This window comes from Lathyrus oleraceus, chromosome 1 (assembly GCF_024323335.1).
Source record: "Lathyrus oleraceus cultivar Zhongwan6 chromosome 1, CAAS_Psat_ZW6_1.0, whole genome shotgun sequence".
NCBI classification, from domain to species: Eukaryota; Viridiplantae; Streptophyta; class Magnoliopsida; order Fabales; family Fabaceae; genus Lathyrus; species Lathyrus oleraceus.
In genome coordinates, this window is record NC_066579.1 from 82,625,059 (window position 1) to 82,697,147 (window position 72,089).

At 37.1% G+C, this 72,089-nt stretch overlaps 1 protein-coding gene across 1 annotated transcript; it reads left to right on the forward strand.

Annotated features, from left to right (window-relative positions):
- The first annotated feature begins 36,245 nt into the window (after nucleotides 1–36,245).
- Nucleotides 36,246–38,633, forward strand: LOC127115454 (protein SPEAR3). The gene is made up of 5 exons (XM_051046996.1): nucleotides 36,246–36,637; nucleotides 36,764–36,877; nucleotides 37,769–37,836; nucleotides 37,964–38,027; nucleotides 38,287–38,633. The coding sequence occupies exons 1-5, from the start codon at nucleotides 36,416–36,418 to the stop codon at nucleotides 38,395–38,397; spliced, it is 579 nt and encodes a 192-aa protein (XP_050902953.1). The 5' UTR covers nucleotides 36,246–36,415; the 3' UTR covers nucleotides 38,398–38,633.
- The last annotated feature ends 33,456 nt before the right edge of the window (nucleotides 38,634–72,089 follow it).

Consider the following 72,089-nt stretch of genomic DNA (forward strand, 5'->3'; position numbering starts at 1 on the left):
TCTTGAAAAAGAAGAAGTTAGCTCAAAGGTTTGTCAGAAGCTCTACCGAGGTATGATAGGCTCTCTTCTCTATCTGACTGCTACTCGTCCTGATATTCTCTTTAGTGTCTGTCTCTGTGCCAGATTCCAATCAGATCCTAGAGAATCTCATTTAACAGCAGTTAAGAGAATTCTTAAGTATCTGAAAGGAACTCCTAACCTGGGCCTGATGTATAAGAAAACATCAGAGTATAGACTTTCTGGTTACTGTGATGCAGGTTATGCAGGACATAGACTAGAACGAAAAAGCACATATGGAAATTGCCAGCTTCTGGGAAACAATCTAATCTCCTGGGCTAGCAAAGGACAGTCAACTATCGCTCTATCAACTGCAGAAGCAGAATATATCTCAGCATCACTATGCATAACTCAGATGCTCTGGATGAAGCATCAGTTAGAAGATCTGCAAATTTTTGAGAGTAACATTCCTATCTTCTGTGATAATACTGCTGCCATTTGTCTAAGTAAGAATCCTATTCTACATTCCAGAGCTAAACACATTGAAATAAAACATCATTTTATTAGAGACTATGTTCAGAAAGGGATAGTAACATTGAAGTTCATTGATACAGATCATCAATGGGCAGATATCTTTACTAAGCCTCTAGCTGAAGATAGATTTCTTTTTATCTTAGAAAATTTGAACATTCAAAATTGTCCAGAATGAAGTGTGGCTCTGAAAATGTAAAATGAGACTCTGACATAAACAAATGTGTTTCTGCCTCTGACTCTGATAATTCTACCAAGTTAAGAAGATATCTGAGTTAGAAATCTCCAGAAACCAATCCTTTGGTATTCCTGAAGATCAGATACATCAACACGTGGAGCACTTAGCGTCCAACCCTAGAACTTCTAGACAGCTGTCCAGAAGAAAATCAAAGGGAAACGTTTGAGATCTCCTCGAGCAGTGTGCATACTGTTGGGATTAGACATTCATTAATTAGCCTTAATCATTTCTCCCCCAAGCGTGCTTACTTGAGCTTTGTGCTAACGCAATATTGTGTGTCGTTTTGCATGTGTTTTAACTTAGGGTATTTAAACACTTTTCTCACTTTTCACACACTTATCACTCTCACTCACTCTCAAACCCTCTCTAAAACCCTAAACCTCTCTGAAGCATTTCTGCAAACTCTTCATCTTCTTCTTCAACCATGGACGCTCAACAACAACAAGTTTTCAACTTTTCTCAACAAATGGAATCAAGCTCAACTGCTCAAACTTCAAGCATTCCAACTCCAACTGTTACAGGAGTCTCCATCACCCCAGTTTACAAAGAACCCCATATCCTTGATCGTTTAACTCACATCAACCTAGCAACTCCCTTTGAGGGATTGGATGTGTTATGTGAAACACTGGTGGACTTTGACAACTTGAGAAGAAATGGAGTTGATCTTACTGAAGAACTTCGTCAACAAGGTTGGGGAAACTACTTCCAAAGGCTCTATGGCCCTGTTTACCCACTTCTCATCAAGGAGTTCTGGAGATTTGCAGATGCTGATGACCATTTCATCGTCTCCTATGTTTTGGGGGTAAAGATAGTAATTACTGAAGAGTCAATTGCTTCTTTGTTGAACATGGAGAAAGATGGAGGAAAAAGGATTTACAACATCAACCCAAGATCAAGGCGCGTTGCTGAAGTAATCAATCCAACCATCTTCAAACCCAACACTGAAGGAAATCCTTCAAAGAACAAAGAGCTGCATCAGAACCTCAAAGTGTGGCTCAAGATCATTCTGGGAACTATTCACCACCGCCCAGCATCTAACTCCTCTGATTACATCAATGCAGATCAGAAGTGCATTCTGTATTGCATTCACAAGGGTGTGAAGATCTGCCTTCCTGCACTACTCTTCAGATACCTAAGAGACTCTGTCAGGGAGACCAGAAACAACATGAAGCCCAGATCCTACATCCCTCTGGGAAGATTGTTATCTGATGTTTTCATCGAGAATGGGCTGGTAGATCATCTGGAGAAGGCCAAGCTGATGCAAGATCTGGCAATAGATACTGGGAAGCCTCTGAACGCCAGAAATCTCAAGAGTATGGGAATAATAAAGAAGATTCAAGTCAGACCCACGCTAGACACATCCTGGGATTCCTTGAAAGATCAGAGGAAGCTGCCTCATGGTCTTGCTAGGTTCTACAAGAATGAACCCAGAGATGCGGTTGCTATCTATCTTAATCGTCTGCTGGATGAAGGTGTTGACATCTCTGACTTTAGCCTCGACGATTGTCTAGATTCAGAAGAAGACTTCATCAGGTACAAGAGAGGTCTCTCTGAGAAGAAGATAACATCACAGGCAAAGAAGGCAAGACTTGGAGAATCTTCTGGAAGCAGATCTCCAGCTCCTCTGCAAATTTCTACTGGTACGTCTGTTCCTCCTATTTCCTCTGCACCTCTGATGGTTTCCTCTACTCCTTCCTCTAATCCTCTCCCAACACCACCCATTTATGCAACCTCTGAAATCCCACCTTCAACCACCAGAACTTCACAACCTCCACCAAATGTTAATCTTTCTCACACTACCACTTCCTCTTCATCATCTTCAGCCCCAGAATCACCCCCATACCTTCAAATCTCCTCTGACCAAGAATACTCTGACCCTGACTCCCCAACCTTAGCCCAAATTCAGGCTCAAAACCTTGCTTCACAACAACCAACACAAACACATTCTGAAGCAACTTCACATCCACCAGAACAAACAACCAACTTTACTTCTGAAGACCAACCCTCTGAAACTCAACCCTCTGACCTCCACACCTCTGATATCACCCCTCCAAACACCTCAGCTGAACCTGAACCTGAACCTGAAGCTGAAACTGAACCATTAGACTTAAACCCTCTTTACGCTTCACCCCAAAGATCTGAACCTCAACCTGAAGCAGAATCTGAACCTCTCACATTAAATCTCAGCCCTCCAACATCTCCACCTCACACCTCTGAACCTGACCTTTCTATACCTACCATTGAGGAAGCCATCATGCTGGTCGCAGGGGCTTCAGTACAAAAGGTCAAGTCTCTGACCACTAACTCTGAAGTCAGTGATGATCCTGACTCTGTAAGGACACACTGGAACAGAGTCATTGGCTGGATGACCTCTGAGGCTTTTAGACTGAAGAACATCTCTGAACAAGTCAGAAATGGCTACATCAGAGATGCTGAGGCAAGACTTCAGGAAAGACTTGCAAGAGAAGCTGAAGCCAGAAGGCTGGAAGAAGAGAGATTAGCAAGAGAAGCTGAAGAAGAGGCTAGAAGGCTGGAGGAAGAAAGAGCAAGAGAAGCTGAAATTCTAAGGATAAAGGAAGCTGAAGCACAAGCTGCTGTTGAAGCTGAAGCGCTGGCTGCTGCTGAAGCACAGCAGGCTCTGACTCAGGGGGAGTCTTCTTCTTCTGTTATCCCTATGGTTCTCCAGACGCTGAAAGAACTTAAGCAAGATCAGAATGAACTCAGTGCCAGAATGGATAAACAAGACACTGTCAACGACAACATTCAGAACATGCTGGCTATGTTGCTTCAGAGAATGCCTCCGCCTCCGAACCCCTAGGCACTTAGGACTTATTGCTTGTTGCTCTGTTTTCTTCATTTTCTGATGTTTTGTTTCCTTTTGCCTCTGTTGCTGTTTATCTGAATACAATGTTTTTCTCTTCAATCATTTATTTTTTTGCTATGTCTTTTTGATTCTGACAAAAAGGGGGAGAAGTCATTAATAGCTCTGATGAAAATATTGTCTAAATACCTTAAGCATTCTGCAACATATTTTTCTTAAAAATAATTTTATCTAACCTGGACTTAAGAAATTGCAGAAGGTATCAAGAAACCTCTTTACTTAGAAGCTCTGGTAAGAACTTCTGAACTCCCTAGCACTATCTCAGGGGGAGCTCTTGTCTATCTGATCTGATATTTTATATGTTTCATCTGCTAATTAAGATTGTTTTGTCATCATCAAAAAGGGGGATATTGTAAGAACAAAAATTGTTCTACAACAGATTCCTTGATTTTGATGATAACAAAGGATGAAACCAAAAATGGCACCCTAACGAAAAGTTTCTAAGTGTGCAGGGTTCTAAAGAAAGAAGGAAGAAATCTGATGACGTCATCAGATACAGAACCAGATCAGATACAAATTATCAAATGATCAGAAGCATCTGAAGTTGAAACACGTTCAAGAAAGTCTAACTCTGAGCAAAACAGCAAAGTATCAGAAGCATCTAAACAAGAAGTAAGCTCTAGAAGTTCTGATTCTGAACAACAGTATGTCAAACTTCAGAAGCTCTTGGCGCTATCTGAAGAAATCATCAGAAGCTAGATAGAAGACTCCAAGATTCTCAGATACACGAAGACTCTGATCATGGAATTGCTAATTATGAAAGAGTAACGTTAAAGTCAAGTAATGTTTTGCAAATGGATTTCCTAATACAGAAAGAGACGTTAATCTCCAATTTCAATAAAGAAGGTACTATATGTGGTAAGTAGTCATTTCAAGGAGAGAAAGTTATCCTGGCAGAAGCTATTTATGTTATGGCGTAAATTCATTTTATTACTCATCAGTTTCAACTACTACCTCACTGATCTATATAAAAGACTGCAAATCAACATTCAACATACAACATATACAAGGAAAAATACACTGAAACATCAACGCTCAAGAAAACACTCTTGCTCTCTAAATCTTCACGAAGCTGTTGCTTATAACGTGAATCACTTTGTTCTTACTATTGTAATATTTGCTTTCTTAGAAGCACTCTAGATTACATAAATCTTTTATCTATTGTTTGTTTATTTCCTCAAGTGACTCTGTGTAGTCTGTATACTTGAGAGGACTAAGAGATTTTTTCTCTTAGACGTTGTTTGTAATCAATCTTTCAAGATTAGTGGATTAAGTCCTTGTTGAAGGCGAAATCACCTTGGCCGGGTGGACTGGAGTAGCTTTGTGTTATAAACGAACCAGTATAAAATCCTTGTGTGATTTTCATTTTGAAAAAGCGCTTATTTTCCAAACAATTCAAACCCCCCTTTCTTGTTTTTCTCACCTTCATAGGAAACCGATGTTGAGTTGTTTTTATATCTCCTCCTTAATCTTCATTGCCATAACGGGACGGGTCCTTCATAGATTTTACTTTAGTGGAGGGCATTCCCCTTTAAGAGGTTGATGGTGGACCATGATGTCAGTATCTAGGTCGGGCATTTCTTGGTATGACCATGTAAATACATCCTTGTACTCCTTCAAAAGCTTGATCAGTTTTGCCTTCACCTCGTCTTATAGAGAGGATCCGATTTGGACTTCTTTCGCTTCCTCGTTTGTCCCATGTTTAATCACTTTCACTGATTCTTCGTGCGACTGGATGAGGTTTTCCTCTTGCTTGAGCAGTCTAGCCAATTCTCCGAGAAGCTCGGCCTCTTCCTCATAATCTTCATCGGCTTGATTAATCGGGTTGTCAAAATCATATGAGACCATAGTAGAATTGTCATTGGTAGTTATCTAGGGCGGTCTGTGTGATTTAAGGTTCATGCTTTTATTGATATGAAATAAAGGATGATTTGAAAAGAACTTTTCAAGAAAATTGAAAAATTCCATTTTGAAAAAGGTGAAATAAATAAATGAAAGACAAGAATCTCAAAATTGACTGCGAAACATGGACCATTTTCATTAATAATTAATAAGGAATTTGATGAGGCCCTACAAATGATTACCCCATGCCTTGGGCTTGACATGAGTTCTTTTGATAAAAAAAGGAAAATAACATTGGAAATTACATTTTAATCAGGGCCACTTTAGGTATTTCAATCTCGGTCCACATGGTGGCACCCTTTCCATCAGTCTTTGTGAAGATCAACCTAGCATCTTCTTCTTCATCTTCTTCCACGTCACATATATGGTTGTCATGAAGGTAACCAACACTTGAGAAGTTTTTGAATAGCGGGAGCACTGATCCCTTTGTAGCTATCAGCACAGGCTTCTTCAAATTCTGGGAGTTATATCCCAAACTAGTACAGTCCTTGTTGCTAGGTAGTTAAAGCATTTTCCCCATCCTTGGGGGTGTCCATCCTTTATGATTCTTAGGGCGTCTTTAAGAGAGACCATCGAGAATTCCATATTCTCGGATTCATCCATTGCAGGGCTAACCATTTCGACATTAATAACTTCAAACGACTGAAACGGGATTTCCTTCATCTCCCGTTTTCCTTCAACGTAACGGAAAGATGCGAGGTGACTTTCCATAATATCCTCTTCACCCTCTATGATAACCAGTTTATCGTCAGCCAAGAATTTCAATCTTTGGTGGAAATTTGAAGTGGGTGCACCAACTGAATGGATCCAAGGCCTTCCAAACATGGGGACCAATCTTCTTAGGAAGATTAACCTCACCGATTACGGTCCTCCTAGTCCTATCAAGTGCTCTTACTACAAGCTCACTCGGTTTCATTACGAATCCTTCAACAGTTAGCTTAGCAAGGGAGCTCTTAGGCATCACATTGAGGGAAGACCCAATATCTACCAAAACTCTTGATAGGATTGTGTCCACACACTCAATAGAAATATGGAGAGCCTTGTTATGATTCCTCCCCTCGGTGGGAAGCTTTTCGTCACTGAAACCCAAGCTTAAGCTAGCAGCGATATTGTTAACTACCCCTTCATATTGGCACACAAAGATCTCTTATGGCACGTGAGCTATCCTCAAAAATTTTACCAAAGCATCCCTATGGGCTTCTGAGCACATCAATAAAGACAACATCGAGATATTTGAGGGTGTTTGGTTAAGTCGATCAACCACTCGATAGTCGTTCTTCTTGATAATGCGTAAGAACTCTACTACTTCATTGGAAGGTGTAGGGTCTTGTGTCTGCTGAGTGTCATTAATTTGTTTGCCTTTGTCTAAAGTTGAAGGATTGCTAGTTCCAATCAGAGTGGGTGCTGGTGCGAATATCCTTCCACTTCTCGTGACTCCGCCAATGTCGGCGATATTGATCATTGGATCACTGGACTTTAATGGTTCTTCTTGAATCTTCTAACCATGGATGTAGATTGAGGTGTCATACACCCATGGGACTGCCTTGGTGTCATCATACGGGAATGGTGTTGGAAATGTTATTATCATCGGAGCAATAGGATTTGTTGATAGAGTTAGCTGAGGCAAGTTATACAAAATTTGCAGAGGGGGTACTTCGACATATGGTATCTCGAGGGTATACACATCTTTGAATGTAGAGGGTGGATCGATTAAAATAATTCCTTGATTTATCAAACTTTGAATGTAGGCCTTTAACACCTCACACTACTGAGGGTCCACTAAACAATGTTCGCAAGTCTTGGTGAAAACCGAGAATGCATCACTTCTTATTAATACATTCTTGATTTTAATGAGCAGATTCTTCAATATACTGATAGAGGTTATCACTTTCGTTCTATCGTCCAACTCTACCATATTTACGTTTGTATTATTGTGCAGAGGCATAGGAATTTTATTTACATTAGGCCCATGGGATATGAACGTAATTGCCTTTGAATCAATAAGATCTTGGACCTTGTACTTCAATGCTTTACAATTTTCAATGGAATGTCCGGGAGCGTCGAAATGAAATTCGCAATAGGCATTTGCATCGTAACTGGGAGGAAGAACGTTTGGTGGAGGTCCCAACTCCCTTAGTTGTACAAGGGATCCTCTTAATAAGTACGGTAGAATATGGTTGTACGGCATAGGAACCAGGTCAAACCTTCTTTCAGGCCTTCTTACCCTTTGTTATTGTTGTTGAAATTGTGGGTACTGACGTCGTTGTTGTTGTTGTAGTTGATAACATTGTTGTTGTTGTTGAGGTTGAACATGAATTGTAAAAGGTTGTTATTGAATAGTTTGGACGGGAGCCACGGCGGCTACTTGTTGATAAATGGGATTTCTTGTTTAGATGATGGCAATGGCATTGGTCTCGCCTTCTCGTTTTTACCGTAAGGAACAAAAGGTTTCTTCGATGCACCAAATGTACTTGTAGAGTTTTCAATCTTGCCAATCTTGATCATATTTTCAATTCTTTCTCCAGCTAGGACTAAATCAGAAAAACCTGAAGAGATGCTCCCTACCATTCTGTCAAGATATGGGCCTTGTAGGTTACCCATAAACATGTCTATTAATTCCCTTTCTAGTAATGGGGGTTGTACTCTAGCAGCTAATTCCTCCACCGTTGGGAATACTCCTTGAAGGATTCCTCAGACCTTTGAGTCATATTTTGCAACTGCGTGGGGTTAGGTTCCATATCAGTGTTGTACTAATAGTGCTTGAGGAATGCCTCGACTATCTCCCTCCATGTGCGAATATGGTTGCTCTCGAGTTGCATATACCAACCCAAAGATGCCCCACTACTTGAATCTTGGAAAAAATGAATTAATAGTTGATCATCACTGGAATAAGAAACCATCTTTTGGCAGTATGCCCTAATGTGAGTCATAGGGTCATTATTTCTCTTATATTTTTCAAAGTCTGGGACTTTGAACTTGGCCGAAATGGCGACCCTGAGCACTAGGAACATTTCAGCCGCGTCAAAACCCAAAACATTAGTGCTCTCCATAGCTTTGAGCTTCTGCTCGATATCCTTTACCTTCTTCTCCACCTCATTGGTTGCCAAACCGAAAGCGTCGTACTGAGAAGCAACCCTTGGGCTGAAGAATGTATCATGTTGGTCGTCTATTTCAACGACATGAGGATGATGATTGACTTGTGAAACACCATCAGGTGCACTTATGTTAACTGGAGGGTCAACTTGAGGAGGTGGCCTCAGAGTCTCGACCACTGGAGGGGTGGGAGGATTGGAAGCATTGACACGTTGGTTCTTATACTCTTTCATTTTTGCCATTATTTCTTGGCCTCTTGCGACCGCTTGGGTGGTCTCCATTAATTGTCACATTTGGGACTGTACCTGGGAAACTTCTTCCTGAAGTGCAACTTGGTTTTCTTGAAGTTGTTGCATGACATCTTGTCGGTGTCCTCGTGTATCGTACCGGAAAGTCAACTTTGGAGAGTAGTTTTGGTCAGAAAAAAGGGTGGATGGATGAGTTTTTATGTTTTTATGTTTTGAAATATGCAAATGATGCATGAATGTTTTTGTTTTTGTTTTTGTTTTATGTTAAAGCAAAGCTCTTTTTAGTTATTTGTGTTTATTCATTGTAAGAACTACTTAACGATTTACGTTCACAATCATAGATAAAGGAAAACACAGTAGAGAAAATCACAAAGCTTTCATTCATCCTTTGAAGGGAAAATAGATTGCAATACACGGAAGTTGCAGAATACAAGTAGTGGAAACAAATAAACTAACTAGATATCAACCCTAAAAGTGACCCCTTGAGACTTACAGAGAGCCTCAATGTCGGTGATGAGTTCGGCCATCGTCTTCTTGCAGAATTTGACGAAGTGATAGACCTCATCAGGGGTATTATCTAGACACATGATCAGATCAACCTCCTTCAACTTTTTGGGAAAGTCTTGAAGGTCATAGTTAGTCAGCACCTCCATGTTGGCGTATTTATCCCTTCACTCGTTGTATAGGTTTGGAGATTATGGATTATTTCATCCTTTTGAGCAATGGAAACTTCGGCTCCATGGCAACGCTCCTCCCAATGTCTACAATTTTTTTGCAACTCCACATAGGTTTGGTCATAGATCCCCTCTCCAGGTTCTTGATTTGCTCGCAAGCTCGTCCAAGTTTGAACTGCTCGCGCAAGAAGCTTCAGTGAATCTTTTCTCTCTCTAGCTGCTCCTTGGGTAGGAGGTTTCTACACTCCTTGAGAGTGGTTCTTAGCTCAAGAATATGGGCTTCATGGTCTTCCCTCGCTTCTTTCTTCATAGTGTTAGACCTCTCAACAGTTTTATCAAAGTCCTTGATGACTCAAAATGCTTGATCCAACTTGTCATTGCGGAAGTCTAGCTCAGAATTAGCTCCTTGTAGAGCTCCACCAACCCAAACTCTTTGTCCCTCGGCTATTCAGAGCCTCGTCTTTCTGTCCTCAAATTTTTCACAAACTTGCTTACTCTTATCTTACAAGACGTGGTTATGTTCCTTGGCATAATTGAGTTGGACTCGTAATTGAGTGTTCTCCAACTCAAGCTCTTTGATTTGGTTGGTAAGTTTGTCCATGTCCTCTTGTAGGATAGGCTCGGGCTCGGGCATCAATGAGAATGAGGAAGGGTCAAACAGAAATGGCATCCTAACAACCTTAGCCCTCTCTTTTACCCACACATAGTAGGGTTCCTTGGCTAGGATGTGTTTCTTACCCCATTCTTGGTTAATACGGTATGTTTGTCCAATCGTTTCACACTCTTTTCACATTTGAATCGAGCGAATCCATGATATTGATGACAAACGAAATGAAATCTCTTTCCTCAGGAGGACTTGTCATGGCGTACCCTAGTTGTCTTTTGAGTATAACAGTGTTATAGTTGATGCAACCTTGTATTCCTATTAAGGGCATGTTAGGGAACTCTCCACGTCTTGAAATGACGTCTTTCGTATCCCATTCCCTCTTGTACCATAGAATTGAGTTGGCGGAGAGAGATGCGAACCTTTGAGGCCATGCCAAATTTCTTTGAGTAAAAGGTACACTTTGAAGCATGCGGACCCTCATCCATAGATGTAACAAAGGAGCACAATAGAGGAAAGTACCTCCCTTCTTCTCATGCCTTGTATGAAAGCTATGGTAGAAGTCGGCAAGCAGAAAAGGCACCAGATTCTTCGCCAGAAAGACTTCAACTGCCAAATGATCCACGAAATTGTCCATATTTGAGAAGAGGAAAATTCCATGAATCAAAAGTTCTAAGGTTGAACTACAAAATTCAGGTATTCCTTCTTTAATCATTTCCCAAGCATGGGCTTCGAGGAAATTTAGGGTTAAACCTTTGATAGATCCTTTAATTCCCCAATTAGCCACTAGCTTGTTGGCGTTAATTCCCAAGGTGGGTGAGAGCTCGGTCGAATAGTAACCTTTCCCCAACTTGGGGAAGGGGTTGTATTCTTTGATTGATTGGTTGAGGAGTCTCTCAAGGTCTTCCAAGGTTGGAGAGATTTGGATGTCGGGGAAAGTGAAGCATCTTAAAGGGACGTCATAGTATTAGGCCATTGTAGTGATATCACCATAGTCAAACTTCTCGGTTAGAAGATCTATGATGTTCCCAAAATTGGATCTAAACTTGTTGTCTTTTATAGCTATGACCTTTGAGTAGAGGACCTTTAATGAATTGATGTCGAGACTCTTGAATCAGAAGGTAGAGGTGTTTTTCCTTGTTGAAGTATCCATGATTGTGTCGGAAAAAGTCTTATAATTATGCGTTCGAACAAACCAATTTTTTTAAGAGCTTTGCTTGTTTATTTTTATGATGAATGAATGTATGAATGAATGATTGGTTTATTATTTCCACGGGTTTTTAGGCATAGGTTCATGGTTTCAGACCATTGTGACGAAGCATGGAGCTTAATAATGACTTCTTAGTAAACCAAGGTTCTTGCTTTGTGTGATCTAAGGCTTTTGCAAAATTGGGTGTAAGACATTACACCTAGAGTCATGGACTTTCTTGACTGTTAGCCGCTTATGTCAATTTGCTTGCCAGGCGAATGCTCCATCAAAGTCATCTACTCTAAGTGAGATCTTCGTATCGACCCTTACGAGGAAGGCACCTCGGTGACCTATACTATGCGACCATCAATCTAGCCTGGCCATAATTAAAGGTTCTAAAAGGGATCTTAGGGTCATTGACTCTAGTATAGGAAAATATGCTTACGCTGGAAGCACGACGGTCATCAATCCCCTTAAGAGAATCTACCACAAAATGAGGTTCTCGTACGACCCTAACAAGGAAGGTACCTCGTGGACCAATACTACTCAACCTCTCATATCTCAGAAAAACTCTCAGACTCGGGTAGAGAGTCTTTCACACAGGGTTTTATTTGCAATCATTATTGCCTCCAAAATTCTTCGTCATAAAGTCAAGGTTTCGGACCAACAGACAAACAAAGAAAATATGTATAGGTTAGCAACAAAAGCAATATATACAAAAAAAATAATAGATAAATCTCCACGTACGTAAAATAGAAATAACCCAAACTAGGCTAGACTTGCTTAGGGAAAACTGGGTCCCCAACAGAGTCGGCAGATGTCGCTACCGTGATTTCACGATAACGAAACCGGGACTAAAGATATTCCAAAGACAGGCAAAATCAGAAGAGTCGCCACCGAATTTTATTTGTGTGCCCCTATCGGAGAGGCGAGGGGAAATAGTCGATAAAACCCTCAAAAATATACACGCACAGAAAGCGATAAAAGGGAATAAGGAATCGGTCGTGCAACCGAGATTTGGTTTCATAAATCGGTTATGCAAATGGAATGTATTAACACCCCTCACGTCTATGATACTCCACGGGAATCATTTAAGTTGTTTTACATACATGGAGATTTATCTATCATTTTTTTATTTTCAAAAGAATATGTGTGAGAAGGGTGTTTTTTTTGTTATTATAGTGCTTGCCATGGATTAGGGCGCTTGTGCCTACGTATCACTCATTCGGGGATGAGGAATCAGATCTCCGTAGTTCAGAGTAGAAGATGTTTGTGGGTTGATTAATTTTATCTTTGAGAAAAGGGTTTTCAGGATGATGCCCTAAGACGCAAAAATGAGTTTGATGAGTTGTATTATTTTTACTTTGAATAAGGGTTTTATGAAAAGAATGTTTGTGATTTTATTATAATAAAGTCTATGGGCGGAGGTGATTATTCTAGACAACAAGTCAAGCGTCTTAGGTCCAAAATAATCAGAGTAAGGGTAGGAATGCTCAATTCTTACTTATTATTCACCACTTAAGGCTCGTGGCGCACAATAATAATCGTAATTTTATTATATTTTGAGTTTGATTATGAAAATGTCACTTGATGTTGAATCAAGGGTTTGGTTTATTTAATTATGAAATTTGGCTTATGCAACATCAATGCAAAGTATCCAACAAGAAAATAGAGGATCTCATTGTAAGGTAGCCCAAGAGAAATCCTTGTATGTGCAAAAGTGACCTAAGCTAAACAAATGATATTGGTCTTACAAACATGTACCCATAAGGTGGTGGCATGATGCCATTCTTACAATATGAATGTAAGTTACGGATGGAAATCCAACATTCACAAAGTATCACAAAGAATAATGAAAAGACCTCCAAGAAAATGTCCTAAGATGAAATCCTCTAAGTCCAAGTTGATTAAGAGTGGAGTGAATATTTTTGGTCTTATCATTTTATCATGTTTTTGTTATTTTTAATGTATGATGATGAGCACTTGAATGTAAATTACAAGATAGTGTCATAAAAATAAATTACAAGATAAATAATAGCAACATCACACTAACAATGGTTAGTGAATATAAATGACATAAACTAAATAACAAGTTAAAAGTACCAAAATTAAAATAACAAAAGGTTAATGATAAATAAAGTTAGTGAAGTATAATTAGTGGTTAGTAATATGTGCAAATTGAACGTTTTTAGGACTATACATCCATAGGTAAAAAAACTCAAAATATGACACATTAAGGGATAACTTATCATTGATGCAAAGTATTTAAGATGATTAATAATCATCTAACAATATATTTGTAACAAAGAAAGTTATACAACCCCTAAGTCCATCTATCAATATTTCAACAAATTATGTCACTCAAATAATTATGATTTGTTTTCTTTCTTTTGTTTTTATTCTTCTTTTTTATTTAGCAAGATAGTAAGAGAGTAAATAAATTAGCATAATGTAAAGGATATATGGTTAGATAATAATGAACATAAATATAAAGTACTTGAAATAAAATGAACAATAATGTAAATGTTAGGAGTTAGTAATTAGTGGTTAGTGGAATAAGAATAAGCGAATGAATTAGAAAGTTAATGTAAAGAACACGGTTACATCTATGCATCAAATGACTCAAATATGGTCGAAATAGAGGCAATCTATCAATGTCTCAAAGTATCATAAATGATCTATTGATCAATCATTAATAGGTTTGAAACATTGAAGATTTAATCAACTCTAAACAACCATGCCCATGATCTAATATACCTCATCAATCAAACAAATGTAACAACAAATCAACAATAAATAGAAAATGATAACAAAATACAAAGTAAGACTAAAAATGGTGAACAAAAGATAGTAAGAGCAAAAAAATTTAAAAAAAGTGTGTAAAACAAACTTAATCATTTTTTGCAAGCTTGACTCTAAACTCTCTCAAAAACCAAACAAGAACAACCAACCATTTTTAATACAAAAATAGAACCAAAAAAATGTTAAAAGTTAAGATACAATCATTATCAAAAAAATGTGAAAAAAGCTAGGTTGTTGGGATGTTGAGCTTGAATGTGAAACAAGAGGTTTGGGATGAAAGTATTTATGAATGGGCTGAGTTGTGAGTGTTAGAGAGTGGAAAATTTTAAGGGAAAAAAGTGAAGTCAAAGAAAAGTTGGTGGGAGGTTACTTTTGGGAGAGAATGCTTTTTTTGTTTGACTTAGGTTTAGAGAAAAGGGTTTGATTGATGTTGGACAGAATTTTTTGGGGCTGCAAAGCATGGTAAATGAGGGGAAATAATGTACTATTTATAGAGAAAACAAGTGAGTAGGTGAGTGAAAAACAAATCACTTTGTGTAAAAAAAATAGAGTTAATGCTGTTTTTTGCATAGATGTAATCGGTTAGCATGATTTGGTTAACCGATTACACCAGCAAAAAATGGCCTGGGAGTCTGAGTTACGTCTGTGTAATCGATTAACAGGATTTGGTTAATCGATTACACTGGCCAAAAATTTCTTGGGGAGTCTGAGTTACGTATGTGTAATCGTTGAATAGGATTTGGTTAACCGATTACACATACCAAAAATTGATTTTTTTTCTTATTTTACTGATATTTTCTCTAGAGCTTTAACCAGAAAACTCCAGTTTTCTCTCAGGTGTAAACATCATGCCTTGAATCCGTGCAATATGCATTTGGTTATGGATGTTAATGCAATTATGGTGATGGACAATGAATGTATGTATGTGTAATAGGGTCATGAATTAGATGAAAGTTGTATAGGGTAGGGTGAATTTTGGGGTATGACACAGGTTTCTACCGACGTTTCATAAAAGAGTTCTTTGAGATTGCAAGACCTCTTTCTACCTCCTTGTGAAAGAGAATGATTTTGTGTTTGATGTAGATTATTTATATTATTTTTATATTATTAAAGAAAAGTTGGTCCTTGCACCCGTAATCATCACCTCGAATTCGGAACTACCTTTTGAACTTATGTGTGATGCGAGTGATTATGTGGTTGGAGCAGATATAGGCCAACACCATGTAGTTTTTCCATGCAATTTTATTTGCTAGAAAAGTTTTAAATTAATATTAGGTAAATTACACCACCATTAAAAAAGAATTTCTATATTTAGTATTTGCGATGGAAAAATTCGTCCTTATCTAATTGGTTCCAAAGTTGTTATTTTCATAAGTCATGTGACATTAAAATATACTTTCACCAAAGGAGATTCTAAACATATATTTCTCAGATGGATACTATTGTTGCAAGAATTCGATTTGGAAATCAAAGATAAAAAAGGGTTTTGAAAATTTAGTAGTTGATCACCTCTCAAGGTCGGACAATAATGAAGTGACTAAGAAGGAAAATAATATCACTGAAGGGTTTTTGGATGAGCATTTGAGGGAAATTAGCGAAAGACCTGGTTTACTGATATGACCAACTACACTTGGAGACAAAATAACCATTTTTATAAAGAGGCTAATTACTATTTGTTGGAGGAACAATATATGTTTAAGATTAAACCTGATGGATTAATTAATATGTGCGTTGCAGGTGAGGAAGCAAGAAGTATTATGTGGCACTGCCATAACTCAGCTTATGGAAGCCACCATAATTGAGAAAGAACTACAACTGAAGTACTCTAAAATGGCTTTTGGTGGTCGACTCTATTTAAATTCTATAAGTTATATGTTCAGTCATGTCCTAAATGTCAGAAAACATTTAATATCTCCAAGAGGGGTGAAATTCTCCTCAATAGTATGCTAGAAGTGGAACCTTTTGATTATTGGAGAATTGAATTCATGGGTACTTTTCCATATTTAAATTCTCATAGGTGTTAATTATGTTACCAAGTGAACTAAAGCCATTGTGTGCACCGCTAATGAAGCTCACACTATTATTAATTGTTTAAAAGTAAACATTTTTTTCTAGGTTCGGAGTCCCTAGATTTTTTATCAATGATCGGGGGACACATTTATGAAAAAAGTATTTGGAATATGTACTTGCGAAGTATAATGTAAAACAAAAAGTATCGACACCTTATCATCCTCAAACTTGTGGCCAAGTGGAGGTATCAAACATGGACTTAAAGTAGATTATTAAAATGATAGTTACAATATCACAGAAGGATTGGTTTAAAAATTTATATGACGCTCTTTGGGCATATAAGACATATTTTAAGACTCATTTAATATCATTTCTATATCATCTAGTTTATGGAAAATCCTGTCATTTATCGGTCAATTTAGAACACAAAGCTTAATGGGTTGTAAAATTCTTGAACTTTGATGAGAAATCAACTCGAAGGAAGAGGCTGTTGAAATTAGACAAATTGGAGGAGATGGGACTGAAAACTTATGAGAATGCATTAATTTACAAAGAGAGAACTAAAAGGTATCACAACAAGAACCTAGTGAAATGAGACTTTTATCCAAGACAAAAGGTTCTACTCTACAACTCTAGACTTTTAATTTCCGTCACTATCTGGATTAAAAAGGAAAATAATAAGTGGGATAAAAATATATATGGAAAAGAGAGAAAAAGGGGAGCCAAAAGAGCAATGAGCTCTTGGATTATTCATGGTCATTATTTGTATAGATCTCGTTGTGATTATCTTATTGCGGCGAGACACAAAAGGCATCGTGGCGTGATGCGTTCAAATATTAGTTGTTGGGCTTTATGACCATTGGAGAGAGACGTACGAGGTGACCGTTAGGGATTGCAGTGTAATGTGCATACATTGTGGGTGCGATTTTCCTACAACAGAGCCTATAAATAGGAAGTCCACTCGTTTATTCCGTACACTCTACCTTCTACCGAATTTCTTTAACTCCTTTTGCAAGTTTTACTTATTATACTCATATCGTTATCTAATATTATCTTTGTTAGTTTCAATTTCTTATAGAGAAATGAAACTAAAGGGAAGTTGCATCGTTGATAAATAATCATTTGTTACTCAACAAAACCAGCGTGTTGCCATCTACCCAAACAAAAAAATTTAGTTCGAAGTGCATGTTGAAAGGTTCTTACACGTGAATAGTTTCATGGTAATCCAATAAATATCCTTTGATCCCGATATTTTACAAGAGTAAAAAGAATAAATGGATAAATTCCTAATGATAAATTGGGTTAAACTCAACGACCTAATTCAGGAGACCAACCACACTATTGGTTTCGAGTTCTACGCCAATGTCTACCAGCATGGGATGAATGATTACACTTATGTAATAGGTAATTATATTAACTACAACACTGATATTATCAACAAGTTACTTGATCTACGCTCTGCTGAGTAATGCGGGGTACAAATTAGAAGGAACCCACACAACAAATCAGGGGAAGCAGGATGGGAAATGATTATGGAAGAGTTGTTTCGTTATGAGGCGCAAGGGGTAGGAAAACATGGTATTTTACAAATACTCAACACTAGAGATCTAAGCTCAATTCAAAGGGTGTGTGTGGGCTTGTTTCTTTGTTCAAAATCTTAAGGCTACTTTCAACACCTTAGAGTTTATTGTAAAAAGAGTTTTCAGGATGATGGCTATTATGAATGATGAACCCATTAATATGGGGCGGTTGATTTTTGAAAACATGAAGGCCATGGCTAATTCCAAACAGAAAACCAATGTCCAATTATCTATTTTTAACAACTTATATAGGTCACCTGGAGTTAGGAGCCACCCAAATAATGATATGATCAAACCTATGGTCCCCATAAACATGGTCTATATGTGAAAGTTTCCAAGAGGTTCAATTAGTCAAGTTGGCGAAGACGTTGAATAGGGAGAATACTAAGAGTAGTTCGACCACCCCGATGCACCTCAATAACAAGAATCTCATAATCAATAATACCAAGTTCTAGAGTTTCTTCAAGATCATTTTCGGAGTTTGGAAGAACACACAATAGGAATATTAATTTAGGAACCTGACATATCAACCAAATTTGGGATTCAATGAATTTTGCAACCACATGCCAGTTCCAAATTTGTGAAAGTGTTCCATAACTCGTCAAAATATGGAGGATTACTTCATAGAACACATCCAAGCAATGCTCAACCATCAACAACATATGTGAACCACTTGGGCCAGGAAAATCAAGAGTATTAGGAGACTATGGGTGCCCTACGCAACTTTGAGCAATTTTTAGATGATACGTGATTCAAGCATTTCACTATCATAGTAGTTATTTATTTATTTAATTCAATTGGTTTACTTTTTCAAATTTAAAGAGTTTTAGTTGATTATTTTAATGCTTTCACTATTGTAAAACGACTTATTCTTAATTTAATGGATGAGTTTATTTTTGTTGGTTTCTTGAGGTCAGAGTATGATGGTTTACCAATGACTAACAAAATGAAAGATACAAGAAAATAAAAAGAAAATAAAAGAGAAAGCTGAGTTGTTACAGAAGTTCCAAATGTGGATTGACAACGTATGAAGAAGACTAATTTTCAAAAATCTTGTATTCAATCACCATATACCCAGCAAGTAAGGTTTGAGCCAAATAATTCCAATATTTACCTTCTTTCTTGATATGATTGTCCATATGATTGTTCATATACTAGGATTTGCTTTTCTGTTTTGTTATTTGTCAGCTTGATTACATGATGAGGCATGTTGTTTGTTTTTAACTTAGACCATTTCTTAGGTGAACTGGAAAAAAATTATTCGTTGCTAAACCCTTTGAGCTTGAGCCATTTATTTTGGTGACTTAGCCACAAATTTAGTTGATTGACTTGAAAGATAAATCTTTCCACCCTCTCTTTGGAGTTTGACAGGTTATTAATTTTCTATGTCTTGTCATAATGTATGCAACAATCTAAGTTTGGGGTTACTTCTAGAATAAGAAAATATTTAAGTTTAGGGTTGGAGGTACTAGAATCCGAGAATCGAAAAAAATGGTGATGAAAAAGAAAAATAAAAAAATAAATAGAATCTACAAAAATATGTAACATATTCAAATGTTTTAGCTTCTAAAAAATGCTCAATAGAAAATAGGCTCGAAAATATCTTCTAAGTCAAAACAAAGAATATGTAAGGATGGTGTGAAAATAGGAAGGAAACATGTACTTAACTCTAAGGAATTAAACCTATTGGCCAAATATATCTCACCTTGACATAAGCCACTTTACAACCTATGAAAGACCTCAAAAGCGTATTTTCGAATAAAAAGTGACAAATTTTTAGAAATCTTGCAAATTCATAGGTTTGATGTGAATTATATGTGAATGAGTGTTTACCATATTGTTTCAATAAGAGTGAACAATGAGATTTAGAGAAGATTGAGTATATAGAAAGTAGAAGAAAAACTTTTTGGATTATGATGAATTAAAGTAAGGAATAGAAGTGATAAATCTGCTATTATTAGTGTTTGTCATTGGTTTGGTACTTACAAAGTTATGAGGAAGATTGCAGTTATGAATGAGTTCCTTGAGGATAAGTAAAAAAGTAAGTTTGGGGTTTTGATGAAACTCAATGAACATGTAATTTTTATAAGCATTTTCATGTGTTTTTAATTATTTTCATGTTAATTGAGTTAAGTTTTATTAATAAATATAAATAAAATGAAGAAGTGAAAGACTTAGGCAAAATGAGGAAAACAAATATATTTGTGGACAAAAAGAGAAAAACACCATTGGAAAAATTGTCGCCACATCATGGAGAGATATACATCACATCATAGTGCGATGTAAAGTCATCATTGTTTGATAACTGCATTTTTTAGCCACGCCTTTATTGCTATAAATAGGAGAAAGATATGAGAATATGGTGTGGACGTTTTGGTATAGAATTTTTTATGGCAAGCAAAGTTTTGGAGCCGTAGAGCGATGGTTTTCTTCACCGAAAATCAATTTCTAACCGGATATTCATGTATTGTCTCTTTATTTCTTCAATTATGATTACTATCAATATACGTAGCTAAAATTTTATTTATTAGGGCTTGCTAGATGAACCTGTATGAACCTATCAGATCATATGGTTGTGTATTATACTACTGGCACTTTTGATTAATTCAGTATCGTTATTCAGTTAATTTCACATTTATTGCTTTATATGTGTTGAAAAATTCATATACTGAACTTATACACATGTTGATTATTGACAATAACTATATGAGTCTGATCTAAATTAATTGTTCAACTTAGTAGTTGATTAGGGATAAGAAATTATAAGTTGTGATTTAGGGTTTAACGTACCGAATATTGGTTGTCTTAACTATCCATCTGACCTAAGGTATTAGGGAGTTATAGTGTAGAATAATGAGTTATACACCATGGGAATGGATATAATGGCTATGTTAAACCATCATAATCACTAAGGAATCAACATAGGGATAACGGACACCATCATCGACTGTGACATACAGGGGATTCAAAGCAAGGTCTAATCGTCTTTAATCTGATTAATTTTCAACACGTTTTTATTTCCGCAATCTTTCTAACAAACCAAACATTTATAAACCATTAATTTTACTTTCAATAGCACCTTAATCGTCTTGTCAAGATAAGATAGTTTTTATGGATACAAATCTATTTTATTACTTCGATAAAATTTAGTACACTTGCTAAAAGTATATCATTCTTCTACTTTCTTCTTGTTCTTTATGCGTTTGTGCAATGTCTCTTGCAATCACCATCATCATCAGTGAATATAAAGAGAACTTGTACTATTGGAAGCTCCTCAATTATTGATTACTCCTCAGTTATTTTCTTCAAAAGAGCAAGAAGTTTGTTTCGATCGAGACTTTGAAAGAAAAAGAGTTCTCAAATCTTACCACTTTGAACAGAAAGTATTCAAGGATTACAAATGTTTTAATTTGATTGAAGAAGCATCTTTGAAAATTTTCATATGTGACGCCCCTGATGAGATGTTTCAAACTTTGGTAAGTATGTTATACTCCAACCTCAAATATGTCAAAGGGATCCTCATTAGCAAAGTGAAAAAACATCAAATTAAGTTATCCCTTTAAGACTTTGCTGAGATATGCAGTTTACCATGCACAGAACATGAAGCTGAAGGTAAAAAAAAATCTTATTTTCCTGCTTTTATTTCCTTCTTGCTTGATCCTAGTTCGAGTGTTCCTACCATTCTTAAGGCCAGGGAAGTGTTCCCGGATATCCTCCTCACCTATTATATGGTCTCCCGCGTCATTGCACCAAAGAAACAAAACTTTGGGAAACTATCCAGAACTGAAGTTGATACAGTTTGTAAAATTGCCAACAAAGTAGAAACAAATTGGGCAAGTGTTGTAATCTCCCACATGATTGAAAACAAGAGGAAGGATATGTATTTACCATATGATGGGTTGATAACAAAAATTATGGAACATGTTGGATTCAACTTTGAGGATCAGGAGCTAGTCCATGAACATACTAGGATAGGAAATGCACACTTAACCAAATGAAAATAGAAATCTAATATGAAGTGATATCCTACACATTCTTCAAAGAAAAATAAAACTATTTTAGTGATCCATCTCCATCTTAGCAAGGAAAGGCATCTCTGTTGGAAGATTTTGATTATGAAATTTTAGAAACAACTCAACTGAAGCTCTCTTCAACAAAATCATGAATAGACAAAAGAAGGCTGACAAGAAGATGAACGTTCTGACCCAGATGCTTTTAGAATTGGATCTCACATGCCTCATTGAGTGTTCAACAATGATGATGATGATGATTCTTAATAGATTTTCTTAGTTACGTTTTATTTTTTCTTGATGTTACGTCTCCTAGTTATTTCTCCTATTTTGTACTTGAATTTTGTTAATGAAGTATGCTTTCCAATTTAAATGGTTGTGCATGTTTCGGTGATATATGTGCTTGAATGCTTACTATATTTTTTTATTTGATTATCCCACCTTTTTTATTAATGCAAAAGGGGGGAAATTATACTCTAAGGGGGAGTAAAGTATACTTTCTATATTAGTCATGGGGAGTTTAACCATTCCAAGGTATCAACATTGTTTTTTTGTTTGTCCACCACCCTAAGAGATGCATTGTCATCATAAAAAGTATGAAAATGTGGATCTATGTGTTTGCAGGTATGACGTCTGTAATGATTTGTTTGATTTTTATTTTTACAATGCTTTTAAGATAAGTATTTATCATAATGGTTGTTCAAGGCTTGTTGGTTTAGATGATAATAATTGAAGTTATCATCTGATAGTGCTTGAAGATCAAGTGGTGGTGCTTGAAGATCAAGGTTTCATCTGGAGTGATGATCAAGTTGTACTTAAGATATCAAAGCTTAGTTATTGTGATGACAAATTATGATCAAGATGTAATGCTTAGAGATCACGATATCAAAGTCTAGACGTGGAAGACAATACCCTATGTCAAGTAGTGTTCGGTGAAGTTAGCAAAGATCTTTGATGAAGTAGTGTATATGATGATGGTGTTTATCTTGAAGAGTTATCTCAAGCCTCATCAGAAGAATATGTAAGGTTCCAATGAAAAGCTAATATGGTAAGGAGCCAGAAGCGTCATAGTTATGAAAGAGAGGAAGTGTGAAATCTCGTTAAGTGTGTGCCGAGTGGTGAGTGTCTGTAAAGGTATAAGACCAACTCTCAACTTTACTAAGGAAAATCAGACATGCACTTTTGAATGATTGTAAATCCTTTCTATTTTTGCTAAAAGTACCAAAAAGTATTTTTGTTCCTAAATAATTGGATAAGAACTTAAAAAGTTCTTTATGAAAGTTTTTTAAAACTATATAATCGATTAACCTTATGCATAATTGACTACTCCTTTTTGTTATGCATTATTATTAACATTTAGGGTTAATATTTGATTAGTAAGAGCTCTTTTGAAAATTCCATAGATTTTTTTATACATTTAAGCCATTTGTTTTACTCTAAATATGTGGGTCACTTATCTTCTTTCACATACCAAAAAACGTATTTGAAATACCTTTATCTCTCCCTCTCTCTCTCTCTCTCTCTCTCTCTCTCTCTCTCTCTCACACACACACACACACACACACACACACACACACACACACACATATGTACACCTTTTCCCTAGTCCTTTTAAGAGTGAAATCTTTATATATGTGAGGTGCTTTTGAGGCCAAAATCTGTCAAAAGCTCTCATCATAGTGGAAACTCTCAAGAAGTAATTCTTGGAGAAGAGGAGTATGTCATTTCATTAGGCATGACCTTTACAAATCTATGGTTCTTTTCTCCCATCCCCTTCTTTTCAGTTATTTATTTTTTCTTATTTTCTATCTATTTTATTTTCTTATTTTCGCTGCTTTTATCTTGTTTGTTTTACAAACGTATTTCGCACTATGATTTTGTTAAAGAATTTGATTTGGAAATGGTTTTCAAACTAGCACAATTCACCCCATTTCTTATGTTGGGAGTCATCTGTCCTAAATAAATTTTAATTCATAAATGAAGAGTGTGTATTTGTAACACCCCGTATAATATACATCTAGAAAATACATTACGAGTTATTAATTTTATACTGATACAACACAAGTGCCTAGCAACATCATTATATACATGTCCATAAAATAAAATACAAAGTATGACACATGACATATAATAGTGCCTAAATAAAACTAAGATCTATGTGCAATATCCTCATTGCACATAATCCACAATGGAAGTTCACAATAGCCAGAATCCTTCGAAACCTCAACCTACAACTTATTTTTCATTTATCCTGCAAATAACACCTAAAAAACAACAATAATAACAGGGTGGGATAATAATCTCAGTGAGTTCCTCTATCCTATGAGTCCACTCAACTCTATAGGGTTTCTAATTGATTCCTAACTCAAGTCTTCATCTTTCATTGCTTATGCATCATTCACACAATGTAACTAATACTTAAGTATTCAATGGATATTTGAATGCATGGCAACACGTCACTTGAGTTCACATAACTCAATAAATCACTATTCAGACTTACAAAACATCGATCCCCGGCCGGACCTACGTCTAGGGAAAGGCTTAGTTCACGTATGCTCGAATGATTCGACTTCTTGTGGATATCGGGTTCTCCATGGGAACCAAACCCACTTCAAGAAGCATCACTCGTCTGGGACTCAAACTCACTTTGAGTATCTTTCACTATATAGGACTCCAATCCACTTAGGTGTCCACCTCTCCCCCATGCTCTGCCATGGTTGGGACTCAAATCCAATTGAGGCACGGATTATTGGTGCCACATCCCCATCTCTACTTTACATAAGTATCTAAAATAGGAAGTGCACACGATCAAGGGAAAACATCCGAGTACGTGATTAGGTTCCACAACATCGTGATTTCTCTCATCAATCACTAGGTGATCACATTCACCAATTCTCATTATTTCATCAAATACTAGGTGATCATATACACCCATTCACATGTTATTCCACATGTTCCATACAAAGCATATTGATTCATTAATGAAGAGAATACTCGTCTACGATACACACCGAGGTACCTTCGCATCCAAGCATCACCACATAACTCATTTCCATAGTCTAAGTTATCTTTCTAAGCCATTCACCTAGTTATACTCCTAGGTTTAATCACTCATCATTAGATGGTTTTAATCATATTATTACATAATCAACACAAATAACAATTCATAATATAGTTCATAACATACACCATAATATAACATGTTACAATAACCATAGGCAAAGCTATCACATAACCCGCCTCAATCTAACTTATTCCACTTTCATGCCACATAGTAAGCGTCCATCCGATCATCCTATGGTTGGGATAACCAAACTCAAAATGGAAAGGTATAGTGGAATAACTCATAGAGACTTCTCTCTATATTGTATTCCTCTATGTTAGCTTTCTAACACATGTGTTTGCACCTCATTTCAAGTTACGAAACTCATTACCAACCATTTTAACCTAATCAAGATTCTAGGTTAGAACAGACACAATATCATGCAATACGACCGATTAATGTTAATCTAATGCATGCATATCATGGCACAAGTTATAGGAGTCTTAAGGTAGTTTAGAAACATGAAACAAATTATTTTTGGAATAAAAACAGGGAAACAATTGATGGCAATAGAGGTGTAATCGACTGCAGCAACTTTCCTGAACATTATGTTTGTGAAATTAGCAGAATTAATCATTGTCAAGAAGCTACAATCGATCGCATGGGATATTCTATGCAAATTTTCTTTATTTTTGACAGGTGTAATCGATTTCTTGACAATGATAACCGATTATAACTGTATGTTTTCTATAAAAAAACATTTTCACAGTTCTTTCTTCCAATTCTTCCTAACACCAAACCATTCCCATTCATACACCAACACCAAGACAAGTGATTATGAAACATATATTCAAGAACAAGGCATATGTTCGACCATGTTTCTTCATCATTCATACAACATGTAATCACAATAGCAACAACAACCATATCATAGTATCAACACATAAAAGAAAGATCAAGTATGAACAACAACAAATTCGCCATAGACTTATCACAAGAAATTAAAGAAGACAACAAGAACATCATAAATTAGGATCAATTTGATGGTTTATACAAGGTTTTTCCACTTTCATGCAAATTCCCCTAAAATCTAATTCGATCTAGGAACTCACCTTGATATATGAAGATGATGGAGAAATTGAGATGATTTGGAGGTGATGATGATGATTTCCATGACCTTCTTCTTATTCCTCGAGTTCTCTCTTCTTATTTCTTCTTTCTCTTTTCCTTTCTCTTCTTTATCTTCCTTATGTTTCTTTCTTTCTTTTCCTTTACTGATATGTATAAAATGATAGGGAATGAGTTGGATGGGAATAAGTATGTGGTGGAGAGTGGTAGAGAAAAGACAGAGATAAATGAGTGGTTGAGAAACAAAGTTGGTAAAGAAATATCTATAATGATATTTCTTAAGAGTATTTCTTACTACTAGAGCAATTGACCAATTATCAATGTTACCAAAATGTCCTTTCTTGTTCTTATTAATAAAGGTCAGTCTTTTTAATAAGAATCGATCTCTTCTGAGTCCAGTGATTATTCTATTTGTCCCAAATGACAACATTTAGAGCACTTAAGAGTATACATGATATTACAGTATTTCTAGGTGTTTCTCATCATCATAAGGGATTTAAATGTCTCAACAAGGATGATAGAATTTTTATCTCTAAATATGTGTCTTCAATGAATTCAAGTTTCCCTATTCTTCCTTATTTCCTTATGGTACATTTCCTTCTCGAACATATATCATTCCGACATCAAATTGGTATTATCTCTAACTTCAACATGGCTACTAACACAACTCATACATATGATACCCTGAATGATATATCATCATCACCTGTCATCTAACATCAGCCAACAATGTCTGTAGGTCTTAATATGTCTCCTAACTCTAATATTCAGATGCATGAGGTGTCTACCAATGAACTCATACCAGAAATACCTATTCATATTCAATATCTCTCAAGTTCCTCATACGTACTTGAATCACACGATACTCCCAACATAAACACTCATCGCATGTTTAATCAAGAAAATACAAGTCACACTAAACCTTAATCCTATATAGATCTTATTTAACCGACCCCAGCCACACAAGCCTTGTATAGTCCTCAATGGATTCAATCTATGGAAAATGAGTACAATTGAATAACAAAACTTAGACTTTCACCACTCTACCTAGTGACAAAAAGTTTGTAGGCTACATATCGATTTTAAAACTCAAATCAAATCTTGATGGAATTATCAAGAAGTACAAAGAACGTTTGGTGGATAATGGTATCCATCCACAACTTAGCTTTTACTACGATGAGACCTTCTCTTATATGGTCAAGCCTAAAACAAATTTCACACATAAATCGGAATAACAACAAGTTAATATTCAACATGCATTCCTTATTGACACTCTACAAGATGAGGTTTACATGGTGAACCCTCTTAGTTTCTATAGTTCTAATAAAACACTTTTGTTCAAGCTACATAAGGCTCTATATGGCATTTGTTATGAAAGTGATACTTAGAAAACAAAGCATGATCGATTCCTTGATTAACAAGAAACCCACAAGGCAAAGGAAAAGAAATAAGAAATAAGAAAGACAATTTAAAGTGGTTAAAAAGCTTGACTCTTGATTCAATTACACATTAGGGAACAATGCTTACAATTGAATCTCAACCACGCCACTTTCTCCACCTTAATAGGATTATCAGGGATTGAGTGAGAAGTGGTGACTAATATGCTATTTATAAGAAAACTAAACTCTATATTTCAGCTAACATACTAAACAATTGGCCCAACGGGCTGGCCAAATTCTATATGCTAACTTAAACAACAAGCTAACATAATTTGACTGCATGCTTGACCAGACTTCGACTACAGTATGTACAACTCATGTTGAAACATGAAGTTAACCTTATCGAGGCTAGAGTTTAATCCAAATATGAAAAATCTCCACCGTGGAACAAACATTACACCAACAAGAGAACAAACTAGCTTTCATCATGCAACTTTATTAGCCGCATATAATGGAAAAACTTGCAACTTGACAATGTCTTAGTGATCATATCAGGAGCATTTTCATCAATTGAAACCTTCAGCACTTGGACTTCTCCATGCTTGATCTTCGCTCTGACGTAATGCAACCTCACATCCATGTGCTTGGTTCACTCATGATAGGCTGAATTCTTCGACATGTGTATTGCACTTTTACTATAAGATTTAACAGTGATAACTCGACCTTGAAGTTTCAACTCCTTAGCAAAATCTTCGAACCACAATGCTTCTTTCACAACTTCGGTGAGGGAAATATACTCCACTGCAGTGGTTGATAAGGCAACAACCTTCTGAAGTGTTGTTTTCCAACTGATTTTTATGCCAAACATAGTGAACACATATTTAGAAATATATTTACTGGAATCCATAAAACCTACATATTCAGAGTCGACAAATCCTTCGATTTCGACTTTGCTATCATAACCACATGCTCCACCATAAATCATGACTCTGCTTAGAGACCCATTTATGTACCTTATGATCCATTTTAATGTTTTCTAGTGAGCCTTCATAGGATTCACCATATACCTACTTACAAGGCTTACTCTGTATGATATGTCTGGCCTCATACAAACCATATCATACATTAAAGAACCTAATATAATAGCATACAGAATGTTATTCATATAGGCTCTTTTGACTTTAGTACTAGGACTTTGAGTCATACTCAACTTGAGCTGAGAATAAGTCGGTGTTAGAATAAGAATTGAATTTGACATACTAAACTTGTCGATAATCTTCTTTATGTATGTCTCTTGAGATAAGCATAATCTTGACTGCTTTCTATCTATGCGGGTGTCAATCCCAAGAATCCTAGAGGCAGCTCCTAGATCCTTCATGTCGAACTCCTTATTGAGTTCAACCTTCACCTTCATAACATCTTCGACATGGTTTCTTTCTATGAGGATGTCATCCACATAAAGAAACAAAATAAAAAGTGAATTTCCTGGTCGAAATCTGAAGTAAACACAGTGGTCGAGCTGGCTTCTAGTGAAACCTATGTATGCCATGAACTTGCCAAATATCATATTCCATTGTAAAGGAGATTGTTTAAGGACATACAAAGGCCTATTCAGCTTGCACACATAATCCTCATTTCCCTTTTCTGCATACCCTTCAGGTTTCCTCATCATGATTGTTTCATCTAGATCACTATACAAGAATGTTGTCTTCACATCCATCTGTTTAAGTTTTAGGTCAAACTTCTCCACCATAGCAAGCAACATTCGAATGGACCTATGCTTTACAACAGGTGATAACACATCATTAAAGTCGACTCCTTGTTTCTGAGTAAACCCCCTAACAACCAACCTTTTCTTAAACTGCTTCGATATTACTCATTCGATTCCTTCTTTAACCTTGAAAATCCACTTACAGCTGATTAACCTGGCTTCTGCATGTTTCTCGATCAACTTCCAAGTGTGAATATCATGAAGATATTTCATCTCATCATCAATATCTTTCATCCATTTAGTCCTATTTTGACTCCTCACAACTTCCTTGTAGTCTCTAGGTTCTTCCTCTAGAACCTCACTTGCAGAGATTAAAGAGAATGCTATGAGATCTATATAACCAAGTCTCTGAGGTGGCTTGGTGACTCTTATCGACCTGTATCTTTCTAGAAGGTAATCATTATCAATATCCTTATATTCATCATAAACTTGTGCTTCTTCTTCGAATTCATTTGAGTTATGAAATTCAGCATCATTATGCTCCACCTCAACAAGAATCTCTTCTTGTTCCATCTCTTCTCCAGAGATCTTGGTAATTCGACCAACATTATAAGTTTTCTTGAAATCCATCTCAACTTCATTGAAAACTACATCTCGACTTGTGATAGACCTTGTGTGACCTGAATCTAAGCACCACAACCTATAAGCTTTGACTCCTTCAGGGTATCCAAGGAACATACCTTTTAGAGCTCTAGGTTCGACCTTGTCTTGCCTAATCTGAGCATACTCTACACATCCAAATACTCTAAGTCTGTCATGATTAGGTGGATGTCCCGACCAGACTTCTTCAGATGTCTTTATCCCCAAGTTAGTCGAAGGACACCTATTTATCAGGTATGCTGAAGTCAGAACAACTTCTGCCAAAACACCTTCTTTAATCCCGCACTAACCAACATACACCTCACTCTTTCCAGAATGGTTTGATTAAACCTTTAAGCCAAATAACTTTTTTGGGGGAGTCCCTATAATATTTGTATGCCTTGCAATACCAGACGCAACACAATAGTTGTCAAAAGCTTCATTGCAAAATTCAAGACCATTGTCATTCCTTAATCTCTTGACCTTTATACCAATTTGGTTTTCGATCAGGGTCTTACAACATTTGAAATTTTCAAAAGTTTCATCATTAGCTTTCTAAATGAATACCCATAACTTTCGTGAGTAATCGTCAACTATGGATAGAAAATATCTTGCACCTGAGTGTGAGGGATTCCTTGCAGGCCCCTAAAGACCAGCATGGATATAATTAAGGAATACATGTGTTCTTTGTTTACCTTTGTTAAACTTCACCCTACAGGATTTACCAAATACACAAGGTTCACAAAACTCTAGTTTTTCGACCTTGTCACTACATATCATATTTTGTTTCGAAGTTCGACCATGCCTCTTTCAATGACATGACCAAGTGTCTTATGCCATAGCTCAGTCTTCGACAGAGGTTTTGTGGATGCCACATCTGTTGAATGACTTATAACCTCAGTCTCAAGGGTATACAAGCCTTGTTTCTTCACGCCTCTCTAAACATCCTTCGACCCCTTCATTACCCTTAGGATACTTTTCTCTCCTTTGCAAACATATCATTTCTTGTCGAATTCACTGAGAAAAATCAAATATCTCTTAAGGTCATGTACATACCTGACATGAGTCAATAACCTTATTCACTCATCATGGAGCTAGAATATCACAAATCCAATACCTATAATTTTGCAAGCTTTGTTATTTCCCAGCAGTAAGGATGCACCATCTTGATCACATAATTCCTGAAACAAGTCTTTGTTTGGAGTCATGTGCCATGTACATCCAGAATCCATAATTCACTCCTTGCTAGAGTCGCTGATTGAAACCACCAGGACATCATACGATTCATAATCATGTTGTACAATGGTTGCATTACCATTATCCTTTCCACCATGATTCTTCAATCGACCAGGGCAAGCCTTTCTTGTATGACCCTCTTTCTTACAATGATAACACCTAATTGCAGGAGCATTACACGCCCAATGTTGTATTCTCCTTCGAGACCTGTCGGAGAACTTTATCATCAAGGCTCAATATGATGGCAATGTGGGGTATCTCGATCATCGTCATCTTCTCTTTCTCCGTTAGGGCATCATTCAGCTTCTCTGATCTTTTTAATGCTTCTAACAAACTCTGTTGGACCAGTAGGGCTTGCATCTTCAAGCACCACAAACCGAAATCATTCACACCGGTGAATTTCTCAATCTCATTCTTTATTGACCGCATCTTCTCCTTCACGCTGACAGCACCAATTTGTTGTGAAAGTGATACTCAAAAACAGAGTATGATCAGGTTTTTTATTAACAAGAAAACCACAAGGCAAAGGAAAAGAGAGAAGAAATAAGAAAGACAATTCAAAATGGTTAAAAAATTGGATTCTTGATTCAATTACACATTAGGGAACAATGTTTACAATTGAATCTCAACTACACCACTTTCTCCACCTTAATAGGGTTATCAGGGATTGAGTGTGAAATGGTGTCTGGTATGCTATTTATAAGAAAACTAAATCCTAGCTTTGAACTAACATACTAAACCATTGGTCCAACAGGCTGGCCCAATTCGACATGCTAACTTAAAATACAAGCTAACATATTTCGGATGTATGCTTGAACAGACTTCGACTACAACATGCACAACTCCTGTCGAAGCATGAACATAACCTTGTCGAGGCTAGAGTTCGAACCAAATACCACATCATTAAACAAGCAACAATGAAGTGGTATGAAAAACATCACCAAGCCTTGTTCCACTTTGGCTTTGTGTTAATAAATTATTCCTTTTTCATTTACTCTAATCAAGGCATCATCATGAATGCTTTGGTATATATAGATAACATTCTAATTACTAGTTCATCCTCTGAACTAGTTCACGATCTTATTAACAAACTCCACTTAAAGCTTGCCTTAAAGAAGCTTGATAGAACGAGATACTTATTAGCCATTGAAGTAAGTTACCATGCTTAAGGATTTATTTTTCTTATTTCAATCCAAGTACATTCTCAAACTTAGCAAACATGGCTCCACACCAATGCTTAACAGTCTCAAACTTAGCAAACATGGCTCTAATACATTCTTAGATCCACACCGATATAGATTAATTTTTAGGGATTTACAATATGTTACCCTAATTAGGCATGACATTACATTCAACATTAACCAGGTCTTCCCGTTCATGGCCTCTCCTCTAACCACAAATAAGACATCTCTTGGAAGAATTTTAAGATACCTTAATGGCACAGTCATATATGGCCTCACCTACTTTCTTGATTAGAAAGTGGCATTGATGATAAAAGATCCACGTCTGAATCATGTATCTTCTTTGGTCTAAATATAGTCTCATGAAGTTTCAAGAAGCAATCTCTTATTCCAAGAAACAATCTCATGTATCAAACACTAGTACATACAACTTCTAAACTATTATGATTAGAGTATCTCCTGACTGAATTGTGCATTTTCTTCTTCCCTCCCACCTTAATTGTAACAATCTATGTGATGTTCATCTCTCACATAATATTTTTCTACATGCTCGCAAATTACATTGAGTTGAACATTCACTTTATAAGAGCAAGAGTGTCATTCAAAAAACGGGCGATCCAACATGTCCCTACTTCACTTTAAATTGATGATACTCTTACCAAACCCCAAGATTTTGCAGCATCTCGTGACCTTGAAGTCAACCTCAAGTTTAACTTGCAATCACCTTAAACTTCGGGGGGGGAAGTATTACATGTATTGGAGAAATTACTAGCCTAAGAATTCTATTTAGTTTGCAAACTCTATTTCGTCATTTAGAAGTTAGTTTTGACGGTTAAAAGTGGTTGAACTAATAAAAAGTTTGTTAGATTTCAACCAACTTCCAACTCTTCTATATATTGCAAACTAAACCATTTGTAACATTCAAATTTTGAATCAATAAGAACAAAACGAACCACGGTTCCAAGAAACAATTTTAAGTTTTGTATATATTAAAAAGATCAATACAAATTTGATTTACTTTCCCTCCTTATTAAGAAGCCACTTTTATGGGATTTTACAGCTGGGGCTTTTTTATAATAGGCCCTTGAGAGGTACTATCAGCTGAGACAAATTGACCGAAAACTTGGAAACCACATGCATAGTGGAACCTACTCCCTCGTGGCTTAATTTCTTATATTTTTATAATCTTTTTTCCTTTTTTAATTCTAAGGCACACGAAGTTCTGTAATCTACTTTGATCAGTGCAATCAAAATAATCTCAATATAAAAGTATCATAAAATAAAATCATCCAGTGGACAAGATTCAGAGACAACTAATTTATAATTATAATCATCTATATATGCTACTTTTCAATTAATTTGTATAAAATAAACCATAAATTTGTATTTATATTATTAATCACTTTTCAAATTCTTTTATCACAAAATAAAGTGATAATAAGTATTATAATCTCTCACACATAATTATTATAAGAGTCAGAATTCAAACCTTCATATTCACTAATTGAGCTGGGATTTGCAAAATTCTCTAAAAAAATTAATATTTAGATTCTAAGAGTTAATATTTTAAATTTTCATATACCGTAATAGATTTCATAACTTTATATACTATTTATTATTCTTATATTTGTTTTTGAAAATTTCAAGGAGAGAGTGACACTCTAAAAATATATGTGATGATTTATTTACAAAGATCTCTTGTGAAATTTATTATATTTACACTTTAATAATTCTTTTAGAATACAAGTTAAATTTAACTATTAAATTATAATTGATTAAATATTTAAACCTATAAAAATATGATAATATAAAATTATATGATGTTACACTACATCATTTTATTTTACCTTTTAATAAGCCATTCAAAGAAAATAAATAAATAAATAAATAAATATATATATATATATATATATATATTTGTAAGGTCTACTTCAACTAATAAATAGTAAAATTATTGAATTAAATATTATTATTCCAAATTGAATTCAAATCTTAACTTTATAATAAGTATTGTCACTTTATCTAAAGACATAAAAAGTTCAATATAAATGTTTTGATGGTTGAGTTAACTTAATTAATTAATATAATAAAACATATATTAAACAATTGAGAGTACATATGTACTCGAAGTGTTACAACAATAGAACCAAACAAAAGATAAAAGAAAAATGTCAAGCAACAAATGACATTCAATAAAAAAAATACACATGAACAGTCAAATCAAAACTACATCAAATTGGTAAAAAACAACAACTAATCTTATAATCAAAAGTCCTAAGTAAAATCTCCACAATGCGACCAAACCATTAAACAATTCCATAGATCGAACAAAATGAACAACAATGTTTGAACTAGGCCATGTCCTAATTCATATAAGATTATGTCACTCTAAACACTAGTAGCTAGATCGAGGATATGATGAAAACACTATAAGTAATTGAAATAGGTCCAATGAATTCGGAAAAATTTAAGATCATAAAATTTAAAACATCACATGACTCCGATTCTTAAAAATACCTTTCTCAGAAAATATTCTAGACATTCAAATCCTAAACATTTTTTACAAAGTGTAATTAATCATTTAGACTCAAACACATTATTTTAAACTTAAAATCTTACCATTCAAGCTATATTAATTTAATCATAAGAGTATTTACATATACACCTTCAGTTTGTAGAGTTTCCTATCCACCTTCATTCAAACTTAAAATAATTTAAATAGTTGTTTAGATCATTCTCATTTATTAACATTGCATATATATTCTAATTTTTTTATAAAATAAATTATATAAAATTATAAATAAATTTATATATAAATTTAAAATATATATTAATTAAAAATATTATAATATTTTAGATAAGAGGGGAGACTTCATTTCCTTAAAATGTTTTCCAAATTTTTTTATTCTTCGCCACATATTTATTTTCCAAGATCTCTTACAGCTTCTAATTCTTAGTACAAGAGTGATTTGAGCTATTACCTATAAACCACTTTTGTAAATTGTTGGTTGAAGATATAAGTACATTATATTAATATATAATATAATATATGGTGTCAACATGTTCTAACTCACAAATTACTTAGATTTCGTTTTTACAGCAATGCTAATTGCATAGATAAAGACCGATAAATGTGCCAACCTCATCATCATTGATCATAGCATACCTCATTCATTTTTTAATAGAAAGAAAGTTTGAGCAAACATCTACAAAAAACAATGCAAATTATTCAATCACCAATATCATATGATCAATAAATTATAAAAAAAACTTCACTTGTAGCCTACCTTGTGGCGCGTGGCTATAAGCCTATACCAATACAGCTTGTGTAGCATTTTTAAATAAGAGACAATCGCTTTCAAAGATAGCCTTCAAAGTCCCAATACAAAATATTTTATAAATTGTGTGATCATATATATTAATTAAATCAATAACTAAATAAACTATTTATTTTAATAAGATGTAATTAAACTAATAAAATCAACATTATATTGTTGAACATTTTGTTTGGAGTTCAAACTCGAGATTTGTATACATGAGTTTATAATATTATTCTTATTTGCTTACATAAAATAGTTATTTTTAGTTTTTTTTCATAAATATTTTTTTTCATATTTTGTAACAATTATTTTTTAATTAGTTATTCTTTGAAGAATTTATTTTAAAAAATGAAAAAAATAAGAAAATATATCCAGTTGACATCATAAACCTAACACACACACAAAAATTCATCAAAATATAAATATTTTCTACTCTTTAAACTGATACAATGTAATTAATTTTTTTTAGGTCTTTTATTAATTGAAAATAAAAAAGAAAAATATAATAAATTTAACATGAGTATAAAAAGTACTCTCCAACCAAATATATAGTGAAAGCTAACACATGACTGAGTATCCTCTCAAACCCTTCACAAAGAAGGTAGGAAAATTATGTATTGATGATGAAGATTTAAATGTTGTAATAATTCAATATTTATTTATTTATTTAAAAAAATAACACATGTAACCTTTAATTTTCATTTAGAATTATAGTCTTTACCGCATGATTATATCTACATAGAATTTTTATATAGTCTCTCTCACATGACTCAAGAAAAAAAAAATAATTGAAGCATGGAGAGAAATTAAGAGAGATAAAAAATCATATAGAATCTAGTCGTATATAAATAACTTAAGATTGAAATCTAAACACAATCTGATCCAGCTATGCAATTATTCCTAAGTTTTGTGTTAATAGCTTAAAAAAAGAGCATATGAGATCTCTGATTTTAAAGCAAAATCCATCATCTACACAGTTATATCTATTCTTGATAGATCATAGAAGAAGAAATTAGAATATGGATGGTAGTAATTATTTTGGAGATTCAAACATGGGAAATGAAAGAGTAAGTGGATCTTCATCATCTTCAAGAAAAGGGAAGAAAAATAATCAAGATAAACCAAAGCAACCACAAAGAGGATTAGGTGTTGCTCAATTGGAGAAAATTAGATTACATGGTGAAATGGCTTATGCTTTTCATCCTCCTCTTCATAATCCTTATCCATCTAATTTTATCAATGTAAGTTTCTTAATTATTTTTAATTATTGTTTTAATTGTGTTAAGCTATAAAAAAAAATTTATTTGGATTTATGGAATTAATTGATTTCATGGATTTAAATTTATTTATTTTTGATGATCATGTAGGAAGATCCAAGAGTGCAAACACCATATTCATCTATACCTTCTTCTTCTTCTTTTTCCTACTCATCTTCTTCTACATCTTACTCAGCTTCACATGGTTTTCAACCAAACATTGTGGTATGTGAATAATTTTTGCTTTGGATCCTAATTTTTATTTATGCTTTTAGTGGTACTATATGTTTTCTTTTTCATTCTTTTATGATGAGTAGTTTTACACATATTATTTCCATAACTGTCATATTAGTACTATCTATGACTATGAATATGATACCAAAAAAATAATTTCAAGTGGGTTGTAATGTTCCTAAAGTAATGAAGGTAACTATTTTTCTAACCCTTGATTGTTATTTTTCCTTAGTTGTAATGACATGACATGACATGATACTTATCATCTTATTATTCAAAAGTTTTATATATCATATACCCAATAACCCTAGAAAACTTATTTTTGGATCTGAAGTATTTCTCAACCTAGATGACATGAAATTAAATATGTTGTGCTAGATGAAAAATATCATCAAGATAAAATAAAATAATTTACTTACATTGGCATCATCATTATAGAAAAACTAGCATTAATGAATTAGAAATTTGACACAACACCTTAGTGAATTAATTCTAATATCTAATGATGTTAAAACATTTCATCCCTTTTTTCCAAGAGATTTTTGTTGTTGTTTAATTTGCAAATTTATTGATAACAAGTCCATTGTTCAAATCACATGACAAATCTTTTATTAACAAAAATTGTGGATGTCTTTTTTATGAAAGTCGTATTTATTTTTTAAATTGAACGTATTATTAAAATATTAGTTTTTCTGATTTTTTTTTTGTCGAGTTAATTGCTATTTTGATTATACTATCGTTATTAGGATAATATATGTTCGACTTTTTAAGAGATCGAACTCTTTGTATTCATCATTTTGCATTGAATTATAGTATTTCTTATACTCTCTTAATATCATTTATTTTGCTCATAAAGAAAAGTTGATTTTTTTTTGTGTGCAGATGGGCCAACCTCAATATGAAAGAACAAACATCATATATGGAGAATCTCAACCAATTGATTCATTAAGGTACTTAAATTTTTCCAGTCTCATTACTTTCATTATGACTTTTATTTGTTCTAATAATGTTCTATAACAAAATAATTTCTCATGATGAATTTCTTGCTTATATGTTTATTTCTTTATCTGAAACCAGATCATGGGAACATGCCAATGCCATTGCTCAATCCAACACAACTAAACCATTACTTAACCTATATGTAAGAGTTCATTCTTAACATTATCTCAACACTACTAAAAATAATGAAATAACAATCAAAATTATAGTCAGAAAAAAATTCAATATAATTAGAGATGATTTTTTTTTCTGTCTTTATATTTCTGTTGTTATCTCAACTTTTTATATATAGTAGTGTATGTTATGTATATAGAAAATACATTAGAAAAAAACATGTTTAGATTGAAATACTCTAGCTATAAATTTAAAATGACTTTGATTATATTTGCTTCTATAATTAGGACTCACAATACGTAGATACCAAGAAGCATAGAAGTGGTTCCACAAGCAGTCAGAATTCAGAATCAAGTGACACTCAAGAACCAGATTTGGAGCTAAGATTATCTCTTTGATCTGCCAATATAGATATGGTGATTCTAGTAATTGTAATGCTTTTATTTACAATTAATCAATAGTTACAAAAACACAATGAACAAGCCAGTGTGTTTGGTTTTTAATTGAAGTTTCATTGTGTGTTGAAAGATATATAGATTGATTCATTGCATGAAAAAAACAATGCAAAATATTTACGTTAGTTAGTGTGCAGAATCATGCTAAAATCATGAATTTATTGTGCTAGTTAAGGCTTCCTCTAGTTTTCTCTCTTTTCACTATTTTTTATTTATAATTTTTTTACTAAGTGCTTATGAATGTATGAATGAATATTCTATCTCAATTCTCTTTCCTAATATTCAACAATTCTCGCCTTAGCTCTAGCAAGTGTGAGAGAAGAAATATATAGCAAAGAAGTCATATCCATTTGATGTCCACCCACTGAACAAATCAATTGGGTTCATAGCAAATTCAAGTCGAAACTTGAATTTGCTAAGAGGTAGGGGCTTAATAATGATATCACTTGGGTTTTTACTAGTGCAAATCTTCACCACAACAATTTCATTTCTTTCGATTATGTTTATGTTTGATGAGTTGAAATATTGGGGAAAAATAAAGAACAAATTGGAAAACTAAAAAAATATCAGATAAGTGAGATTATTCGATGCCATAAGCATCACTATTTCATAACATGATTTTCTTCATGTTCTCGGTTAGGTTTTGAGAAATTTTCAACACTTTGTCTATTTGGGTGTCTTCTTGTCTTATGGCCCACCTTTTCCTTCTTCCTTAAATGACAAGTCTTCTTATATATCTCCATGCTTGATACGAACTGTAATCTCTTTAAGAGCAGTGTAAGTGATTCTGTGATTTGCGGAGTCTTCTGCTTCTTCTATGGTGTCAATGTTAAAGGTAGATAGAAGTCTTGTGATGATTGGTCCACAAGATAGTCCTGCAAATAGGATCTCTTTGCATCAGATCATAAGTTGAATATTCCTTCTACCCAATTGGTTGAATTTTCTTGGATAAAGAGTCATAGTGGTATTACATCTTTCCTAAGAACATAGTCATGGTTTATGATTCTTTGAAAGAGGATCCTAGTGAGAAGGTAGTGAAGGATCTTAAACTTTGACTTTAGGTGAATGAATTTGAAGGGGACTTTCTTCTTTTCCATAGGATTGATGACAAGATATTGATGGCAGTAGAGTGTATGAAGTTTTTAAAGCCTATTGATTTATCAAGGATGTAGGATATCCTTTTAGTGGGAAGCTAAAAAATTCTTCCAAAATGATCTTTGTGAATTGCAATTTCCGCTTCCCTTACAGATGTGGTCAATGAGGTTCCTACATATCTTAGATTTAGGTAGAAGTCTCTCACTAGACTAGGGAATGATCTATCCGAAATTGTAGTGAATAAGTATTTTAGGGAAGCTTGGAAAATTTGATGATAAGGCTTGTGGCTCTTCAAGAGGTTGGACTCCATGTGCAAAGTTGAATTAATTTCTTAGCTAGAACTGTCATATTCTCTTCTTGTTTATGGTTTACCAAACCCGCAATGAACACATTTATTCTTGGTGTTTCTCTGATTTTTTGGTTTGAGGAGACATTGGTGATACTTACGACAGAGGAACTTAAGAAAATATGCAAGAAGGTAATTTTTTGAGATGCAAGAAATAATGAAGGAAACATACATATGTATAATGTGCCTTATGAAGATTTGGTCGTGTATTCATGGAAAACATTCAATGGAGATTGTGCTGAATGAAAATCAAATCAAAATATTTTCAGATTGAGTGTGCTACACATCAATCAAAAGCTTTCGAGCTATAGAGCATACCTGCAAAACACTAAGGTTTCACCTTTGGTGCCCACATCTTCTTGGGACCAGGTGCATTAGTTCAAGAAGATCTAAAATTATTATCTTTGAATCTTTTCAATTTATCAAAATAAAAAGGTTCTAAATGACCAACTCTTTTACGGTGTGTGCATTTGTATATTAGACGATTTTTTTCTTTTTGAGTTATACATTTCCTATGGTTTATATACTTCTTAAATCCTAGTCCATCTTTGTTTAAGGAAGGCCTTTGAATTGATAAGATCAAGTCAATGTTTTCTTTATCTTGGGTAAAATTACCTAGGGTTTCATGAAAATCATTGACTTTCTATTTCAAAAAGACACAAGTCTCACATGTTTCTCTTGGGTTTCTAATTTTATTTATTTCTATCTTAAATGATTTATTATTTTCCTCAAGAGATTTTAAAGACTTCTGAAGAAATAAGTTGTGTTCTTCCAGTTTATCGTTTTTTTAATTAGATGAGCACTCATTCTAAATATTTTGTTTGTAAATGGTTTATTTACCTGAACAATATCTTCCTCGTAGTTTGTCTTTAAGCAAACTTCGTCTTCTTCGTTGGAAGAAGGTCCATTTATATTTATACTCGAGGTTGATGTCTTTCTTCCTCTTCTTCATTCTAATATTGAACATATTTATCTTCTTCACCATTTCTTAAACAAGAGGTTCCTTCATTTGATGTTGAATTTTTTGAAGACCATTCAATTAGTGAGTATGTTGTTTCGAAAGATTCTACATGAGTTGTATGATAGGAGTAAGATGAAGTTGATGATTCTTCGGGTTTTTTATTCATCTTTGAGTAATTGAACTAGCTCCTTCAATTTCTCTACAATCTCCTTCTTTCTTGATTTTTTCTGAAATTCAAGAAGGCTTCCATCTTTTGGTTTAAGAATTAGATTAAACTTCCAATTCTTAACTCTTATACATTGGTTAGTGATGAAGGTTCCAATATAATTTATAACATTTCTAAGTTTTTAAAAACATTTAAGATTGACATCTTCATCTTCTTCACCCTGTGTGTTCATCTCCTCTTATTCGATACTTGGAGAAACTCCATGTATCATTTCAAGAGTATCCCACATTTTCTTGGAGATTTTCAATGATGAACATAAACAAATTTATTATCATCTAGAGACGGGGTTATAAAACTCTTAGTTTTGAAATCTATTTCATATATTCTCTTCTCTTCTTCGGTCGAAATAGAATCAAGTTTATCTACTAATTTTCCAACTACTTGGTAGGTATGTATAAACGGACCATTAATTATAGCTTCGCACAATTCAGGATTTATACTTTGAAGAAAAATTCTAAACTTAGCTTACCATATCTCAAATCTACTACTATTGAAAAGTGGTGGTGTGTTTAGAAAATCTCTTTTGTTTGAAATCATCTTCCTCCTGAGACGATTAGTCCTTAAACATGAGTTAGACTCTGATGCCACTTATTGGACATGTGACTTCATACACAAGAGAGGGGGTGTGAATTGTATGTTTCATAAAAACTTGGTTTTCAAAAATTTTTGAAATTAAAATCAGAGTTTAAAAATATTTTGAAAGTTGTTTTAATATTAAGCAACGAAAAAGTGAAAATGCAGAATGTAAGGTGGGGAAAATAAAGACTTAAAGAAAAAGAGAGAACACTGGAAGTTATAGAGGTTCGATCAAACAAAGAAAAAGACATACACCCCAAAGAATTGATCTTGAGAGTATCCGATAAACTTGAGAGATTTTAGTATGTTATACTCATGAACCCCCTTATACAAGGAAAAATGAAGTTTAACACTAACTTCCAACCAAACATACTATGCTATGAAGCGATAAGTCTTCCTTCCAAACGGCGGACCGAAGCGGTTAGTATCCATTCCACAAAAATCTTAGAGTGGTTAGTCGTCAATCTTCTAAACAAACATTGGGAGCTTTAACACCAAGATGGGCTCATGAACCTTAAATATCTATCTTATGTCGGGCTAACCAATAACCTATGATATTTTAATACCCGGATGATCTCGAACCTAAACAAGCTTTTAGCATCGAGCAAAGCTTTAACCTTTAATTGGTTTTACCATAGACTTTGAACCTAAACATGAGAGAGAGAGAGAGAGAGGGAGGGAGAGAATTGTAAAATACAATACAATTTCAGTTTATTTGAAATGAGGGAAGGGACCTTTATTTATAGGCTAGATATTGGCTCAAAAGGAAATAGTTTTTAATGTATTTTACGACTTCCCAATCGTTTGACAACATGTCCCAATCGATTGACGATCGAAGAAATAATAAATTATTGACTTATAAATGGTAAGAAAGGATAGCTAGTCGTTACTCATTATTAACATGCAATACTAATATATTATAACACATTTTTGAATTCTCCTAATCGATTGGGATAAGGTGTTAATTGATAGGCCAAGACAAAAAAAATCCTAGAGCTTTTCAGACAGCTTCCAACTCATCTAGCACGACTTGAAGATATTATTGAAATGTTCTCTTGAGAAATATCAATTTAAAAATATTTCCATGTGTGTGTGATTTTTCCATTCACTTTTACTAGAATACCCTTATTCTTTACAAAGTGTTCACCCATACAAATCGAGGAAGGGCTTTCTTGTACTTCAAGACTTTGTCGGATGCTTTCTTTCTTATAGACACTTGCTTGAGTTTACTTTAGATGAGGCTTGAGTTAAATTTTGTTGGGTTGCCATCATCGGATAGTCAATTTCAATAAACCCTAATTCTTTGGTTTGCATCTTTAACCATTTAACCTTTTATACTTGACTTGTCATTAAGGACTACTTGTCTTCATTAGACATTAGTTGTCATCATCAAAAAGGGTTGTCCTTGTTAAAGGCATATCACATGAAAAAGAAGGTTCCACACATTGTTGGATCGATAAATAAAAATCAAGAAGAGATGATGATGATCCTAGGGAAGAATGTGATTCAACCTTGGTACATTGAGCCAAGCCTCTTGAAAAGACACAAACCATATCATCAAATATGTCAAGCCTCTGTGAAATATTTTTTCACACAGGTATCAAATAGATCATTCCTAATCTTGTAAGAGAATTCTATTTAAACCTAATACTTATAGGAACCTCACTAATAACATCGGTAACGGTAGTATAAATAAATATCCAGAAGGATAATTTTGGAAGAATCTTTAAGCTATCTTTTGTAGGAAAATCCTACACCTATGATAGACCCCTGGGATTTAAAAAATTCAAACACTCCACAACCCTAAATAGCCTTGTTATAAATCATATTAAGAAAAGGAAAGTCCCATTCAAATTCATCCACTTAAACCAAGGTTAGGATCCTTCACTACCTTCTAACTAATATTCTCTTTTCAAGGAATGTGAATCATATTTATGTCATTAGAGAAGAAGTCATAACCCTGTGGTTGTTAAACTAAGATATTCCAAAAAAATTGGTAGAGGGAATCTTTAACCACATGATTTTCTCCAAAGAGAACTAGTCAACAAGGCTCCTTTATGAACCAATGATCATAAGGCTCTTAGAAACCTTCAAAATTGATACCAGTGATGAAGCTGAAGACTGAACCAACCATAAGATTACCTATAATACTCTTATATAAATAAAAGTTCTCGTCAAACATGTAGAAATACAGGATGACTCAACAATCAAGGAAGAAGAAGAATAGCCATAAGAGGTAGAAGACACCAAGATTGCAAAGTGTTAAGAGTATGTCAACATTTATCCAAGGATATGGAAAGGATCAAGAAATCGCCACCGGGGATAATGATACTTATGGAAATGAATGGTCTCATCTATGTGATTTTGAATATTCAATTTTTTGTTTACATTATCACAATGTATCTTTACCTGCCTTTTTTATTTTGACAAAATGAGATATGTATAACCTTAGGGGAAGTAGATTATACTCTCTACTTAATTGAGAGGGGATTTAATTAATCGAAACAAACATGTGTTATTTATTTTACCACCTCTCGGAGAGATACGTTGTCATCATCAAAATGGGGGAGAATGTGGAACATTGTTTTACAGGTTATTGGTCAAGGAAGCCCTCTTAAAAAAGAACATGATTTTGATGATGACAACCAGTCCTTGATGATAAATCTAAAGTTAAGCGTAAAATGGTTAAAGATGCAAGTGGATCAATAGGGTTTGATAAACTTGATTCTCTGACAATAGGGTTGTCATCATCAAAATGGGGGAGAATAGTGATGTATGCCCCAAAATGTCTACCCAAACTGATAATGATCAACTGTTAATTCACTACTTCCAAGACAGTCTGATTGGTGTAGCGCTCAGATGGTATATGGGGTTGGACAGTGCAAGCATCCACACTTTCAACGATTTGGGAGAAGCTTTCGTCAAACAGTATAAGTCTAATGTGGATATGGCGCCTGATAGAGACCAATTGAGGTCTATGTCTCAGAAAGATAAGGAGACATTCAAAGAATATGCACAAAGATGGAAAGAGTTAGCTGCTCAGATCACCCCTCCTTTAGTGGAGAAGGAAATGACAAAGATCTTTTTGAAGACTCTGAGTTCATTTTACTATGAACGTATGATCGCCAGTACCCCCATTTACTTTACCGAAATGGTAAATATGAGGATGAGGCTTGAAGAAGGTGTCCGAGAAGGACGATTGACAAAAGAGGAGGCATCATCGAGTAAGAGATATGGCAGCAGCTTCGGGAAGAAGAAAGATAGCGAAGCCAACACAATTTCCAATGGGAGGCACAAAAGGCCTCAGATTAGAAGGAATCAACCACCCCATCAACACCATCATCAAGTATCCTCCGTAATTCCTGTATTTTCCGTAAGTCAATCAACACTAATTCAACAACAACAACGTCAATAACAACCACAACAACGAACAAACACTTTCAACAACGACAACAATACCAACAATCATCAACAACAAACTTTCGAGAGGAAGAATGTCTCTTTTAATCCAATTCCTACGACATATGCAGAACTGTATCCGTCTTTGGTTCTCAAGAACCTACTCCAACTGAGGAATCCGCCATAAATTCCTGAACCACTTCCATGGTGGTACAAGCCTGACCTCCGTTGTGTTATTTATCAAGGAGCACCTGGACATGATATTGAGAACTGATATCCACTCAAATACGAAGTTCAGAAGCTAGTGAAGAGTGGAATGGTGTCCTTTGAGGACTGCGCCCCTAATGTGAAAGCAATCCACTGCCAGCCCATGGAAATTCATCAGTCAATATGGTAGACGACTTCCCTGGGGAGTTCAAAGTGTTTGATGTTCGTTTCATCAGAAGGTCTTTAGTGACGATGCATAAGGACATTTGCTTGGTTAGTGATTGTGAGCATGGCCATGATGATTGTGCTATCTACAGTGTTAACCCAAGGGGTTATATGGTTGTGAAAAGAGACATCCAGCGGTTGATGGATGAAGGTATGATTCAAATTGTTCAATCCCGTCACGTAGATGACGACGTGAATGTCATAGTACCCGTTTTCAAGAATCCAGAAAGAGTAGTCATTCAGTACAACAGCAGTAATAGTAACAGCACCAGTCGGAGATCGGTATCGCCGTTGGTCATACGGTTAGCGGGTCTAGTCCTGTATTCATCCGATAAGGCTGTTCTGTATCAGTAAAATGCAACAATGTTTAAAGATGGTCAAGAGGTTCCATTTCCTACGACCAGCTCTGTAGTGAGCATTGCTGATGTTACTAAGGTGACCCAAAGCGGTCGAGTGTTTGGGCCGATGTTCCCAAAAGATAAGGAAGAATCAACTGTCAGTAAGAAGGTGGAAGTGCCTGTTGTAGATCCAACTAGTGCTTCAAAGTGTCAGTCTGGTGAATCTAGCAATTTGAAGGCTAATGATGATGATGAGGTACTTCGTTTGATCAATAAAAGCGAGATTAATATGGTGGAGCAACTGCTCCAAAACCCCTCAAAGATTTCAGTACTGTCTCTGCTCCTAAATTCAGAAGCATACAGAGAAGCAGTGCAAAGAGTTTTAGAATAAGCGTTTGTGGAACACGATGTTACGGTGGATCAGTTCAATCATATAGTAGCTAACATCACTTCCTGCAATAATCTTAGCTTTTGTGATGAAGAACTCCCTGAGGAGGGTAGGAATCATAATTTGGCTTTGCATATCTCCATGAATTGCAAAGATGATGCTTTGTCCAATGTGCTTGTAGACACTGGATCTTCATTAAATGTGATGCCAAAGTCAACATTGTCAAAGTTATCATATCAAGGAGCGCCTATGAGGTATAGCGGTGTAATCGTCAAAGCTTTTGACGGTTCATGCAAAACAGTGATAGGTGAAGTGGACCTTCCAGTGAAGATAGGTAAGAGTGACTTCCAGATTACTTTCCAAGTAATGGATATCCACCCGGCCTATAGTTGCCTGTTGGGAAGGCCATGGGTCCATGAGGCAAGAGTTGTTACCTCCACATTACATCAGAAGCTCAAATTTGTGAAGAATGGAAAATTAGTCATTGTTGGTGGGGAAAAGGCATTCTTAGTTAGCCACATATCATCTTTCTCTTATGTTGAAGCTGAGGATGAGGTTGGAACTCTGTTCCAAGCCTTATCTATTGTTGTTGAAAAGAGAGTTAGGCACCTATGTCCTGATTGAAAGATGCAAGGAAGATTGTTGAAGAAGGTAATGTTGATCAGTGGGGGCGCATGGTAGAGGTCTCCGACAACAAAGGTAGAACCGACATGGGTTTTCAACAAGGTTTATCAACTGCTAGATCAGAGGATATGCAACTTAGATTCCGTAGCGGAGGGTTCATTCATGGCAATGAACAACACTTAGCTATTGTGCTAGAGGATGACGAAGAAGTAGACTGCACCAATTTTGTGACGCATGGAAAGGCTTGCAACAATTGGACTGCTGTTGACATTCCTATTATTTTGCATCAATCTAAGTAATTGCTTTTATTTGTTTTTTTAAAAAATCCATCTCCTATAACATTGTTGGGCATTCTCAAATTTGATCATTAATAAAATGAATTTTATTCATCCACATCTATGATGTTTTGTTTTTACTTTTTGCTTTACTCTGAAAATGGTAATCACAAAAAACATAAATAAACAATATAATTTTCCATCTGCATAATATTTGATCATAAATTCACTTCTCTAAAATCAAAATATCAAATCATTATGTAGGTTGGTTTCTAACCCCATTGAATACAATGATCCTTGTCCTTCTCCAAATTTTGAATTCCCTGTGTTTGAGGCTGAGGAGGAAAGTGATGAAGAAGTGAGTGATGAATTGTCTCGTCTTCTTAAGCATAATGAAAAAGCCATTCAGCCATTCGAAGAGAAGATTGAGTTAGTCAACTTGGGGTCTGAGGATTAGGTGAAGGAAGTCAAGATTGGGTCTCGACTGTGTCCAGATTCGAAGAAGGGGTTGGTTGTTCTTCTTCGAGAATATTCAGATGTATTTGCTTGGTCCTATCAAGACATGTCTGGTTTGGATTCTGAGATTGTGCAACATAGATTATCGTTGAAGCCAGAATGCCCGCCAGTCAAGCAGAAGTTGAGAAGAACGCATCCTAATATAGCAGTGAAGATCAAAGAAGAAGTGCAGAAGCAGATTGACGACGGTTTCCTTGTGATCATTGAATATCCGCAATGGATGGCCAATATTGTGCCTGTGCCAAAGAAAGATGGAAAAGTTCGCATGTGTGTCGATTATAGAGATTTGAATAAAGCCAGTCTGAAAGATGATTTCCCTCTGCCGCACATTGATATGTTGGTAGATAATACTGCTAAATTCAAATTCTTTTCGTTTATGGATGGATTTTCTGGATATAATCAGATCAAGATGGCACCCGAAGATATGGAGAAAACCACATTCATTACACCTTGGGGAACATTCTTTTATAGAGTGATGCATTTCGGTTTGAAGAATGCTGGTGCAACTTACCAAAGAGCAATGACTACTCTTTTTCATGATATGATGCATAAATAGATTGATGTTTGTGTCGGTGACATGATTTCTAAATCAATTGATGAGGAGGAACACGTTGAACATTTGTTGAAGTTATTCCAGCATTTGAGGAAGTATAAACTCCGCTTGAATCCCAATAAGTGTACTTTTGGTGTTCGTTCCGGTAAGTTGTTGGACTTTATTGTCAGCGAGAAGGGTATTAAAGTTGATCCTGCCAAGGTCAATGTAATACAAGAGATGCATGCGCCCAAAACTGAGAAGCAAGTCAGAGGTTTTCTCGACCGCTTGAATTATATCTCAAGATTCATTTCACACATGAGTGCCACATGTGCGCCTATATTCAAGCTTCTTCGAAAAGATCAGTCTTGTGATTGGATCGAAGATTGCCAGAAAGCTTTTGACAGTATCAAAGAATATATGCTTGAGCCTCCGATTTTGTCTCTGCCTGTGGAAGGAAGACCGTTGATCATGTATTTGATTGTGCTTGAAGATAGTATGGGTTATGTTTTGGGTCAGCAAGATGAGACCGGAAAGAAATAATTTGCAATTTACTACCTCATTAAGAAATTCACCGACTGTGAGACTCGATATTCTATGCTAGAGAAGACTTGTTGCGCATTGGCTTGGGCTGCTAAGCGTTTGCGTTAGTATATGTTGAATCATACCACTTGGTTGATATCCAAGATGGATCCAATCAAGTATATATTTGAGAAAACTGCTTTAACTGGGAGGATTGCTCGTTGGCAGATGTTATTATCAAAGTATGATATCGAATACCGATCTCAGAAAGCGATCAAAGGTAGTATCTCGGCTGACCATTTGGCTCACCAACCAATTGAAGATTATCAGTCAGTGCAGTATGACTTTCCTGATGAAGAGATCTTGTACTTGAAAACGAAAGACTGTGATGAACCATTTCTTGAAGAAGGGCCAGAACCTGGTTCCCGTTGGGGCATGGTATTTGATGGAGCTGTTAATCAATATGGTAATGGCATTGGGGCAGTGATTGTTACTCCTAAAGGCACGCATTTTCCCTTTACAACTAGATTGACTTTCAAGTGTACAAACAACATGGTAGAATATGAACCTTGCATTATGGGGCTCGAAGAGGCCATTGATCTCAGAATCAAGCATTTAGATGTCTTTGGAGATTCAGCTTTGGTTGTGAATCAGATCAAAGGTGAATGGGAGACGAATCAACCTGGTTTGATACCATATAGAGATTATGCGAGGAGGATTTCAATTTTATTTACCGAGGTTGAATTTCATCATATCCCTCGAGATGAGAACCGGATGGCAGATGCTCTTGCAACGTTGGCATCAATGATTGTAGTAAAATATTGGAATAAATTTCCCAATTTGACCGTGATGCGTCTTGATAGGCCAACTCATGTGTTTGTCGTGGAAGAGATCAAAGACGAAAATCTGTGGTATTACGACATCAAGTGTTTCCTCAAAAGTCAGACTTACCCGTCTGAGGCATCTGTGAAAGATAAGAAGACTTTGAGGAGATTAGCCGGAAATTTCTACCTGAATGGTGATGTATTATACAAGAGAAACTTCGATATGGTTTTGCTCAAATGCATGGATAGACACTAAGCAAACCTATTGATGACTGAAGCCCATGAAGGTTCCTTTGGTACTCATTCCAATGGACATGCAATGGCAAAGAAGATGTTAAGGGAAGGTTACTATTGGCTGACAATGGAATCTGACTGTTACAAGTTTGTGAGGAGATGCCACAAGTTTCAAATTTATGCGGACAAGATTCATGTTCCTCCCACACTGTTGAGTGTTATTTCCTCCTCATGGCCCTTCATTTTGGTAGAAATTAACTACTTCACAAAATGGGTTGAAGCGGCATCAAATGCGAATATGACCAAGCAAGTAATTGTAAGGTTTATCAAGAATCAGATCATATGACGTTATGGTGTACCAAGTAAGATCATTACTGATAATGGATAGAACTTGAATAATAATATGGTGGAAGCTCTTTGTAAAGACTTCAAGATTGCACATCATAATTCTTCTCCCTAAAGACCCAAGATGAATGGGGTTTGGAATTCTGGTATCAGATATGAGATGTCGAAGGTAATGTCACGACACTAATATCTGAGTAATGCAAACAGGATAAAGATAAAGAATAGTAATGCAATAGAAACAAGCAATTGTTAACCCAGTTCGGTCCAACTCACCTACATCTGGGGGCTACCAAGCCAAGAAGGAAATCCACTAAAATAGAATCAGTTCAAAGACTCTCCGTACACTTCAACAAGTTAAAGTCTTTCTCACCTAATCTCTACCCGTGCAATTTCTACCTAAGCACTCTTAGATATGAGAACCCACTCACTTCCCTACAATCACACCTGTGATTTTAAACAACAATCCCTTGAGAAAAGAAAACACTTTTCAATAACACACTTTTGATTTTACTTCACAGTTTCAATCAAGAAGAAACACACTTGATCTTGCTTAACAGCTTTGATCAAGTAGACATACACTTAATCTTGCTTCACAACTTTGATCAAGTAGACACACACTCTTGCTTAACAGCTTTAGAATGACAAATTACAACCATAAATCAGTCCAATTCAATCATCAAAAGATGACTTGAATGGCTTACAAGTCTCACGACTAAACAAGATACAAACCCTAGCTCTCTCTCTATATTTCGCTCAGTATTGGTTGTGTTGTAAAACAGGTTTTCTAAGTCCCTTTTTATAGAAGCTTTCAGCTGGTCTTGGACATCTTGAAAACCCTAAATCTATTTTCCAATTAAATCTTTTCATAACAGCTGGTTAGATCTCCTTGGAAAATAAGTAAATCAGGTTGTAATCCATGATTGAATGCACTGCAAATCAGATCTTTAATCATACATAGATTGCCATTAATTGTGCAATCACAAAACACCAGACATTCACACTGAATGTTCTGTGTACAAGATGTCATGACATCGGGTCTGACATCCTGGAAAAATCCTGCATAATTCCATAATTCCTTTTATAACTTCCAGCAGGTACACAAACATCAGATGTCATGACATCGTGTATGACATCCTGATACAATCCTGCATAATTATGTTTTTCCATTTCAACTCCAGCAGGAACACATTACCAGAAGCCATGACATTGTGTATGACATTCTGAAACAATCATGCATGATCATGTTCTTGAACTCCAGCAGGTACATAGGATATCTTATGTTAAGACATCACACATAACATCTTGTGAACTCTCTTTGTTTTACCAAAATTGCTACCAACACTTAGAACCAACAAACTCTCCCTTTGGCAAATTTTGGCTAAAACATATATCTGTCCTTTTTGTTCACAAGAAAACTATCAGCAGTTAAACAACAGTTTAAACAGCAGTAGAAGCAACATAATTACTAGCTATAGCTACTAGTAATACACACATGCACAAGGGTACTTCTCCTCCCCCTAAATTTGTGCAACAGAAACATAATTACTAGTTATGGATGCAACTAGTAAGATACACAAATGCACAAGGGTACTACTTCTCCCCCTAAATCTGTGCCATAATAACATCACCTATAACCATAGCACCTGTAACAGTCAGAATCACCCTCTGACATCTGCTTCAACATGTTAACATTCAGAATTTCCTTCTGACATCTCCTTCAACATGTTAACATTCAGAACCTCCTTCTGACATCTCCTTCAACATCATCTATACAACACAGAGCTTGCACAGAACATCAGACATCTCCTCCAACATCTCAGAACAGAACAGCATTTTGTCTTACATCAGACATCTCCTCCAACATCTCAGAACAGAACACCATTTTGTCTTACATCAGACATCTCCTCCAACATCACAGAACAAAACATCATTCTGTCTTACATCAGACATCTTCTCCAACATCACAGAACAAAACATCATTCTGTCTTACATCAGACACCTCCTCCAACATCACAGAACAGAACATCATATAACATCATTCTATTCAACATCATCAGCTGTCATCTGTTTAGCCTAGCTAGCTACATCAGCACTGCAGATCTCCACAACAACATATTTAACTGTAGCTCTGCACATAATCACTTCTCCCCCTTTTTAGTCAAAATTGACCAAAGGTGACTTAAAACATAAATGCTAGGAGATACAAACCATAATTATGCACAGTTGTAATAGCTGAGATAATTAGAAATCCATGGAACTCATTGAGAGCCCAAATATTACATCAAGGCATCAGTAAGGACTGCCACAAAATACAAACATTTCAGCAGAAACAAAACATCCAAGCTTCCAAAACAGTCATAACAACATCCAGAACAGCACCCATGTCATCTTAACAGGGGGACCATCACCACAACTTAGTCTGAGGAGGTAGCATCTTCTTCACATTCAGATTCAGAACTGCCACTAGATTGATCTTGAGAATTAGACCTCTCACTTGAGGTATGGGCATCTGACTCCTTGGCTTCACCATCTTCAAGATGGAAGGAAATGTTGTCCAAATGCACAACTGTAACCTTAGCTGGAGACTTTCTAACAGTTTGCCTTTTAGCAGGTGAGATGTCTGGGACATCATCTTGGACATCATCTTCAGAATCAGAGCTTTCTCTGACCTTCCTCTTCTGAACCTCTACTTTACTCCATGATTTAGAAGGACCTACAGCAGCAGCCTTCCTACTAGTTCTAGCTATCAACATCTCCGCCACAGTCTTGCCTTTCCTGGTTTTCATTTTCTTTGCAACACTTGGTTTCAAGTGATGAACCAAGGTGTCATCTTCCTCTTCTGAACTCTCTTCCTCCAAATCAATTACTCTCTCAGCAGTGTCATGCTTCTTGCTTGGCCATTCTTTGACTTGACCAGCAGTGATAGTCCTACAGACTTCATTGTATGTGGATTCTAACTCAACGGCTCCTTCTGTTCCTCTCCCTAGGAACTTATTCATTATAGCTGGGGAGAACCATACACACCTTCTTCTCACAAAGACCTTGCAGAATTCTTTGTTATTCTTGTCAAAAATATCCTCTAGGATATTCACCACAAACTCCTTCACTAAACCTTCAAAACATTGGGGCAATGCACTAACTGTTTTCATCAAACCAGCAAACTTGATTAATTCCATAACCTCCTTCACTTCTACAGCCTCCTCCCCTAGCTCCCTTTCTACAGCAACTCTCCTCTGTATAACAAATTTCCACTTTAATTGCTATAAATTCTCATGAATACAAATCCCCAGTTTCCCTCTTAAACATTCAAACTTATTAGCATTCAAAGCTTTTCTAAATATGTCAGCTAATTGCATTTCAGTAGTAACATGCTTCAGTGCTATGATTTTCTCTTCCATAAGTTGTCTAATAAAGTGATGACAAATATCAATGTGCTTTGTCCTGCTGTGCTGAACAGGATTTTTGGAAATAGTTGTAGCACTCAGGTAGTCACAATACATTGTCCTGACATCTTGTGTGACATTGTGTTCAGTCACCATTAGTTTCAACCAACCCTGTTGAGAACAGCTACTTCCAGCTGTTATGTATTCAGGTTGATATATAACACAAACACCATTTTCATCTTTGAATACTTTCGAATGAGTAGGAGCAGGAGTCCTTGCACTCTTCATGCCAATCTTCTTAACATTGTTCTTGGCACATTTGCTTTGAGATAGAAAAATAGACTCTTCTATCTGCTTGACTTGTAGCCCAAGCCCAACAAAGCTCTTCCTAACTTCAGACTGCATTTGACGAGCAACATGTTCTATCATCTGATCTGACCTCCTACCAAATCCAATATTATCCAATCTGTTTGAGCCACCATGAGTTTTTCTCCTTGAGGTTTCAGACAACCAACTTTGAAGATTTCAACCACATCAGATTTGTTTTTGGTCCAGATGTATCTGGAGAAATCATCCACCACTACAAACTTCTTTCCACCAAGGCTTTCCACCTGCATGGGTCCCATCAACTTCATATGGAGGAGTTTCAACCCTTTGGAAGTGATGTCATGTCTGAGTTTCTGGTGTGACATCCTTGTATGACATTTCCCACAGGCTTTCCTTTCATCAATCTTCAATTTGGGAGTTCCTCTAATAGCTTCAGCAGATATAATCATCTTCATACCTTTAAGATACAAATGGCTCAATCTTAGATGCCAGGTTTTCACTCCTTCTTCTTTGACTATGGTACCCTTTGAAGAATAACCAATTTGAGAACTCCACATGTAACAGTTGTCTTTAGTTCTGACTCCTTTCATGATCACTTCACTTTCTTTGTTAGTAATCAGACATTCAGTTTTAGTGAAGTTAACATTTAGACCTTGGTCACACAGTTGACTGATGCTTATTAGATTTGCAGTCAAGCCCTTAACAAGTAGGACATTGTCAAGATCAGGAATTCCAGGGCAATCAAGCTTACCAATTCCCTTAATTTCACCTTTTGCTCCATCATCAAAGGTTACATAGCTTGTGGCATGAGGATGAAGGCCAGTTAGCAGGTTTTTGTTTCCAGTCATGTGTCTGGAGCACCCACTGTCAAAATACCAATCTTCATTGGCTGAAACTCTGAAGGGAGTGTGAGCTATTAGACTTGCAACATTAGTCTTAGGAACCCATTGCTTTTTGTTGACAGGCCTGTGATGTTTGGGTCTAGGTTGATGATGAGCAGGCCGAGGGTAACCATAGAGCTTATAGTAGAAAGGTTTTATGTGGCCAAACTTTCCACTATAGTGACATCTCCATTTTTGGTGTTTCCCTTTCTGATGTCTTCCTTTATGATGTTGTGACATATGATGTGACATCGCAGGTCTGCTATTGTTGAAATGTATATTTCGTGTCGGGTTTTTGTTATCGTATCCACAGGGATTGTAAGATATCACCGCCGTTCGATGGTTGTATTAATCTTAGCTCAATGTAACAATAGGGTTTTGGTTTTAATCAAGTTATCTTGCATAAAAAGTAATAAATTGCGGTAAAAGTTATGGTTTGATTAAATGAGAAATATTGTCAAAGTTAGGTTTCAATGATCACTTTGCATGTATTTGCTCGGTCAACAATCTTATAAACTCCTTTAGATGATAAATCATTTCACAAAGTCCTCTCAATATGTTTCTCTCGAACACATATTGTGAGTTTTGCCATTTTGATCCATTGTTTCTCTCGAAGACAATCTATCAAAATGACAACTTTTTGGTTCAACCTTATGGTGAACAAAATCATTCGTTACTATCTCTAGCTAACAAACAAGTTTGGATGAAAACCTAGGTCAAGAGTCGGTAAACATCTCTCGATCATAAACCAACACAAAGAGTTTTAAATAGAAACAAAGTTTTCATCATATATTTACCGTTAAAGAGTTTACATATGAGGATCCTTACATTTACACACAAAGCTAGTAATCACCTACATCTAACCTTGACAAATGGATGACTTAGCTACTCATTTTCATGGTAGCTTGGTCGGCAAGTAAGGAAAGAAGGTTGATCAACATCCAAGTCGGATAATCGAAGTTGGATGGGAATCCACCTTCTTTTTGTAGAAGATGGTTCTAAGATGAAGAGAAATGAAAACTAGGGCATAAAAATCCCAAGAACAATGCTGCAAAAATATCTAGAAGAAAGTACAAAAGTGGAAAAAGTTGGTAAAAATGAGGTATGGTTCTCAAAAGTGGCACCTGCTACTTATAGACCACTGCTGGGCAGTCATGTTCGCTAGGCGAGCAGAATGGCTCGCCTAGCGAGGGTCTAAAATGGGCACAAAAGGCCCCTGCGCCCAGAGAAAACAGGGCCTGCTGAACTGTGATGTTCGCCTAGCGAAGGACACGCTTCAACCTTCGCCCCAGCGAGGTTGAGAGGTTTTGCTACTGGAATGCTCGCTGGGGACTCGCTAGAGCTTCGCCTAGCGAGTGAGTGCTGGCTGCGTTTTTCACCAAAACAGAATGAACTCGCTACCACCTTCGCCTTCAGCTCGCCTAGCGAATTAATTTGACAATTTACTGGAGCTGTTCGCCTGGAACTCGCCTAGCGAACCAAAGCTTCGTCACAGCCTCGCCTAGCGAGCAGGCTGATGAAATGCTTGTATTCTTTGGTTCCTTTGCCAATTTTCTTGTGTCTTTATTTTCAATTAGTTCATGTCTTTCCTGCACAATAACACACAAATCAAAGGCACCAAGCTTGTTTATCAATGTAATGCATTCCATGTAAAACAAATGTGGTTTTGACAGTTTTAGCAAGGAAAAAGAGTGAAAGATGCCCACATATGATAGCTCTAATAAGCACTTTTGGGCATCTAACAACTCTCCCCAACTAGATTCTTGCTTGTCCTCAAGCAAAGTATGCCTCTTGAAAGACAAGAGGATTTGCTTTAAGAAACTGGTTTCTCCGAAGTTGGATAAACGGCTCAAACACAAGCGAAATCAGCAAATACAAGTTCCCAACGGTTCGAATAAAATAATACATAAGAACTAAAACTTAAATAGCAATGCAAAATATTTATCTATCTACAACAATACTATTCTGAATGAATCATCCTATCTCTCCTCTTCGAATAAGGAATGAAGATTTTGCGCGTTTGCAACCGCGGGACTAATCTCACTCTCTAACAAATAATGAAGAAATCAAATAGATTCATACAATGTCTAACAATTAAAAATGGTATTGTGGAAGCATAAAGATCACTAAGGGCTTTTCGGTTGAAGCTTGGTTAGGTTAACAAACAAGGGTCATTTCTAAGGCCATTGAAACGAAAGTGCCGATGCAAAAGAGACATTCACAGTATTATTCACACTACTCGACTTTGTTTCATTTGTTTCTTATTTGAAACCTTCACAACACAAATTCCACAACTCAATTTTTATTTTTCACTATTTTTCTTCCAAGCAAGCACTCATTTTCATTTTTTTATTTTTTTTATTTTTGTTCTTTTCTTTCACATCAAATATACAAAACAGATGTTTCTTTTCTATATTTTCTATACATATATTTTTCTATGCTTGCTCGGTTTTTCTTTTCTTTTTCAAGAGTTGTGGTACTTACCAATTCTTTTTCGTTCTCCCCAACTTATTTCTTCCGCACCCTAAGTGAATGCTCTTAACTTTTTACGGCAAAAGAACAATAATCAAGATTTTCCGGGTTGTAAAAAAAAGATTTTTGAGATCTCGCTTTATTTCAAGCCGAGATTCAACTGTTTAGGCTCAAAGGGGTTAACAAATACTCTCTCTGCTCACAGGTAAGTTGTTTTTGGATGTAGTTGTGCTCGAAAGAAAACAAGTGCCTTGATCATTTCTAATTGCTTCCACAATTTCACAATAATAAAAGACAAATAATGAATCACATGAATCAACAAAACTTATTAGAATCCAGCATTTAAGTGAAAAATGGAGGTTTCCTCACAATTTGTGGTTTTAAGTTCTAGATGAAGCATTCATTCAATTATGTTGCAAAAAGACAATATTCAATTTACCAAAAAGATATTCAATTAACCATGTACCTTAGCTTCATTCACTTGTTTATTCTTATCATTGCCATCCAAGCTCGGATGCACCTTCATTGGGTACTTCTTGAGGAGCAACCAATCTAGAAGGGTTTGCCACTCAATCAACCAAAAATTTATTAAACACACAACATTAAAACATACTAAATAACATTAACTGAAAATATAAATTTGTTCATGGGGGACAAAACACCCCAATAGTACAACACCATGGTCAAAATACAAAATCCGAAGATACAAATAGAATTAACATAAAAACTGAAAAAATACAAAAACTTAACCCACTAAGGGCTCAGGACTCCTCCTCGCTACCGGCCTCAGAACCGGTAGCCTCATCATCATCATCAGCATCATCAGCACCCACCCCCTCACCATAGACTGGCCTGTCCACAGGCCAATTAGCGTTAAGCATAAATTGCTCACGCGCCAACAATGCTCGAGCACCGGAGGGGTCATTACCTTGCAGTTCCAACCTCTGCATACTGTTGTGCATATCAATCATAGCTCTCTGGGATGCCGCCATCCACTCAAAACTGTAGTCACACACCGCTCGTAGGTAGGGATCAAGCCCGGGAGTAGAAGCACTAGGACCATCAGAAGCCCGAGTACTTCCTGAGGCTGCATTGCCACCGGTAGTCTTTGGTCTACAATATTTAGCCACATACCGATCATCGATAGGTGCCGGGATCCTAACCTGCCCACGAGACGGAAGTCTCACCCTTGCCTGAACGCATAAGCTCATATTCAAACACGGGAAAGCCAGGGGACAATTAACACGAGCCCCCGACTTAAGCCCGCTCTCGACCACCGTCTTCAGCTCATTGGCGATTATCCGCGCCACATCTATCTCAACATTTGTGAGGATGGAATGGACCAAATGTGCCACTAGGATCGGCACAGTAGAGGTGTGTGATTTAGGCTGGATGTTGGTCAAAACCAAGAGCAGTATCAGCTGAGCCATGGGAGTCATGTCCTCCCGGTGATACCTCACTGGAACCCCAGATGGGTTCGGCTCAACCGATTTCCCAGGTAAAAGCAGGTCGGCGGTAATGGCAGGGACATCTCGGTGAAGCCTTAGGTCGGTGTGGTATTGGTCTCTCTGGTCAGCTCCCAGCTGGAGCGGTTCCCCAAGGATTCGGTTGATAGCATCCCGGTCAAATGGAATTGCACGCCCGATAACTCTAGAAACCCAAGTAAAGGGCTCGTCGTCGTCGGGCAGTGCGTTAGCATAAAACTCCCGCACTGTCGCAATGTCGTAATGCTCTATGGGACTTATCAACCTATCCCACTTCTTTGCGTCTATCAACCCGGCGAAAGTTCTGTAAGTGCCCTGTGGGTTGATCAGAAATCGCTTCTCTGGAAGTATCTTTCGCTTCTCTAGAGCGATGTACCGTGCAGCCTGTTTTGGACCGACAAACTTGTCGGTATCGAATTGAATAGGCACGGTCCGGGAAGTAGCTGCTCCCTTTCTTTTCTTACCAGCTCCAGACCTTGACTCCATCTGCAAAATATACAAAGAAACAACACACACCAAACAACAGATTAGCCAACAAAGCATAATTTAAAATACTGCCTTGCTCGCTGCTGCTTCGCCTAGCGAAGTGGCAGCGAACGCTCGCCCCAGGTTCGCCTAGCGAGTGCTAGCGAACCTTACGGGTTTTGGGGTTTTCTGCATTTTCAAAGTTTTTTCCCCCAATACCCATACTCTAATGGTTCCCACATCAGAACCTAATGATTTCTCATGAAAATTAATCGTTCTATGCTATTGGGGATTGCCTAATTGCATGCAAAACCTAAAGTAACACTAAATCCCCAATTTGAAAACCTAAATCTCCAAAAATTGCAAACTCCAAAATACCACATGCAACCTAAATGTTCCCATACCACACTCATCTTATTTGCCATTCACATTTGGAAATTAAGAGTTCAAACAAAAAGAAAAATGTAGTAGGGCAAACCTTAGGTACACGGATTCGGAAATGTGAAGTGAGAAGAGTTCGCAATCGACCGCAACGAACAAGTGTTGGTGATAAAGATGCAAATGAAAGAGTTTGAGAAGCCTAGCACAAATTCCTCAGCAGAGCCGTTCAGAAATTTTTTTGAAGGTTTGGGGCAAAATGGCCCTGCTGAGATTTAAATAGTAAACAGTACTGCAGCGCTCGCTGCTGCCTCGCCTAGCGAGCTGCTAGTGAGCATGCTCGCTACTGTCTCGCCTAGCGAGCTGCAAGCGAGCATGACAGCAAGTGCATTGGCAAATGCAGCACTTGCAAGTCATCCAGCATGGGTTTAGCACAGTGTACTCAATGCAACATAAAACATAAAGCAGTAAATACTTACAATGTTGGGGTGCCTCCCAACTAGCGCTTGTTTAACGTCGGCTAAGCTCGACGGTGCGATGCTCACAGAGGAGCATCGAGCGGCTGAGCACAACTCTCGCGATCCACATGACCGCCGAGATACACTTTCAATCGTTGACCATTCACGGTCCAACTATCTTTCTCGTCCATGTCTTCAATGACAATGGCCCCGTACTCTTTTACTTCTTTCACCCGAAATGGCCCGGACCATTTTGATTTCAACTTCCCGGGAAACAACTTCAACCGGGAGTTGAACAATAGGACCAATTGTCCGGGCACAAATTCTTTGTTACGGATCTTCTTGTCGTGATACTTCTTTGCTTTTTCCTTGTACAACCAACTTGAGTGGTATGCGGCATTGCGCATCTCCTCCAACTCAAGTAGTTGTACTTTCCTTTTGTTACCGGCCAACTCATGTTCAAAATTTAAAAACTTTAGGGCCCACAAGGCCTTGTGTTCCAATTCAACCGGCAAATGGCAAGTTTTACCAAATACCAATTGAAAGGGAGTTAGGCCAATTGGAGCTTTAAAGGCCGTACGGTAGGCCCATAATGCTTCGTCCAATTTTTGGGACCACTCTTTTTTAGAATTAGACACGGTTTTTTCTAGGATTCTCTTAATCTCTCGATTAGAGACCTCCGCTTGCCCGTTAGCCTGAGGGTGGTACGGAGTTGTCACCCTATGCGATACACCATAATGTTTTAGAATTGTTTCCAAAGGTGCATTGCAAAAGTGTGACCCTCCGTCACTTATCAACACTCGGGGGGTTCCAAAACGGGAAAATATGTTTTTCTTTAAAAAATTTATCACCGTTTTGGCATCCGCCCGAGGTGAGGCAATCGCCTCAACCCACTTAGAGACATAATCAACAGCAACAAGCATGTACTCATTCCCATAAGAGGGTGGGAAAGGTCCTACGAAATCTATGCCCCAACAATCAAACACTTCCACTTCTTGGATATTTTGGAGAGGCATCTCATCTCTCTTACCTATCCCACCGCTTCTTTGGCAGCTGTCACAACTTTGCGCATGGATATGTGCGTCTTTGAAAATAGTTGGCCAATAAAATCCCGATTGAAGAATTTTAGTGGCCGTTCTAACCCCATTATAATGTCCGCCATAAGGCGAGTTGTGACAATGCCAAAGGATGCTCTGGGCTTCATCACCAGTTACGCATCTCCTTAATAGGTTATCGCTACCCAACTTAAACAAGTATGGGTCATCCCAAACATAATACTTCGCATCCGAAAGGAACTTCCTCTTTTGGTTCGAAGTTAGGTCGGCAGGCACAAAACCACTAGCCTTGTGGTTTGCAAAGTCTGCAAACCACGGCCTAACTTGAACCTTAAACAGTTTTTCATCAGGAAATTCTTCCCGGATTTCCTTTTCAGATGCGGTAACCTCAACATTCACTAAGCGGGATAAATGATCCGCTACCAAGTTTTCCGACCCCTTCTTGTCTTTGATTTCGACATCGAATTCTTGTAACAAGAGGATCCAACGGATGAGCCTTTGCTTCGAATCCGGCTTGGTTAGCAGATGCTTAATCGCCGCGTGGTCGGTATACACAACGACTTTAGACCCTATAAGATAAGACCTAAACTTTTCTAGCGCATACACTATTGCGAGTAGTTCTTTTTCCGTTGTGGCATAATTTATTTGAGCCTCGTTAAGAACCTTACTCGCATAATGTATCGCATGAAAAGTTTTGTCTTTTCTTTGGCCAAGTACCGCTCCAACAGCATAGTCACTCGCGTCACACATTAGTTCAAAATTTTCATTCCAATCGGGAGCGACTATTATTGGAGCGGTAACCAATTTTTCTTTTAAAACCTCAAAAGCTTGCAAACAATCTTCGGTGAAGAGAAATACCTGGTCTTTGGCGAGCAAATTGCTCAAAGGTTTAGCCACCTTTGAGAAGTCCTTGATGAAGCGCCGGTAGAACCCCGCGTGCCCCAAAAAGCTACGGATGCCCTTCACATTCACCGGAGGGGGTAATTTTTCAATTACTTCAACCTTAGCTCTATCCACTTCAAGCCCCCTTTTAGAGACTTTGTGGCCTAGCACGATCCCCTCGGTCACCATGAAGTGACACTTTTCCCAATTTAGCACCAAATTAGTCTTCACACAACTTTCCAACACCGTCTTCAAATTTGCCAAGCATAGACTAAACGTCCCACCAAATACCGAGAAGTCATCCATGAAGACTTCCATTGTTTTCTCTATCAGATCGGCAAAAATGGCTTGGACACATCGTTGGAAGGTCGCCGGTGCATTGCACAGCCCAAAGGGCATTTTTCTGTATGCGAACACTCCAAACGGACACGTGAAAGCCGTCTTCTCATGATCAACCGGGTCAACCGCAATTTGGTTGTACCCGGAGTAGCCGTCCAAAAAACAATAGTATTGTTGGCCCGATAGTCTTTCAAGCATTTGATCCATAAATGGGAGTGGGAAATGGTCCTTACGAGTCGCGGTATTCAACCGTCTATAATCTATACACATTCTCCACCCCGTGGCAACTTTAGTCGGGATCAATTCGTCTTTGTCATTTCGGATTACGGTCATTCCACCCTTCTTCGGAACCACGTGCACAGGACTAACCCACGGACTATCCGAGATCAGGTAAATCATTCCCGCATCCAATAGCTTCACCACTTCCTTTCTTACAACCTCCTTCATCGTAGGATTTAAGCGGCGTTGTGGTTGAGCCACCGGCTTAAAATCTTCCTCCATCAAAATCTTGTGCATACAATAGGAAGGACTAATTCCTTTTAGATCGGAAAGAGTCCAACCCATAGCTTCTTGATTGGTTTTTAGCACAATGATTAGACGGGCTTCTTCTTCTTTTGTCAAGAGGTTGCTTATGATGATCGGCTTTGCCTCGGTCTCATCTAGAAACACATATTTCAAAGTCGAAGGTAACTCTTTTAATTCAATTGGCGTTTTCTCGTCAATGACCTCCTTCTTCAAGTTTTCTTCCTCTACTTCCCACGGTTGTAGGTCTTCCAAACTATCAAGTTCCTTTAAGCATTCCTCAAGAGCTAGCTCCTCTTCAACAGTGAAAACCTCCAATGAGTCGTCAAGAGCTAACTCCATAGGAGATATCTCATGAATATGCTTTGAAACCTCTATAATAGCGTCTTCGATCACATCGATGCGAAAGCTATCATTTCTATCCTTGGAATGCTTCATCGCCTCGAATAGATCAAATGTGACTTCCTCATTTTGAACACGCACCTTCATTAAACCGTCATCAACATCTATCATCATTCTTGCGGTCTTCATGAAGGGTCGGCCCAATATGAGCGGAGCATCATCATCTTCCTCCATATCAATTACAATAAAATCCACCGGGAAAAAGAATTTGTCGACCTTCACCAACACATCTTGGGCTACGCCATGAGGATGGGTCGTCGACTTATCCGCCAATTGCAATGTCATTCGGATGGACTTAATCTCAATGTTGCCAAGCCTCTTGATAATTGACAAAGGTATAAGATTAATGCTCCACCCCAAGTCAATAAGTCCCTTTCCGACATACACGTCACCAATTTTAACCGGCAATATAACTCTTCCCGGATCAACCTCTTTCTTAGGAAGCGTCCTTTGAATAATGGCACTACAGCTCGCATCAAGGACGATGGTCTCCGGTTCCGTATACCTCCGCTTTTTGGTTAGTATGTCCTTCATGAATTTGGCATACTTTGGCATTTGTTCCAAGGCTTCAGCAAACGGAATGTTGATTTGCAACTGTTTAAAAATATCCATGAACCGGGCGTAATGCCGTTCATTCTCCCTTTTGGAAGGAGCATGAGGATAAGGAAGATTTTGGACCGGAGTAGCGCTCACTACCTCCTTTCCCTTTGCAATTCTAGCACTTTTCCATCTAGGCTTCTTCACTACCTCCCTTATTACCTCATCACTTTTATTTTCCTCAATCTCCACACCTTTTTCTTTTTCAACTTCACCATTATTTTTATTCTTTTCAACTACTTCCTCATCACTCCACACTCCTATTTCACCATCAACATTTTCCTCCACTATTTCCTCCTCAATTTCTTTCTCTTTCTCTCTTTGTTCACTCTCAACTCTTTTTTCATTCTCACTACCCAACTCCCTCCCACTTCTCGTCATAATCGCCTTACAATGCTCCTTAGGATTTGTTTGCGTATTAGCCGAAAAAGAAGGACCGGTTTGTTGTTCAGCGAGTTGCTTGGCAAGTTGCCCAACTTGAGTTTCAAGATTTTTTATGGCCGCGTCATTACTCTTTTGATTGGCCATTGACATTTGCATGAATTGCGTCAATGTCTCTTCCAATTTAGAATTGACGACCGGCGGTTGTTGAGATTGATACGGATTTTGGGGAGGGTTTTGACGGCTAGAAGAACCACCTCCATAACCTTGGTTATGATAATAGTTGCTTCTAGGTTGGAACCCTTGGTTCCCTTGGAATTGTTGTTGTTGTTGTTGTTGAGGGTGCGGTTGATAAGGTTGTTGTTGTCTCGGTTGATAGTCCCGTTGATTGGCCATGTAGTTTACTTCGTCAAAACCGGGAGGTGGACAAAATTCGGTGTCATGTTCACCTTTACAAAGTTCACAACAAGCTATTTGTTTAGCTTTTGACGGTTCTCTTAACTCTTTGATTTGTTGCGTTAAGAGTTCCACTTGTTGTGAGATGAGCTTGTTTTGGGCAAGGATGGCATCATTCGTCCCTAACTCAAGCACTCCCGCCTTCTTCAAAGAATTTCCACGACTTTGACTCTGAAGATCATTCAAAGCCATTCGATTGATAATGTTGGTGGCTTCTTCGGCACTTTTTGACATCAACGAGCCACCCGAGGTGGCATCCAACAACGTTTTGCAGTTTGGTTGAAGTCCATTTCTGAAGATATGGATTTGAGTTAATTCATCAAATCCATGCCCTTTACATTTCCTAAGCATGGACTTGAATCTCTCCCACGCTTCATTCAAAGATTCACTGGTACCTTGAGAAAACACCGAGATGGCCGTCTTTGATTCCATGAATCGGTTATGGGAGAAAAATCTTTCAATGAATTTCTCTTCTAACACGTTCCAGTCTGTCATTACGGCTGGTGTTTGATCGAGATACCAATCCTTTGCTTTACCGAGCAAAGCGTGGGGAAATAATCGTCTGAACAACGGAAGCTCCTGAGCCTGATCCACTCCGGCAGCCAATGCTATCTCATAAAATTTTGTGAGAAAAGCAAATGGGTCTTCATGGTCCATTCCGGTGAATGGACTCCCATATAATAAATTCAGAGTTCCCGTCTTCATCTCAGCTTGCCTTCCTGTGTGGTTGGCAAACTGAGCGGTGTTCCTTGGACTATTGATACATGGAGTAGAAATAGGTGGTGGTGGTTGTGGCTCCATGTTTGGTATGAATGGGTGTGGATTTGTGGTTGAAGAACTTTCTCCTTGCTCTTGGCATTGTCTAGCCTGTTGCCTCCTACGTCTCGTTTTGCTATTGAGCCTCCTTGCGGTTCTCTCGATCTCAGGATCAAAAAGAAGTTCGTCCACAGGGATTTGCCCTCGCATAAAACGTAAGCTGCACACTAAACCAAACAAATTACAAGCACAAGTCAAAAATTCACAAGCTAAAACTTAAACAACCATTGCGATGCTCGCAATATCAATTTACAATCCCCGGCAACGGCGCCATTTTGTTGAAATGTATATTTCGTGTCGGGTTTTTGTTATCGTATCCACAGGGATTGTAAGATATCACCGCCGTTCGATGGTTGTATTAATCTTAGCTCAATGTAACAATAGGGTTTTGGTTTTAATCAAGTTATCTTGCATAAAAAGTAATAAATTGCGGTAAAAGTTATGGTTTGATTAAATGAGAAATATTGTCAAAGTTAGGTTTCAATGATCACTTTGCATGTATTTGCTCGGTCAACAATCTTATAAACTCCTTTAGATGATAAATCATTTCACAAAGTCCTCTCAATATGTTTCTCTCGAACACATATTGTGAGTTTTGCCATTTTGATCCATTGTTTCTCTCGAACACAATCTATCAAAATGACAACTTTTTGGTTCAACCTTATGGTGAACAAAATCATTCGTTACTATCTCTAGCTAACAAACAAGTTTGGATGAAAACCTAGGTCAAGAGTCGGTAAACATCTCTCGATCATAAACCAACACAAAGAGTTTTAAAAAGAAACAAAGTTTTCATCATATATTTACCATTAAAGAGTTTACATATGAGGATCCTTACATTTACACACAAAGCTAGTAATCACCTACATCTAACCTTGACAAATGGATGACTTAGCTACTCATTTTCATGGTAGCTTGGTCGGCAAGTAAGGAAAGAAGGTTGATCAACATCCAAGTCGGATAATCGAAGTTGGATGGGAATCCACCTTCTTTTTGTAGAAGATGGTTCTAAGATGAAGAGAAATGAAAACTAGGGCATAAAAATCCCAAGAACAATGCTGCAAAAATATCTAGAAGAAAGTACAAAAGTGGAAAAAGTTGGTAAAAATGAGGTATGGTTCTCAAAAGTGGCACCTGCTACTTATAGACCACTGCTGGGCAGTCATGTTCGCTAGGCGAGCAGAATGGCTCGCCTAGCGAGGGTCTAAAATGGGCACAAAAGGCCCCTGCGCCCAGAGAAAACAGGGCTTGCTGAACTGTGATGTTCGCCTAGCGAACATACCTTCGCCTAGCGAAGGACACGCTTCAACCTTCGCCCCAACGAGGTTGAGAGGTTTTGCTACTGGAATGCTCGCTAGGGACTCGCTAGAGCTTCGCCTAGCGAGTGAGTGCTGGCTGCGTTTTTCACCAAAACAGAATGAACTCGCTACCACTGTCGCATCGCGCGAAAAACCGGCGGGAAAACAAGAACAACAGAGCCGCCACCGTGCGTTATTTATCCCAAAAGAGGGAAAGGAAACGCTCAGAGTAAACCTAGGAAAGAACATGGTCTCGCGACCAAAGAGAATGGGTTCGGGAGTCGGTTATGCGAAGGGAAGGTATTAGCACCCCTACGCATCCGTAGTACTCTACGGGATCCACGCACAATAGGAAGGGAAAATTGGTTGCTAAACACTGCTCAAATACTCACACACACTGGCTGAAAGAGACACAAGAAACTGACTGAAACTGACTCGGCAGGATGTCGTATCCTGGGCCTACTTAGTCTATCAGGCATAGACATCAGAGTCGAAGTAGTTCAGACTGGGGAAACGACACATGCTCGCTAGGATATTGCATCCTATGCATACGTATCTTCTCGGACGAGAGAAGAATCAGAGCATTCGTAGCTCGGCTGACACGCGCACAAACAAACACAGGCAAAGGCAAACATGGAGCCTGAATGCCAATCACTGGACTTACATCAGCATCCGAACCAAAACACACAAGAAGGCAAACATGGAGCCCAAATGCCAATCACTGGACTTACATTGACATCCGAACCTAAACACACGCACACTGGAACCCAAATGCCACTCGATGGACTTACATCAGCTTCCAAGCACACAACAACACAACAAGTTGATAGGGAGTCGGGGACTCGAGCCTATAACTGTCAAACACACACAAACAGACAGACAGCAAATGCTAAGGAGTCACAGACTCGAGCCTAGCAAAGGTCAGACAACACACACAAAAGAAAGAAAAGGCGCCCGGAGAGATCAGCTCAATCGCCTGCGTACATACTTCATCTGGTGTGAAGATCAGGGCGATGTAGTTCCCCTACGCAGGGATAAAGGACTAGCCTAACCAGATAACAGAGGGAGACACAACTCTAGGGAGACTACGACTCGAGCCTAGATGTTGTCATGCAAAATCAACCCTAAGTTATGGTTTCTAGCTAAATGGCACAAGGGCCAACCTATCCTAAGTATGGCTCACACAGGAAGCAAGCCCCACACACTTAACTTGCACAGGAAGCAAGTCAAACTATCCTAACTTGCACAGGAAGCAAGTCAAACTATCCTAACTTGCACAGGAAGCAAGTCAAACTATCCTAACTTGCACAGGAAGCAAGTCAAACAATCCTACAAGCACAGATAGCACACGCTATACACAAACAAGTGGCTCAAACAAGGGTTAGGTTTTAGTCAAGGGGTCATATCAACCTCGACAAACAAACCTCTGGAACTGGGTGAATGTGCTCTTAACCTTGCCATTGAGGGGCTAAGGTGAAGCAGATGAAAGGATGAAGTGAGGATGAGACCTCACAGCTCTTATCCCTGGCCTGGGAGAGCTCAAGACAAGAATGTGTGGGTTCAGAAAGTGGGAACCCTTCTACACATTAAAACTGACTCAACTGTACAATTGTACAAGATCTTGGGTTTGTATCTGCAATGCATCAACACAGTGGTGTGAGCAAAGCGGATGACACACTGAATAGTGGGGGATAGATTGCATATCCCTACCTTCCACCAATTGCCTCATTGAGGTCTTTGACTCTATGCAAGGACAAAGTTAAGCATTCACAAACATTGCCTCTTAAGGAGGGCTTCAGACAGTTGCCTGGCCAAGTAACAGGCCAGGTCTTCCAGACTACATGAAGTAAAAGAGACATACCTCAATGCAAATTGCTTATACAAGCAAAGCAAAGCAAAAGTTCACAAGGAACTAAAAGCAACTAAAGCACCTGAAACAGTCAAGCAGATGTTAGTATACAACTTCAAACAAAACAAACAGAAACAGACAACAACAGTCCATTAGAGGCACATGGATGTGCAGGGTACAAGGCTTATGGCATGTGAGCCAAGCCACCTACAAAACAAAGAGGTTAGACAATGATATTTAATCAAGCTCAGTCAAGAGAAATGGCCTCAATGACCATTTGATGGTCAACCTGAAATCACAAACTCAAAGGTGAGTAACAGGACCACTAGGGCAAGCCTAGGGTCAAAAGTGAATGAGAAAGTCAAGACAGCAAGGGTCAAGTATCAAAAATCATGTTCAAACAATTAGGAAACACAACCAATTGGATTCACACTCATATCAATCACTATCATCATTTTATGAACCATTTAGGTCAAAACATGGCAAACAGAAGCTCATAGAAGTCAACAGCAAGACTTGCATCAAAAGCAAACTTAGACATTTCCAAAAATCACCAAATAAATCCCATTCAATCCTAACATCTAGCATGGCAAGCATGTCAAATTTCATGGCATTTGGATGAGAGGAAGGCAGTCAATTAAAATCAAGAAGTCAAACCAAACTCAAGCATGCATAATGAAGGTCAACAAACATGGGTCAACTTCAAAAAATCATATCAAATTGAAAACAGAAGAGAAATGAATGAGATTAACACCAATGCAAAGCTTGAGATGTCTAGTTATCTCATGTGAAATTTCATGATCATACAATATGGTATGAGAATTTCCCAAATGAAATGGCAATGTGTAGCACAAAAAATCAACATTTGACTAGGCAGGGGAGAAAATCTCAAACAATTAGGAAATGCCACAAATAATTCCAAGAAAATTCACATGTAAACTAGACATACAAGAGTAGGTTCATGCAAAATTTCAATCCATTTGGAGGTCAAGAAGCATGGTAATGAAAATCATGAAGTTGGACATCAATGGTGTGACACAAATTGTCACACCCTAATTCAAAAAATCATAACTCACAAACCACAAATGATAAATTCACAAACTCTACACCAAAATCACCATGAGTGTGTCTAGTTTGAGCACAAAACATTTGGGAGCCATTGGATACATTCTCATCATTTCACAATTGATTTGGCAAAGTGTACAAAATTTGGTCACATGTCACAAACCCTAGCACCATTTAAAAACCATTCATCCCAAAATTCTGGAAAATATATGACAAAAACTAGAGATCATGATGAACACAACACAAAAAATCCCATTCAAATTGGATTAAAATTGAAGCATCTGTGATTTTTGTAAGATGGATGAATCAAAGTGAAATAATTGGAAAAGAAATAACTTGTTTCAATGTGTCACATGCCACGAATGGCATTTTTGTAAATAAGCCGTCCACTAATCAAAACGACCGTGTTTTGGTCCAGGAAATGAAATGAGCTGATTGGCTGTGAGGGGTTTGGAATAGTAAAGCCATGCGCATGAGAGAATGAAGTTCTGGGCATTGCAAATTCTAGGGTTTTACTGTAGCAACAGCATTCCTTCATCATTTCAAAAAAACAGCAAGAGCATTTGTTAACCAAAATAGACAAACAACCTATCAACATGATCATCTCATCATATACAACAACAAACCAACAACCATTTTCATCGAATCAAATTAAACAAAAAGGCATAAGCAAAAACAAGTTTAGATGTGAAAATTCAACTCAACATAACTTGCAAAATAACAAATCATTTTCTTTGATTCAAAGTCTAAACTGCTCATGGCAAGGAGGTCTACAAGATGCATATCAGGGTTTTGGAAAAGGTTGAAGTTGAAAACTCACCTAGTTTTGAAGACAGTCGTGGTACAGTGGTTCGTTGGTGTCCAATGGCTGAAACAGATGCTTTAGAACCTCCCCAATGATGACTGAGGCAAAGGACTTAGCTCAAGGAAGCTTGGCAAGGCTCAGACCATGAACTGTCATGATGAGTGCTTGGTGAAAACAGTCGTGAAAAACTCCTTCCAGTTGGAGGGAAATGGTTGTAATGTGTTCACAAGGTTGTTTTGATGATGTTTTATGCAAGGCCAAGTTTTGTTCTTTTAGGAAGTGTTGGACAGGTTTTTTTGAAAAAATGTGAAAGATGCAGTTTTTTTAGAATGAGGGATTTCTGTGTTGCTATGTGTTTTTTGCTGCTAGTTGTGTTTCAACATGATGTTTGGGTGTAGTTTCAAGCAAAGCCAGGTTTAGTCTCCTTGGAGTTTTCTGAACAGGTTTTTGTAAATGCCAAGCATGAGTTTTTAGAAGATGAATGAGGGTGGTTTGTGTCTGCTATTAATGTTTAATCATGACAGAAAATGATCATGATATCTGCTGTGTTGGTGAAACAAATCCATGGCCAAACTCATTGGAAGTCTTAGACAGCCTTTTTTGGAAAAATGGCCAAAAGTGAGGCTTGAGAGAAATGAGAGAATCAAGGCTTTTCTACTGTGTGTTGGCTGCTACTTGCTTAACAATGATGGATGGATGTGGAAACAACAAAATGCCATGCTTAAGTTCTTTTGGTTTTGGGACAGACTTTTGCACAAAAATGAAGGTTTTTTAGGATGAAGGATTTCTGGTTTTTTGCTATCAAGTGGCTGCCAACAGAGTTCAAAATGATGAATGATGGAGGAAAAAGCAAAGCAAGGCTAGGCTCAGGTCTCTTTTGGAAGTTTGGACAGATGAGAGAAATAGGGGCAAGGGTTTGGTCTGTGGTGTTTGACAGGAAGTTTGAAATGCAAAAGGATTAGCAAGGTAAGGTTTTAGAATGCTATATGCAGCTGGTTATGTTGGCTAGCTGGTTTTTTGAAGATGCAAAGCAAAATGGCCAAGGGTGTTTGCTTGCTGCAGGATGTTGTGATAGGTTTATGGTTGTGTTAGGCTCTTTGCTCTTTTTGCTTTGGTGCTGTTTGGTGATGCTGTCATGTGGTGTTGTCTAGTGATGCTTGGCCATGGCAAGAACAATGAGGGAAAGGCATACTCTTTCTGTAGTGTCTGACAGGATTTCCCTTGGCAAAATGCAAATGAGGTGGTTGGAGTAAATGAGGTTTGTTGTTGGTTTCTGTTGCAAGGCAGGATTACAAGGCTTGTGGCAGGGTGCTCATGACAGGAAGTGCAAGTGACTCAGGTTTCTTTTTTGACAGAAAAATGCAAGTGGCAAGGCTTTTGTTGGAAAATGCAAGCGAGGTTATTTTTTTGATGAATCAGGTTGCTGTTGTCTACCAAGGGCAGGAAAAATGATGCAGGATCTTTTCATGACAGGGGTGTGGTGCCTTTCTTGCTGGTTTGGAGATTGAGTTGTAGGCAGTTTTAGAAGCTGCCTCTTTTCAGCAAAACCCCTACTGTTGAGTGTTGCCCTTTGTTTGTGTGCCTGCCATTGGCTTTTTCATGACAGGTGTGTTTTGGACATGGCCAAGGTAAGGTGAATGACCTATTGGATGAGTCATTTTCTGCAGGTTTGATGCTGTCCAAAATG

Coding starts and splice junctions, on each gene's coding strand:
- LOC127115454 (XM_051046996.1), top strand. CDS start 36,416: ATGGATGGTAGTAATTATTTTGGAGATTCAAACATGGGAAATGAAAGA. Junction 36,878..37,768: donor GTTTTCAACCAAACATTGTG/GTATGTGAATAA, acceptor TTTTGTGTGCAG/ATGGGCCAACCTCAATATGA. Junction 37,837..37,963: donor CAACCAATTGATTCATTAAG/GTACTTAAATTT, acceptor ATCTGAAACCAG/ATCATGGGAACATGCCAATG.